Here is a 71,072-nt window from a genome sequence, read left to right as displayed (position 1 = left end):
AAATGTCCACTTCAGGGAGGTTGTACCTTCCTGTGAAACATTTTGTGCTGGCCACTGTCAGAGACAGGACATTGGACTGGATGGACCATGGGTAGGATCCAGTCTGGCAATTCCTATATTTCTGTAACGCTACCGCATCTATGATTCATGTGGTGTTGCCAAGAAAGACCACAAAGTATCTCAACATACATCTGATGAATTAACCACAGTTACCTGAATTCACTTAGCACCTAACCTTATTTCTGATCAATACAGCATAAGGATTTTGTGTCTGACTTCAATTTTGTTCCAGAAAGGGAGCAAATTATGCAAATATTCCAAACTGATGACACTAATTTAGTACTTATGACATTTTATACTCAAACTCCTTGAAATCAAACGGGTTTTAAGGTTAACGAGTAGCAGTTTGTCAGTTACCACAATAACTTCATTTCCTGAAGTTCATGGAGTGGAAGTTTTATGTAAAGTTTTATGTAAAGTTAAGTCATAGTCCAGAGCAAGAACCACAAATAAGGTTGGGAAAAACCAATTGCAATGGAATTGCAATGGAAACTAGGGCAGTGAGAGAAGAAGTCCTTATATAAAGCCCTGAAGTTCGTGCACACAGACAGGTTCAGTTGAAAATATCCTATACACACATCAGACAAAGTAAGAGAGACTGCTATATGATGACTTTTACAAGAAGTGCTCCATTGGTAAGTACTAGCTTTGTTAAATTTGATTGTAACCGATGTAATTTCTAATAGATATTTTTAAAAATCAATGTAATCTAAATTGGGACCAGCAAATATTAAAACATATGGCTATTGCATAGCATCACTACAGGGCAGAGTAATGGTTATTAGCACCTTTACTATGCATTTTTGTACCTTAAAATGTTTACAATTCACTGTAATTCTGAATTACTGGGTTTATAATGCTTGATTTTTCTTTTACCATTTAGTTACCGGTTTGTACGGTCAACCTTAACTTAGTTTTTTGTTTGGGTATTTCCTTTTTTTTTTTCTTAATTGTTAAAAATGTCATACATGAAAAGTAAACAAGGAAACCACAGAGAATGCTACTATGTGATATCACTAACCAATTGAAGATATAAAATATCAATCCTAAATCTTTTCTTTTTAAAAAATTCTAATGTTTAGGATCAGAATCACTAGTATGCTGTGGCTGCTTGGCGCTGTTCTGGATTAGTAGGAGATATTATTTTTGATACCCAAAGCTAGCACTAATTCAATATTAACTTTGAGAACTCAGGCACTCGAAAGTCAGGAAATGAAACAATAAGGTTGAAAACTCAACCTTACTGTGTCTCCTTGTGCTTATTTCTTAGAGTAGAGATCCTTTATGTGAAATTATTTGTTAAATTAGATTATTTATTATTTAATACAACCTGGAATTTCTTAGACTACTAACTTACAATAAAAAAACTTATGGTCTTCAGACTTTGTTTTATATTTAGTCTCAATGAGATCAACAGAACAAACTAAGTTTGATGTTTCTACCTTCAGCCATTGACGAGTTATCTCTGCACAAAATTTGGAGTCAGGGGGACAAATTCTCTGCTTGTGTAAATGGTCAAAAGTCCACACATGTTAATGGAGTTATTCTATTTACACCAGCAGAGATTGGGCCTGGAAAGAGGATTCCTAGCTCCCAATCCTAAACACTAACCCACACTCTGCTTTATTTTTGCAAAGGTGTGTATCTTCCTATGAACTTACTTATATATATTAGATGTTTACAAGTGCATCCATCTCATAAAAATCATCAGAATTGTCATGGGTTCTCTTTAGACACAAAAGGTTTCTGTGAATGAAGGAGAACTTCGTTCATCTCTGAACCTACCAACCACAAGCAGAGTTGGGCCTGCATGAGACCTCCAAGCCAAGAATTGAATTTCAGGATATAACTTGTTGCTGAAGCTATACAGCACATTCCTGCGTTCTGTGCTCTGCATTAACTAATCATGATGTTTATTTATTATATATGTATTTATTAGGTCATTAACTAATCATGGTGTTTCTCTATTTCAGTTCTGTTCACTGCTGTTAATGCTGATCCTGGTGCTCCAGGCTAAGAATTCAGCCTATGGAAAGGCAGTACAGACTGGATTCAACATAGAGAGAGGCACTGATGAGAAAAAGAGTGATGACTGCCCTCTCCAAAAAGATTCCGGATTCCCTCTTAGTGTGAAAGTTGACATAAACATCAGTAGCACAAAGCATGCTACCAAAGTGGGTCATGATGTCAATAACCGGTCTATGTCTCCCTGGGATTACAGGTACAGTTCATGTCCCCATTGTCTGGAAATGCACTGGGCTCTTCCAAAGCACTGCTTAGGCATACAGAGGGGATGTCCCCAGGACAAAACACAGTGCACTGCTGTATCCAGAAATATTAACTTTGACCTGCCAGTCCATGTGGTGATGGTCAGATTCCTCATGCAAAAATGATAACTGGAAATTTATTAATTATTATTTATTTGTATTGTGGTAGCAACTAGGAGCCCCAGTCATGGACTAAGACCCCATTGTGCTAGGCGCTGTACAAACAGTGAACAAAAGGATGGTCCAACTCAGCCCTAAGGATAGAAAACTAATTAGCTTTAGGATTTATCACTGCTCTTTTATTCAGAGCCATTTCTGGTCTGACATATCTGAGTGCAAATCCTGCCTCAGAAAGTCCAGCAAAATACCCCCAAGGGCTCAATCCTACACCATTTAAGTCAATTGGAGTTTTGCCATTGATGTTAGTGGGACACTAGGCTTTGAGAACATTGGGCCTAATACTGAAGTCTTCATCCAGTTGTAATCAATCCTTATTCAGGCAAAAACTCCCATTGAAACTAGTCAGACTCATGAGGTGACTGAGCATTGCAGGAGCTCAGACATTGACCCAGCACAAGATGACTCTATGAATCATGGGAAAAGGTGAATCTCAAGGAGGCATTTGCAAACTGTGTCTGGGTGATGAGCAAGATTTAGCTGAGGAGAAAGCCCTGCTGATTCAGGGCAGTGGCCAGGCTTCCACTTTGACCAATTCATTCTCTTTGTATCTTGCTTCACAGCATTAATGAAGATCCCAACCGGTTCCCCCAAGTGATCGCTCAGGCCAAGTGCCGCCATTACAGCTGTGTGGACTCCACCGGACAGGAGGACTACAGCATGAACTCCATCCCCATCCAACATGAGATCCTTGTTCTCCAAAGGGAGCAGAGAGGCTGCCAGCACACCTACCGGCTGGAGAAACAGCTGGTCACTGTGGGCTGTACCTGTGCCAGGCCCATCATCCACTACCTGTAGTAAGAGAAGCCAGCAGATCAGAAGAAGGAACCACATGGAGAACCAGCCATGGGCATCAGATTTAACAAACGGCCTGAGCCAACTCCCACTGATTTCACTGGAATTGGGCCAAGCCATAATCAATAGCCAGATTCAAAGACAGCTGGCAAGAAAAGGGGGAGAAATACAATTTTTTTTAAAAAAAATTCCTCCAGATTTTGAAATTCTGAAATTCAAAATTCAACCAGATCCATAAGTGGGAGATAAAAGTGTAAAAACTTTCATAATTTCATATCAACCTTTTCCCCATTTGTTTGTTGTTTTTTATTTCAAAATTCAAACCATTTTGACCAGCTCTAGAGTCAACCAAAGGCTTGGGGAAATCAACCTGAATCTGATTCTAAAATCCAGAGGCTTTTTTAAGTGCTCATAAAAGTAAATTATTATATTTGAACAGATCAAGACTTTAAAAAAAGCAAAATGTCATTTTCTTTCTTTTTCTGCAAATGGATATTGAACATAAAACCAAATTTGCAGTCATTTAACTATCTATGTAAACCCCCAGGAAAACAGTGGTGAAATGGTATATTTTTGCATCTCTATTTAAATGATCTATTTATAAAATTATTTATAGCATTAAGGGGTGAGATTTCAAATAATCTGATTATTATCTGTATTTATTCAATAAAAATCTGGTGAATAAATCTACTGTTTCTTTGTGTGCAATGTTGCCATCTAATGAGTGATCCACTGAGAGGATAAGGTCCCTACTACTGCTGTCTCTTAAAGGAAATCTCCTAGAGCTCAAGTGACAGAGGTTCCTTTTTGGTAGAGCTGAAGAAGCAGGGTTCTTCAGCTCTCTTGTTTGTGTATGTCTGATTTACCTACTAATTGTGTTTGCCATCTGCAGCACAGTTTTCACATTATCTGTGACACAACATCGCCAAGTCACTCAATTCCAGTGGCAGGTATGTTGGTAGAGAGGGGTATAGCTTATTCAGGAAGGACAAGCAGCGAAAAAAGGGAGGAGGTGTTGCATTATAAATCAAGGATACATATACTTTTTCAGAGGTCCAGAAGAAGGTGAAAGGCAGAGCAGTTGAGAGTTTCTGAGTAAAGATAAAAGGGGGAAAAATAGGACTTAGGTCATGGTAGGGGTCTATCACATGCCACCAAATCAGGAACAAGGCAATAAACAGAGGTTCTTTAAATACATTAGGAGCAAGAGAAAGAGTAAGGAAAGTGTAGGTCCTCTACTTAGCAGGGAAGGAGAGCTAATAACTGATGATATCAAGAAGGCTGACAAGTTTAATGTTTATTTTGCTTTCAGGTCTCTCAAAAAGGTTAATAGTGACTGGATATTCAACACAATTAATATTAACAGCAAGGGCAAAGGAACACAAGCCAAAATAGGGAAAGAACACATTAAAGAGTATTTAGATCATTTAGATATATTCAAGTCAGCAGGGCCTGATGAAATTCAGTGTAGGAAACCTACGGAACTAGCTGAAGCAAACTTGGAACCTTTAGCAATTATATTCAAGAACTCATGGAGGACAGGTAAGGTTCCAGAAGGCTGTAGAAGGGCAAACATCATACCCTATCACATTCCAGGGTGCAATCCAGACCAGAGAATCACCACCTGCCCTGCAACCTTGGGTGCCTTACAGTGCTTTGCTGTTGTCTCTCCCAAGCTGGGCCACTCACAAACAGCTAAACAGCATGCAGGTCACACCCTGAGCGTCAGTGTATAGCTGCAGTCCTGGTCCAGCAACTCTGGCCCCAGCAACCAGTCAGCAACACATCAGCCACACTCAGGCTTCCAGCAGCCTTGGTTAGTACTTGCAGGGTGACCCCAGCACACTCCCAGTCCAAATTTTCCGAAAAAGTGTGTCCTGCACGGTCCAGCCCTCTCCTGGACAGTTCAGATATTTAGGTCCATTGCCCCTCTGAGGGGTCAATATCCAACAGCCTGCAACTTCAAATGGAGTTACCAAACAGCTCAGTTTAAACACAGCACGGGATTTGCTTTGATTAAAAATATTAAAAGTTTATTTAATAATAAAGAGAGAGATTTTAAGTGAGTACAGGTACAAGGCATTAAAGAGAAATAAAGATAAAACACTTTCTAGTAGCTAAAACTTAACAAATTAGACTGGGGTCAAGGTCAAATCCTTACCACATGTTCCCAGCAACATTGCTAAGCAAATTTTCATGCCTGGGTCCTTCACAAAGTCAAAAGGCTGCTTCCTTTATCTTCTTAGGTGAAAGTGAAAGAGCAACAGAGAGACGGAGAGAAAGAAAGAGAGATCTTGGGGTGTTTTTGCCCCTCCCTTTTATAGTCCAATCCCCCTTTGGATTGCATTTTCCTGAGGGTTACCACTAGATAAATTCCTTCCCACTCTGAGGATGGAGATATGGAGTCTCGAGGTGAAAGAGGTTTCATGTTGTTTGCTAAAATGCAAATCGACCTGTTCCTGCCCTGCTTCATTGCCAAAGAATGGCCACTTGACCAGTGAGTGCCAATCAACTTTGATGGCACCTGGCTAGAGGTGTCAGCTTGTCCTTTGTCTTTGAGAAACAGGTTTACCCCCTCCCCAGACTTGTGTGGTAAACACAGTTCAGACAGAATTTTAGCTTATGTTCATAACTTTATATATAATGTTGCTACACACATTTCAGCATATGATTGACCAGTACATTATTAGGTTTCAAATGATACTTCCCAACACACATTTGTTTACAAAGATTATTACAGTGGTGTGTAGGATGTGAATACAGGAATGCATTCAGTCATAGTACCTATCTTTAAAAGGGAGAACAAAGAGGAACTAGGGAATTATAGACAAATCAGCCTAACTTTGATACCTGGAAAGATACCAAAATAAATTATTAAACAATCAGTTTGTAAGTATCTAGAGGATAATAGGGATATAAGAAATAGCCAATATGGATTTGTCAAGAACAAATCATGCCAAACCAACCTAATTTCCTTCCTGGCCTAGTGGATGGGAGGCGGGGGAGCAGTAGACATGATATAACTTTATTTTAGTAAAGCTTTTGACACAGTGCCACATGACATTCTCATATGCAAACTAGGGAAATGTGGTCTAGATGAAATTACTATAGGGTGGGTGGACAGTAGGTTGGAAGACCATACTCAAAGAGTAGTTATCAATGGTTCTATGTCAAACTGGGAGGGTAGATTTAGTGGGGTCCTGCAGGGGTCAGTTCTGGGTCTGGCACTATTCAATATTTTCATTAATGACTTGGACAATAATGTGGATAGTATGCTTATAAAATTTGTGAATGACACCAGGCTGGGAGGGGTGGTGAACCCTTTGGAGGACAGGATCAGAATACAAAACTATCTAAACAAATTAGAGAATTGCTCTGAGATCAACAAGATGAAATTCAATAAAGACCAGGGCAACGTACCTTATGTAGGAAGGAAGAAAGAATGAACAATTACACAATGGGGAATAAGCAGCTAGGCGGTCATACTGCTGAAAAGGAGCTGGGGGTTATAGTGGATCACAAATGGAAAATGGGTCACCAGTGTGATTCAGTTGCAAAAAAAGGCTGCTATCGTCCTGTAAGACATGGGATGTGATTGTTCCTCTCTGCTCAGCACTGGTGAGACCTCAGACGGAATTCTGTATTCAATTCTGGTGCCATACTTCAGGAAAGATGTAGCTCAACTGGAGAGACTCCATTGGAGAGCAACCAAAATGATAAAAGTTTTGGAAACCCTGGCCTATAAGGAAAGGTTAAAAAAAAACCCTGGGCATATTTACCCTTGAGAAAAGAAGGCCGAAGAGGGGACCCGATAAGAGTCTTCAAATACGTTAAGGGCTGTTATAAAGAGGACTGTGCGTAGCTGTTCTCCACGTCCAGTGCGGTAGGACAAGAAGTGATGGGCTTAATCTGCAGCAGAGGTAGGCTACGTCCACACTGTGAGCTCTGGGTCTGATTCCCCTGCTCAGACACACATACCTGCAGTAGTGCTCATCAAGCTAGCGATGCAGCTGTGGTAGCAGCAACGGAGGCATGGCTGAGCTGTGCCAAGTACGTACCCACCAATTTCAGGCAAGTTGGTACTCAGCCCAGCTCAGCCATGCCTCTGCGGCCGCTACCTGTCTTAGCACAGCTACTCGGAGCTAGCGTGAGCGTGTGCACGCCAGCCGGGGAATCACACCCTGAGCTCGTAATGTAAACATAGCCTTAGGTTAGATATTAGGAAAAGCTTGCTAACTATGAGGGGTAGTTAAGCTCTGGAATAGGCTTCCAAAGAAGGTTGTGAAATTCCCATCGTTGGAGGTTTTTCAGAACAGGGTGGACAAACACCTGGCAGAAGTGGCCTACGTACACTTGGTCCTGCCTCAGCAGAGGCGGGAGGTCTAGATGACCTCTCAGGGACCCTCCTACATGTTTATTATTGTATGAACAGTAGAGCTGTGCAGAGAAAGGTGATTTCTTTTTACAGAGGATTTTGATATTTCATAATCTGGGTTGGTTCCAATTGAGAAGGAAAACCAAAAAATGTGTAAGTTATCCATGAAAGGGACTGGAACTCCAAGACAGTCCACATGGCTGGCTGGCACAAGGTCATAGACCCTACAAGACCTGGGACACAGGTTGCCACAAAGCCATGGACTCGGCAGACAACCAGGCAGGCTGCTGAGAGCCCAGACAGGCAACCTGGCAGGAAACCAGCACTTTTCCAACAGACACTTACCTAGACTCTGTCGGTACTTTGGCAAAATCGGACTGCCCCCCACAAAAAAGTTCCAATTTCACTGAATCAGCAAATTCTGACCACCTCTGTCTCAGTTATCTCATCTATAAAACCCAGGTGATTATACTAATTTCCCTACCCCACAGATCTAGTTCATTTTCATTTTCGGTACATTGTTCTTTGAAGATAAGAGCTGTGGAAATGCTACATGTGATTTTTGATGTGGAATGTGATATGAAATGCACAACAAAAGGCAGCTAAACCCTTAAAATTAGTTATTTAGCTCACTGATAGCTTAAAAACATCTGACTGATTTTTTCTCTAGAGCTGGTCATAAATGTTTCAGTGATTTTTTATATTGATATGTGATTTTTTTTTCAAATTTGAACATTTTTGTGTGAAAAATCTATTTTCAACATTTTAATTAAAATTGTTAATCAAAATGTATATAGAACATTTTGCTTTATTGTGTTATAGCTTTTTCCTCTTTTCCTTACTCTCTTTTTTACAGTATAGTGGTTGGGCCTAGTTAAGGACTTCAGAAATCCATGTTTGAGTCCCTGCTCTACCACTGACTACCTGGGTGACCTTGAGCAAGTGGTGCCTCATTTTCCCCATCTGTAAAATGGGGCTAATAATTCGCAAGGGTGTTGTGAGGATTAGTGCATTAAAGATTATGAAGTGTTTTGAAATCTACTGATGCAAGGCACTCTGTGAGACGTAGGTATTATATTCTTGTTTCTTTTTTCTGACAGTCATTTTGGAAAAACATTTTCATTTTTGAAAGCATTTTTTTTTTATTTTTATAAATACCAATATTTAGCTCCAAATTTTTATTTAGTTTTTTTTAGGGTCTATTTTACTAAAAGCAAACAACTTCAACATTTGTTCATCAAATTGCTTTTTTCAATTTCCAGCCAACTCAATTTATCTCAAAACTATTTGATGCAAGCAGACAGATTATCTGTTGTCAGGGTTCATTCCATGTGGGTAAGAGGAACTATACATGAATTCATTAGACTGCTGAGGGTAGAAGATAACCACCAGTGAGGTGAAACGCAGACTTGCCCATCTCTGGAGTGGTTTCTTCCATACTCATGCCCCTGCAATGCAAGCCTCACCACCAATCAGTGCTGTGCAGAGGTGTTGAATGTAGGGCAAGCTGACAAAGCATTTCTGCAGTGGCTGTGATGAGGCGTAGGTGGGGTGGAAAGCTAGCGCTCTGTCTGTCTGCGTTTATTTAAAGCATTATTTTGTTGAGAAAAGAAAAACAAAAATGTCCCACATTTCAAACGTCTGGCTGGTTTGAGCAGTCCCGGATGTTAGATGTTGCTGTCATTCCTGGAAGGAGTAAGTCTGTGGTCTGTCATTGTCACCACTGAAATCTCATTTGTGAAAACTACAGAAAATACAGACCTGCGAAGGATGCAGAGGTCAGGATGGGTTGCATGTACCTAACAACTGGTTAGTTTGAGGTTGGGTAAGTTAGTACCTGAAAAGAATTGAGGAGGAGATTTTCCAAAACACCTCAGGAATTTAGGAGCACAAATCACACTGAAAGTCAATGAGACTTGTACTCCTGGATCCCTCAAGTGCTTTAGAAAAATCTCCTTTTGGACAACAAATAGGGACACATTTTTCATGATTTTTTCCCCAGCTCTAGCTATAGATCGGAAGGATTGTCTGGTGGTTAGAATGCTAGCTAGAAGATGCAGGTTCAATACCCTGCAGTACCACAGACTTCCTGTGTGACCTCGGGCAAGTCAGTCTTTCTGTGCCTCAGCTTTCAATCTGTAAAATGGGGACAACAGCACCTCGAAAGATGTTGCAAGAAGACTGTAAGATTCTCCAAGACTATGTGAATGGGGGCGATACGTACTTCAGATCCATACTGTTACCAGCTGTTGTGGTTATCACCTTTGGGAGCCCTACCGACCACAAACAACACTCCAGCTGAGGCCCAACTATGCTGGTTAGATTTTCTGTGAGCAGCACTGTGCTGAAAACAGCTTCTGAAGCCAGGGAGCCAACTATGTTCAAGCCCCCAGAGTTGCTAACATCAGTGGCAATAGTGCAGACAAGGTTAGAGATAGAGCTAGTTGAGAAATTTCAAATTATTCTGATGAAAAACAGACACATTTTGCACGAAAAGTATTCCCATTTTTCAACCAACTCGAGTTACAGAGTGGACAGAGAGGAGCGAGTTCCTTGTCAGAGGTTCAGTGGGTCAGGAGACCCCCGACTGAGACTTCACCTATGCAGACAAGACTTGAGAGTGCTGGGTTATCTAAGGCAAATGACAGCAGGGGAAACTTCTGGCTGTGGACAATAACCCTGCAGCAAAGGCTGACTGCAGGGTTTGAGCCCAGGACCTTCCACACCAAAACACAGACTTCTGTCACTTCAACTGGCAGACTCAGTACACAAGGCGGATAGCTCCAGTTCTAGCTTCCTGAATTCCAGGCTAAGCCCCCCACAAGTTAAAGCTAGTCAGCAGCAGCAGCTTTAATACTTGCCACTGACGTTGGCTCTTACCCAGGCAGAGGATGTCCCAGGCGTTCCGCTCCTCCACCGTGCCTCTTCCCCAGGCCTGAGATAACAGGCTGATGGTCAGATGCACAGGGCCCAGTGATGCTGTAACTACACCAGCAGGTAGCTCTCCTCCAAAAATAGAACTCTCCACTGCACATTTGCAGGTGGATTATGCCTCTTCAGTATTGCAAAAGGGCTATAAAGAAGTTTGAGAATTTGCTCCTCGCGCCGATAGGTGCCAACACTGTCAACAGCAGGCCATTATCAAAGGGCGTGTCTTCACTGCACAGTTAACCCAGTGATCGGTACCCGGGTCTGAGCACCGGGGTTAGCCTAACCCAGCTGTGAGTGTCCTTACCTCAAAGCCCTGCCTGCACTGCTGTAGCCCTGTTGTTTCTGCATTCTGTGTGTGCCTGTGGCCATATCCCATGGTTCTTTGTGCTGAGACACTTTAGGATGCTTTCCCAGTCAATTTCTGTCAACTGGAGAACTCGTCTGTCCTTCGGGGGAATTGTGGGAAGGATGTTGGAGAACGATCATCACTTGAGTGATTTAGCCTGCAAAGTGGGCAGATTCCCAGCCCAAGTTAAATCCAGAGCCTGAGTAACTAACACTCCAGGCTTGAAAGCTAGCCCAGGTTTAAAATACCTCCAAAACCAACTCAGAGGTTCTTCAGTGTGGATGGTAGGAGGTGTTGGAATTATTATTATTTATTCAGGGCATTAGCACCACACTAATCTAACCATAAATTCCTCTATTAAATCCAAAGATCAAATGGTATTTATACAATTGCTCTAAGCATGCCTAACAAGCCTAAATAATATGCAATTTACTACATCCAAACAGTAACAAAACTTTTATAAGCATTTGATCAAGAGACATACAAACAGGCTAGCCACAGGGGTGCTTAGACCCATATTGGTCAGTGCCAATGTGGTCAGGCAGGTGTTAGCAATGACACCTTTAAGCATTTACTTTTTATACCCTTTAACAAAGTCGTGATGTCATTGCCTATTATCAACTTTAGCTAAAAACCCATCTCAGACAGTTCACCCCTTATTTTCAGTCTTACATTTGATAAGATTTACAACCTCCTTTCTCCCACGGCCTTTTCTCTCTGTCTCTGCCTTCTTGCTGACCCACAGTTTTTGCTTTGCAGCTTGTGGGGTGGGAAGGACCATGTTGGCTCCCTCCCACCCGGCACTGGACACTGTCAGAAGACAGGATACTGGGCTAGATGGACCTTTGGTCTGACCCAGTATAGCCGTTCTTATGTTCTAATACAAGATGGTGACAATGTCTCAAGGGGCTGGTGATGGGCTTTAGCCCCTTTCCCCTTCAGGACATCCCAACTCTGGTCTACACTGGTCAACACTCCATTTACAAGCTGCAAAGATACCCATGTCACGCTCCCCAATGTATGACTCACACCAGGAACACTTAACAGCTCACTCGGCCAGCATAATGAAATCTTAATCCAAGCCTCGTTAGTGGAGCTGGGTGGGAAAAGGTTTTCACATCCCCACAAAAGTTTTCAAACACTCCATCCTTGTCCTGACACACTTTCCCCAACAAAAGTTCAGTCTAAACTGAAACATTTCCACAAACAGTTTTAGTTTAAAGAAAAGGAGGACTTGTGGCACCTTAGAGACAAACAAATTTATTTGAGCATAAGCTTTCGTGAGCTACAGCTCACTTCATCGGATACATTCAGTGGAAAATACAGTGGGGAAATTTATATACATAGAGAACATGAAACAATGGGTGTTACCATACACACTGTAAGGAGAGTGATCACTTAAAGTGAGCTATTACCAGCAGGAGAGCGGGGGAGTGGGGGAACCTTTTGTAGTGATAATCAAGGTGGGCCATTTCCAGCAGTTGACAAGAACGTCTGAGGAACAATAGGGGGTAAGGGGTGGGGGAAATAAACATGGGGAAATAGTTTTACTTTGTGTAATGACCCATGCACTCCCAGTCTCTATTCAAGCCTAAGTTAATTGTATCCAGTTTGCAAATTAATTCCAATTCAGCAGTCTCTCGTTGGAGTCTGTTTTTGAAGTTTTTTTGTTGAAGAATTGCCACTTTTAGATCTGTAATCGAGTGACCAGAGAGATTGAAGTGTTCTCCAACTGATTTTTGAATGTTATAATTCTTGACGTCTGATTTGTGTCCATTTATTCTTTTACGTAGAGACTGTCCAGTTTGGCCAATGTACATGGCAGAGGGGCATTGCTGGCACATGATGGCATATATCACATTGGTGGATGTGCAGGTGAACGAGCCTCTGATAGTGTGGCTGATGTGATTAGGCCCTGTGATGGTGTCCCCTGAATAGATATGTGGACACAGTTGGCAATGGGCTTTCTTGCAAGGATAGGTTCCTGGGTTAGTGGTTCTGTTGTGTGGTTGCTGGTGAGTATTTGGTTCAGGTTGGGGGGCTGTCTGTAGGCAAGGACTGGCCAGTCTCCCAAGATCTGTGAGAGTGATGGGTCGTCCTTCAGGATAGGTTGTAGATCCTTGATGATGTGTTGGAGAGGTTTTAGTTGGGGGCTGAAAGTGACGGCTAGTGGAACACTTCAATCTCTCTGGTCACTCGATTACAGACCTAAAAGTGGCAATTCTTCAACAAAAAAACTTCAAAAACAGACTCCAACGAGAGGCTGCTGAATTGGAATTAATTTGCAAACTGGACACAATTAACTTAGGCTTGAATAGAGACTGGGAGTGGATGGGTCATTACACAAAGTAAAACTATTTCCCCATGTTTATTCCCCGCCCCCGTTCCTCAGACGTTCTTGTCAACTGCTGGAAATGGCTCACCTTGATTATTACTACAAAAGGTTCCCCCCCTCTACCCCTCCCCCCACCCCGGTTCTCCTGCTGGTAATAGCTCATCTTAAGTGATCACTCTCGTCACAGTGTGTATGGTAACACCCATTGTTTCATGTTCTCTGTGTATATAAATCTCCCCACTGTATTTTCCACTGAATGCATCCGATGAAGTGAGCTGTAGCTCACGAAAGCTCATGCTCAGATAAATTGGTTAGTCTCTAAGGTGCCACAAGTCCTCCTGTTCTTTTTGCGAATACAGACTAACACGGCTGCTACTCTGAAACCAGTTTTAGTTTAGTTGATCAACATTTTCTGACAAAAAAAGTTCCATGGAAAAATTCCCAGCTGACTATTCCTGCCTGCTGCTCCTGTTGTACTCACTTGCTGAGTTCAGAAAGCTTCTTGGGTATTGCACATGTTTCTTCGGTAATACTGAACTCGACTTTTGATTGCCTGGATTATTTTGCTACTAGGAAGGATTTCTTTTCAATTCTATCCAAAAATCTCATACGACCTCCATCACCATGAGAAACAGGTCTGTCTTTTCATTTCAGTACGCACCCAAAATGTTATCGAATAAATGTAAATAAACGGATACTTTACCATCTAATGGCCATTTAGTGGTTTCATTCCAGTCTCCTGTGGCCAAACTTCCATGACCATAGTCGACGCTGTCTGAAGTAAAGAACTGAGGAGAGTTGGAGGCTGCATTATTCTCTTTAGCCTAGAAATGGTGCTTCCAGGATTGGGATGGGTAGAGAGGAAAGCTTGCTCTGTCAGGGCTCATTCTGTGAATAAGGGACATCCATCTCCAGAACTGTCCATCCACCACCTTCTTTTGAAAATATAAATGACCACCACCATTTTTTTCAAAGACTTCAGTCTCTCCCTGATTTAAGCTCATGGGATGGAATTATGACTGTGTGATTTTTGCCTCAGTTCACAGCATTGGCTTCCCTTCCAGTTCGGGTCCATGAGTTTCCTGTCAGCTTTGTAAAACGTCAGCAGCAGCAGCAGCCCTGCTAAACTTAAAAAGTGATAAAAAATCAATGATTAAAGACAAACAGAAAGGAAGGTTTGAGATTTTGTTAGTGTAGCAAAAGAGCAGATAACTATGACTTTGAGTCCCAGTTAAAAAAGGAAGATGATCAGATACTATAGATAGATAGATAGATAGATAGATAGATAGATAGATAGATAGATAGATAGATAGATAGATAGATAGAGCTATGTCATGTAATGCCAGTTGATGAGAGCTAGGCTGAGGAAATGTGATACATACTTTAGAAGCTGGATATGAGCAGAAAATCAAGGCCAAAATCTCAAGGGGGAATTTGGTGAGATCTCTGATATATATTTGAGTTTGCCTGAATAAAGAAGCTGGTTTCAGGTTGCCAACCCTCCAGGATTGTCTTGGAGTCTCCAGGAATTAATGATTAATCTTTAATTAAAGATTATGTCATGTGATGAAACCTTCAGGAATGCTATCAACTGACATGCCCATACCCTCTCACCACTGGCTGATTGCAAACTTTAGATGATACGCAACAGCCTGGTGACCATGACAAAGGAAGGCCACTCCAGGCAGTTCCATCTTTTGGGGCTCCTCAGAATTTACTTGTGGCCTGGGTTAGAGGGGGAGGGCCTTTAGCTTTGGACCCAGCATCTCCTGGCAACTCCAATAGGTCCATCTTCTGGGGGTAGTGCTGGGGTGGAATAGTCCCACACGCTGAAGGGATGTCCATGAGACTGGGTAGAGGAAGGCTGTTCCAGGTGGCAGGAGCTGTAAAAGAAGGAGATTTTCACGCCAAAGGAGGAAGGACTGTGTGAAGGGACAGGGAGAGTCAGTGTCAGGCAAGCAGAAGGAATAAGAAGTGGACAGTAGAGAGGCAAAGGCCCCAACACTGAACTCTGGCCAAAGACTGTTCAGTCCAGCTTGGGTTGCGGGGAAGCACCAACATGGTTTTATGGTATCTGTGTGGCTCCCCAGTGTTGACGCTAACTGTGGACTGGTCAGGTCCTTGAAGGCTGCTCACTAGCTGCCTGTGACCCCACGGGCAATTTCAGTAGCTGCAGCTTGAAGGGTAGCTTACGAACTCCTATTATTATTATTTCTATTTCTGTAGCACTTAGGAGTCCAAGTCATAGATCAGGATCCCCTTGTGCTACGTGCTGTACAAACACAGAACAAAAAGATGGCCCCTGTCCCAAAGAGCTTCCAGTCTAAGTGTAAGATAAGAGACAACAGATGGATGCAGACAGACAGAGGAGTACAAGGAAGAAAAGTGACAGTATTGATCAGCGTGACAGGCTGTGGTCTCTGCACATCCGCAGCTCTGTGCCACAGGACATGGGATCATCTGAGGCCTGGATCCACTGGCTTAAGGGCTGCTTTGCCCCACTGGAGCACTGGCTTAGCTTTGTAAGATCCGCTGAGGTGGATGCAATTTGAAAAAAAAGCAGAGCTATTTTGAATTGGACTCATTTGATGCTGGTGGTGATGAAATTATGCTCTTGACAGGGAGTCAAGGACAGGTTTGTCTGCCATTTGGTTAGTTAGATTCCTGGCAACGAAAGCCAGTCAGATAGGTCATTGAAAATTTTGGCATTTGCTTTAAAATCAAATAATCTTTCACAGATAAATGGTCCTATTGCTCAGCCAACTCTCTCCAGGGAAATGGTCTCTTTAGAATGAAATAAACCTTGATACTGGTTCTGTTCAGGCCCAGTCTACACACAGGTTTGCTCTAGTTTAACTAAAGGTGTGCTTTTGAATCAGTATAGTTAGACAAGTCCAAAACCCTGTGTGGATGCTCTTAGTTACCTGGTTTATATCAATTTAGCTAAAGTTAATAAGTTGCTGGCTCGAGCTAAATTGAGAGGTTAAATTGAATTAAGAGTGTCCACACAGCCCCTTGCACCAATTTATCTAAAATTATTTAAAAGCCAGTTTAACTCTATGTTAAGACAAAGCCTTGGGCTGTTTATTCCAGCGCAGCAAATTAGCAGGGGTGGCAACCAAGAAAGGGCTTATCAGGAGGCAGAGAATTTAGGTCACCTTAAGTAACAATAACTGGTACACAGCATGCTGCTCGCTTCCCTTTCAGAGGGTTACTGTAACAAGGGAACTCATATCACGTGGGGAGCTGCCAGAGCGCCTTGGTGGGTTTACGTGCTCGCCACATGAAGGGCTTGGCAGTCATAAAGAAACTGCTCTGTTGTCACAGCCAACCAGAGTTCGCTTTGCTTTGTAACTGAATGAGAAATGCTTCCCCTCTAGTCACATCAAAGTAGTGTGTTTTACTGGTGTGGCTAGACCCCACTCACACACCCCCACCCCCAGGGAGGAGAAACACACTGCAAACTAGACAAGGGCTAGGTTAGTCGTCCAGACCTACCTCACCTCCAGTTCGGAAGAATACAAGGGCTCCAAACCAGAAGTTTGGGTCACAGATTTGTAATAAGCTGGGAAAAAGACAGGGCTTATCTGCATGAAAAAGTTTCACCAGTCTGAATTGAAACTGATTTTCTTACAGTCTTGTATGGGCACTCTTTTGGTTTAAGAGTGGCTTCTCTCTCTCTCTTTCTTTTTGGCTTAACTTAAATCAATTGGGAAGAATTTTAATTTAACTATTCCTAAACCAAAGATAGAGTATTAGCACAGGGATTTACACCAGTTTAAAAACTGATTTCATTTAAAACCGGTGCAACTTTCCCCATGTAAACAAGGAAACAGCTGACTTAAACTGAAGTTACAGCTACGCAAATTTACACCAGGGAAGACTCTAGCTCCCACTATGTCTAGAAAAAAGAATAACACTTTAAAATAGAAACCCTCAACAATCTAATCAAATAATAATAATTAATAATAATTAACAATAAATAGCAAGTCTTAATTACCAGATTATTTCCAGACTACAAATCGGAGTAAAAATGTAAAGGAGTAAAGGAAAATGAGTCAGTGAAGAGTAGGATATGCTCCTGCCCCACAGAAGATTCAGGGGGATCCCCTGCAAATTTCTGTAGGACATATAGTGATACATATGATAGCCCCAAGCTTGCAATCGGTTCAACGTGACCCTTAAAACAATTTGGGTCTGACTGCAGGATCAGGACCCACGATTGTAACTGGCAGCTTCACACCCAGGGCCATGTGCTGAAATAAGCATAACACAAAGGAAATACTCCGAAAACGCAAAGGTTTAGGGAGAACATAAGAGCAGATATACTGGGTCAGACCAAAGGTCCATCTAGCCCAGTATCCTGTCTTCTGACAGTGGCCAATGCCAAGTGCCTCAGCGGGAATGAACAGAACAGGGCAATCATACAGTGATCATCTGTTTCTAGCAATTAGCGATTTAGGACACCCACACCATGGGGTTGTATCCCTGATCATCTTAGCTAATAGCCATTAATGGACCTACCCGACAAGAACTTATCTAATACTTTTTTTAGCCCAGTTCTACTATCGGCCTTCACAACATCCTCTGGCAATGAGTTCCACAGGTTGATTGTGAATTGCGTGAAGACATTCTTCATTTTGTTTGTTTTAAACCTGCTGCCTATTAATTTCATTAGGTGACTCCTGGCTCTTGCGTTATGTGAAGGAGTAAATAAGATTTCCTTATTCACTTTCCTCACCCCACTCATGATTTTATAGCCCTCTGTCATCTCTCCCCCTAGTCGTCGCTTTTCCAAGTTGAAGAGGCCCAGTCTTTTTAATCTCTCCTCATACAGAAGCTGTTCCATACCCCGAATCAATGTTTAATTTTTGCCAGGGCATGGCAGGCCTGAACCCCAGCACCTCTAGGCTTGGCAGTACATAGCCCTGGCACCTCTGGGCTTGCTGCATCAGTTATGAAAGTAAAAAAAAAATTGCTTGAGGCCCAGTACCTCTCTGTTTACAAATTAAGCACTGACCCTAATCATTTTTGTTGACCTTCGCGGTACCTTTTCCAATTCTCGTATACATATTTTTTGAGATGGGATAACCAGAACTGCACGCAGTATTCAAGCTGTGGGCCTATTGTGGATTTATATCGGGGCATTATGATATTTGCCATCTTATTATCTATCCCTTTCCTAATGGTTCCTAACATTTGGGTAGCTTGTTTGACTGCTGTTGAATATTGAGTGGACATTTTCAGAGAACTATCCACAATGACTCCAAGATCCCTTTCTTGAGTGGCAGTAGCTAATTTAGACCCCATCATTTTGTATGTACTGCTGGGATTATGTTTTCTAATTTGCATTTATACACATTGAATTTCATCTGCCCTTTTGTTCCTGTAGCGAAGCGCCAACTCACCGGCGGGGCGCCTCCTACTGATCGGCCTGGGAATTAGCTCTCTAGTGTAGGGAGCGCCCTCTGCAGGATCCTCACCTGCCGCTGGCCCCTGTGTCCCTCCTGGACCCCAGTGCCCCTTACCTTGGGGTTCTGCCCCAGCAGTACCCCCTTGCTCTGTGTCTCCCCTCCCAGGGGACCCCCAACCCTCTAAACCCCCCTTGCCTCAGTGGCTACTGCCAGTCATCATCTAGCCCCCACTCACTGGGGCAGACTGCAGTGTAATAGCCACTCATCACTGGCAAAGGGTAGGACCTGCTGCCTTTGCCTACCTCTGGGCTAGCCCTCTGCAGCCCCAGTACCTTTGTAGGCCTTCACCAAGGCCTGCAGCCTGGGATTTTAACCAGGCTAGAGCTCGCTCGCTCACCATGGCTCCACCTGAGGTACCTTACCCCCAGGCAGCTAGCCCTTCCCACGCCAGGGCTAGCATGAGACTCCTCCACCTTCTGGCCCACAACCCTCTTATAAGGGCCAGGTGTGGCCTGATTGCGGTATGGCCGCAGCTGTGGCTGCTTCCCCCAATCAGCCTAGCTGTTCCCAGCCTCAGCCCTCTCCAGGGCTGCTTTTACTACTGGCTCCCCCAGGCAGCCATCTCCCAGGGTGGTTTTAACCCCTTCAGGGCTGGAGCAGGGTGACCACCCCACTACAATTCCCCAGTCACCCAGTTTTGTGAGATCCCTTTGTAACTCTTCACAGTCTGCTTTGGACTTATCTGTCTTAAATAATTTTATATCATCTGCTAACTTTGAAACCTCACCATTTACCCATTTTTCCAGATCATTTATGAATATGTTGAACGGCGCTGTTCCCAGAACAGATCCCTGGGGGTCACCGCTATTTACCTCTCTCCATTCTGAGAAATGACCATTTATTCCTACCCTTTGTTTCCTGTCTTTTAACCAATTGCTGATCCATGACAGAACCTTCCCCATTATCCCATGACTGCTTACTTTGCTTAACAGCCTTTGGTGAGGGACCTTGTGAAAGGCTTTCTAAAAGTGCAAGTACACTATATCCATCAGATCACCTTTGTCCACATGTTTGTTGACCCCCTCCATGTTTGTTGACCCCCTCCAAGAATTATAATAGATTGGTGAGGTCTGATTTCCCGTGTTGACTCTTCCCCAACAAATCATGTTCATCTATAAGTCTGATAATTCTCTTCATTACTGTAGTTTCAACCAATTTGCCCAGTGCTGAAGTCAGGCTTACCAGCCTGTAGTTGCCGGGATCACCTCTGGAGCCTTTTTTAAAATTTGGCATCATATTAGCTATCCTCCATCATCTGGTACAGAGGCTGATTTAAGCAATATGTTACATACCACAGTCAGTAGTTCTGCAGTTTCATATTTGAATTCCCTCAGACATGCTGGGTGAGTACCGCCGGGACCTGTGACTTATTACTGTTTAATATATCAATTTATTCCAAAACCTTAAGGAGGAAGGTTTAGCATATTTTTTGGACAAGGTGCATAAAATGTGCATCTTTATTCATAACATTACTGCAATTCATGTAATAAGTAACAATTGCAGGCGTGAATGGCTGTGAGTCTCGCAGCACAAAGGTGTGACGGAAGCATCTGAAGGCACAGTAGCTTGCTAAACATAGCAGACTGAAAAAGTGAGTGAGGTCGTTTTTATTGGACTAACCGCTGTTGGTGGAAGGGACAAGCTTCCAAGCTACACAGAGCTCTTCCTCAGGTCTGGGGAAGGTAACCAGTGTCTGAACTAACTACAAGGTGGGACAGACTGTTAAGCATAAAGAGGTTCACAAAGGCTGTCGGAGACTACTTAAACTGAAGTGGGCAATAAAGGGTTAGATGGTTAAGCATAAGGGGTTCAGATGCTGCAGGGACCACCCCTACCTTCTCTTTCTCATATCCTGGGACCAACACAGCTACAACACTAAAAACTGCAGGGTAACCATGGTAGCTCCAGGACAAGCTGCGGCTCAGGCTAGCCTCACAAGTACATGCCCAGGGCTCCAGGAAGGATCATAGCGGGGCGGCTAGTGCATGCCACTGTGACTTCACTGCTATCTTTAGCGAGCTAGTGAGATCAAAGCTAGCGGGGGTATGTCCTCACCTGCTGCAGTCACACCTCCCAATTGCAGCGTGGACGTACCCTTACACCTCAAACCATCCAGTTTATCTCATGTCAGTCCTGAGCCAAAGCCACCATTGTAGTCAGCAGGAGTCATTTCACTGACCTCAAGGGGCTTTGGATCAAGGCCTTCGACCTTTCGGATTGTGGCTTTTAAAAATCAAAGGGCGTCGTGCAGAGGGTCAATTTATCCTATTTCTACTCAGCCATGGCCCTGGCAAGAGGAGATGAAAAAATAAAGACGCTTAAACTGTAAATTTGCCCAGAGAATAGGAATATTGGAGTGACCACACAAGATCAGACCAATGGTCCATCTACCTATGATCCTGTCTCCGACAGAGGCTAGAATATCCTGTAGCAGTGAGTTTGGTGGGTCTTGTGTTGAAGAGGGCACAATGGGAGTTTCTCTCTCTCTCTCTTTCTCTCATAGTACACCCCAAGCCGGCATACCTGCCTGTACTCTTATAAGGCAAGCATGCTGCACACTTTGACATGGCTGGTAAGCAGCTGCCAGGACACCTAAGTCGCAAGCTGGTAGCCTTGAAAATAAGGGGCTAATACGGTGATATCGGAGGAGGGAGGGGCACTACAAGTATAATTAAATTTGACAAGAAGAGGGGGGCGAAAGAGGGAACTCCATCGGCATGTGGAGATAGGGGTTAGGAGAAGAAGGGGTTTCGATCAGAACAGTAGTTGGGGAAGAGGGGAGGAATCATTTTGGCGTATAGGGATAGCCTGACTGGTGTGAAGGGCTTCGGAAAATGCTTGCTTGTTTAGCCTGTTGAAACTAAAAGCAAGGCCAAAAGCCAAATTATTATTGTTTAGTCTCTACCCTATTTACTTCACATTCTCCTCACATCAGTGTAATACTGAACACAGCTTCTGACAAGGTGAGAGGCAGTGTCGTTCGGAGTGCGAGGGCACTGAACTGGATTCACAAGACCTACTCCCAGCTCTGCCACTGACCTCCTGTGTGACCTTGGGCAAGTCTCTGGGCCTCTCTTTTCCATCCCATCATTTTCATGCATTACCTATTTAGACCGTAATTTCAGGGCAGGGATTGTCTCTTACTATGTGTATGTACAACATCTATCACCACGGGGCCCTGGTTTTAGTTGGGATCTGTAGGTCCCTACTGGAATACTAACAACTTTTAATTGCCTGATTTCTTTCCCTGCCAGGAAAATAACATTTTTTAAAAGAAAGAAAACAGTAGCAAACAGGAGCCTGTCCTTGTCTTTATTGAATAAATACAAATAAACAGATACAATGTCCTTATACTCTGAGCACTTACAGGGCCATAAATACAGTCATATAAATAGATCATATAAATAGAAATATAAACATGTAACAGTTCTTTGCCATTTCTCCCGGAGTTTTTCATTTATGTCATATTTATTGCTAAACTCCAGCAGAAGCCAGTGGGTCCACTTCTCTCACTTAATCACAGGAGTTACAACAGGATAAAACCAGTGTAAATGAGATCAGAATCAGGCCCAAAGTCTCTTAGTCAGAGCTACACTAGAAACAGTTGCTGGAATAGCAAAGTCAATTAGAGGTGGGATTTTTTTTGGGGGGGGTGTCAATATTTCTATAAGAAAAAGCCCTAGTATAGATGCAGTTATATCAGCATAAAGATGCATTTGCCAGTATAGTTTATTTCCCTTGCTGAACCAGTATAAGCCATACTGGCAAAAGCACTCAGAGGGTGTCCTGGCAAACTCTTCCTAGTGTAGAGCTAGTCTTACATTGATTTTCAGTCTTCTATGTCAGATACAGACATGTACACACACAAAATGATTTGGGAACATAGCTGTGCTCTCTCACAAATCAGAATTTACATCTCCTGCTTCCCTTCCTTTTGTTTGTTGCTTGTCTTCTTAGACTTCAAGCTCTTCAGGGCATGGTCCATTTCTACTTTTATGTCAGTACAGCACCTAGCACAAAGGGGTCCATGATCAGAGCCTGGAGGCCCTACCATAATGTAAATATTAATTCATAACACTGATAATCAGCACTGGAAAAAATCCCCACCCCCACCTCCAATTCTGTATTGAAATTCAGGTTAAATTTCATGAGGATCTGGCAGATCAGAGTAATCACGAATTTGTTACACATGTCATTTGTTACATTGGCTAGCTGTCCATGTGTCTTCCTTGTCCTGACCCTCTTAGGACTGATGATGGAGAAGAGGCACAGCACAGGTACAGCCTACGGTGATGAGCTGCTTCTCCAGCCGGTAGGTGTGCTGGCAGCCTCTCTGCTCCCGTCGGAGAACAAGGATCTCCTGCTGGATGGGGACGGAGTTCATGCTGTAGTCCTCCTGCCCCAAGGCGTTCACGCAGCTGTAATGGCGGCACTTGGCCTCGGCGATCACTTCGGGGAACCGGTTGGGATCCTTGGTCATGCTGTGAATCAAGACACAAAGAGAATGAATTCTGTGAAATTGCTATTCCTCGGAGGACAATGCAGAGTGGCAGGGTCTGAGTCTCCTCCATGAATCACTCAACAGATCAGTGTTTATTCTCACCCAATAACCTATTTCCAAATGGGGTGACCAGACAGCAAGTGTGAAAAATCAGGGTGAGGGTGGGGGGCATTAGGCCCCTATGTAAGGCAAAGCCTCAACTATCGGGACTGTCCCTATACAATTGGGACAACTGGTCACCCTATTTCCAAATGAGGTCCGTGAAGGATGTTTCTGGAGAAGCATAGAGATGATGCACTTAGGAACCACGCAGTATACAATCTTGGGGCTAATTCATGAGCCTAAGCTTGTGATCAATTTTTAGCCTGAAGCAAACAGATTGATAGGCCTTGTAATTTTATTCTACTTAATAAATAGATGCTATTCTTAGTCTGGACATGGCTATGTTTACTGTAAATTTGCCCAGAGAATAGGAATATTGGAGTGACCACACAAGATCAGACCAATGGTCCATCTAGCCCATGATCCTATCCCCGACAGAGGCTAGAATATCCTGTAGCAGTGAGTTTCCTAGGTTCATTATGCACTGTGCAAAGGTACTTCCTTCTATTCATTTTATATTTTTATCCTTTTTCCCCCTTACATGCCTACTGATCTGCATTAGGAGACACAGTAAAAGGAATCCCCCTGTGTTATTTAGTTTAGAGTGATTTCCTAGAAATGGCTGAAAATTTAGGAGAGTGTTTTTAATTCCTCTGTATCAGATAAATGTAGCAGTGCTCTGGCTGAGGACACCTAGTGGAGTTCCATGGCAAATTCACCCAATACCCTTTGCAAATGCTGGAAGCACACAACGACCTTCTTGTTCACAATGGGAACATGCGGATAATTGTGCAGTGCAGCGTGGCCAGTGCATTTCCAGGCAATGGGATGTGCCTGTTACCTGTAATCCCAAGGAGATATAGACCGGTTCCTGACATCATGAGCCATTCTGATAGCATGACTGGGGCTGCTGATGTGTATGTTGACTTTCACACTTAGAGGGAATCTGGAATTCTTTTGGGTCTGGCAGTCGTCGCTCATTTTCTCATTAGTGCCTCCTTCCTTGTTGGGTACAGTCCGTACAACCCTCCCATGGGCTGGTTTAGCCGAGAGCACCAGGATCAGCAGCAGTGTCCTGAACTGAAAGAGAGAAACATCTTTCTTGATTCTATTCAGATCAGAGTTTGGAATTGACAAGGGCATCAAACAACTCCAGTGACACCTCACTCGGGAATCTCTTGTGAAGGAAGAGCAAAGCACAAGCGAAGCACGGTGAACAGTGATTTAGAGTGAAGGCCAATTCATCCATCCCGGGGAATCAGCGCTGGATTATGGTTACCATTCACCCGCAGCTCTAGCTCAGCTGGGTATAACATACTGGCCAGCACAGCAGCAGAGGCTTATGCTGCTTCCAATGGAAGACAATTCAAAGGTGGACAGAGCCCAGAGTTTTCAAGAAAATCTTTGTTTATGGTTATCTTTGTCTTTAAAATAAATAGTTGCACTCAGTAGAGATGCCTCTTCTAAGAACTATGACAGGTCCTGCTCTTGGGGGTTGATTATTATCAAGCTAGGATGCACAAGGCTGGATATGGAAGAGAAGCAGCTAGATGGTCCGCACCTCTGCAAAATCGAGCCACTTAGGAGCCTAAATATGGATTTAGGTGCCTAACTTTAGACACCCACATTTGAACATTTTGGCTACAGTGACTTGCCCAAAGCCAGCGCTGGCAGAAACAGAACCCAGGATGCTTGACTCCCTAGCTTGATCCAGAAGGCCACAGCTGCCCACTTGCATTGTCCCAGTCTCTTTTACACTTCTCCCTTTCCCCTACTCCCTTTTACTGCATCTGGTAGAGTACTTTTCAATGCAAAGTCCAGTCCATTTTCCCTGGTCTCTCTGTGCATGCAGGGGGCTCCAGGGACATAACCAAACATTGGAAATGCTGGGGAGGAGGGCACAGTGAAATCCAGCAAGGGGGGAGGCAGACACCATCACAAGGAGCAAAGCTAAGGACAAACAACAGAATCAGATAGTGGTGCTCTAAGCAGGATAAAGGCAAAGGAGCAAATCCAAGCCAATGAGAGACAGACCAGCCAAAGAAAATCTCTGTCCCTGTTAAGCAGAAAAGTAGGATCAGAGAAAGCCAGCTCCACAGCGGTTGGATTTGGATCCAGGACTGGATCGTTCCTATCCGATCGTTTCCCAAAGTCCAGGGGTGTTCAGATCAGGGGGATTTTCTGCAGATCCATGTCTACACATGGCCCAGGACATGAAGTGAGTGCTGGGTGAACAGGTTTGGATGAGATTCAAGGCTGAAGATTCAGGCGATCGAATCGCTCCTGGAAAGGTTATATCACACGCGGGCACCTGAGGAATGCTGCGCGTTCTCTCTTGGCTGAAGCTTTCAAAAAGGGGAGTACAATGCTAAGCTTTTAAATCCACACTGTGGGACCTGGTTCTCCAAAGTGTCCCAGCAATCAGGGAGGGCCTAATTTAGATGCTCAAAGTTAAGCTAAGCTTCAGAGAGGCCAAAGTATCCTCTACACCTCTCTGCCCCAGCACATCAGCTCTAACTGGCAAGTAGCATCCCCAGCTCTGTCAAGCCCAGGCCTCCCTACAGCCCTGCCCCAGCCTGCAGGATTCCTGACCTGCAATCATCCCTGCTAGGCTACATCCTTGGCCACGGTGCTACTCTGCCAAAGTCCCTCCGCCCTCAAACAGCCCCTGCAAGCCCTGAGGCCTCCTGCACCGCTCTGCCAAAGAAACTCAGCCCGGAGCTGGAGGAATTACCCCCTTCTTTTCCAGCCCCCAGCCTGCCTTTGGCAGAGTTGGCAATCGTGCCAGCTGGGTCCTGCGGTTTTGTGGCACACACAAAGACAGCCCTGCCATCCCAAAGCACTCGGCAATCACGGGTCAGGCCCCGACAATCATGAGATTTTTTTAAAAATAATAATGATTATTATTGGCTGCTTTTGATTTGGCTTCTGGTTTGGGGGGCGGTTGGGGTGCACTCGTGTCATGTGCTCAAGCTTTGCGGTGCTAGACACTCCCTTTGTCTTTGGAGTAAAAGCTGAGACGCTGACGCACCAAAACAGGGAACATTGCAAGAGTGTTGCTGCCATCCCGGGCTGTGGAAGGGGAAAACCCAGACACATTCCTGTTGAAGACAGGATTCAAACCCACATTCGTCAAAGGTTACAGCCGGGTGGCGGGGCAACCCAGCATCCGGGCAGGTGCCAAGGACTAAACGTGCCCGGCAACCCAACGGGGGACAGTCACAGCTGAGCGGCTTTGGCGGCACTGTGGGAAGAGGTGCCTGCCTCGCTGAAGCTTTGCGTAGCTCCATCAGGCTCGCATTGACTCCCCTGGGTATGCAGCCCTTTTGAAAAATCAGTGGATAAGGGCAATGAGCTGAAAGTCAGGGTTCAGTTCTCAGCTCTGACACTGACCTGCTCTGTGTCCTTAGGCAAATCGCCTTCCTGTCAGCTTCTCTTTCCCCACCCAAGCTTTGTCTGCTTAGATTGTAAGCTGGTCGAGGCAGGGGCTCATAGACTTTAAGGCCAGTAGAGACCACCATGATCATCTAAGTCTGACCTGCTGCACATTGCAGGCCACGGAACCTCATCCACCCACTCCTGGAATAGACCCCTAACCTCTGGCTGAGTTACTGAAATCCTCAAATCATGGTTTAAAGATTTCAAGTTACAGAGAATCCACCATTTACACTAGCTTAAACTTGCAAGTGACCCAGGCCCCATGTTGCAGAGAAAGGTGAAAATAACTGGGGGTCTCCTCCAATCTGACCCAGGAGAAAATTCCTTCCTGACCCCAAATACGGGGGTTAATTTGATCCCGAGCATGCGGGCAAGATCCATCAGCCAGACACCTGGGAAAGAATTCTCTGTAGTCACTCAGAGCCCTTCCCATCTAGTGTCCCAAAACTGTCTCTGTCGATGAACTTATACAGTGCCACTCCCAATCCGGACCAGTAAGTGGCACTGTCATTACAACTAAATAACAATAACGCACAGTCCTGTCCCCCTCGGAAGGGCTCCTTTCAAAACAGGCTTGGGGTAGGTTATTGAAACAGCGAAGGGCAGCTTGCACCGCCAGTGGAGAAATGGCAGAGGTAAGTCCCCAGGGCTATCAACCCAGCACTTCTCACCAGCCCTAAATCCACTTGAGAAAGCTTTAAAGAAAATCCCAAACTCGTCCCACTGCCCGAGGGCTTAATCATGCTGCCTGTGAGTAGCTCCCACTGCAGGCAAGAGGAGTCACTCATACGCACCTCTGGCATAAGTGGTCCCTTGGTAGGGTTACCAGATAGCAACTGTGAAAAACGGGACAGGGGGCTGGGGGCAATAGGCGCCTATATAAGAAAAAGTCCCCAAAAACGGGACTGTCCCTTTAAATATGGGACGGATGCTCACCCTCGCCCTTGGTGTCCAAAGGAGTGAGATTTGTGGCCACCTGGGTTAAATAAAAGTACTCACCAGTGAGGGGTGTCTTGCAAAAGCCATGGCGATCTCTCTTCCGCTGCAGAGCTGGACTGTCTGAAGCAGTAGGTGAGTATCCTTCTGCAGGAGGTCTTTCACTGCGAATATATCGATCAGCCAGCTACAGCTCCTTTTTATAAGGGTTTTCAATCACTCCCATCATTTCCATTGCAGCGAAGATGTGGCTTCTCCACCCTTCCTTGCGGTTCTGGGTCAGGAGGAGCTGACATTTGACGTTTTCTATGCCACATCCTCAAGCTGTTACGGGGGGGAGGCAGAAAGGAAAATACACGTGATGAACCGACTACCCAGATATCAGAATCCCAGACCAAATGATCAGATGCAGATAAAGTGATAAATAAGAGATAAAATAGCCCGAAAGAGATGTAGACTGGTGCCATCCGTTTTTGCACTTGTGTTGTCAGCATTTTTTTCTTTCTTCATATTAGTCAGTTCTCTCTCCATGCGTCTGCCACAGACACACACACCTATGTAGACAGACCTAAATACTGCCTACAAAAATCTACGTACAAGAACATTAAGATCACAAAGTCAAGCACTCAAAAGTTAGATTGCTGGTGCCACTTTAATTAAGTGCCCATGTACCTGAGCATGACAGTACAGTCTTTAACTACATGATCACCTGCTAGTTCCTCTACCGGTCCCCTGCCTCATTCTGTGCCCAGGCTGGACAGTGCATGGGGCAGCAGGCTACAAGACAAGAAAGGATGTTCCCTTGTGGTTAAAGGCACTGGGGACTAGGCTATATTCCTGACTCATTTCTGAGACGAGAAGAAAGTATTTTGTTTTGCCCATGATAAAAAAATTCCTTTGGAAAGCTCTTGGACCCCTATATTTTGGGGCATGGACTTGAAACTTGTCAAGGGTTTCGGTGTTCTTTGAAAATTCTCCCAAATTTGGCCAAATTATAAGCCTTTGAAAAACCCCAATTCCCACATGCTCAGTAGAGACTTCTCAGCGCTGAGCCGTTAAAATCCCTGAAGATTCTGACCTCACTGTGCATGTTGGAGCCTCTCTCAGGTCCTAGTACCGTTGACCAGACTGCGCATCCCCACAAAGTGATTAAGTATGGTCCTTCCAGTTCAGGGCTACATGGGACAAGCTGGACTTTCCCTGTAATGGCTGCTCAGGACCAAGGTGGGGCCGGGCACCAGAACCGAGAGCAGGGACCCTGCCTCTCCTATGTTCTCCGTGACTTCTCTGTTGGCAACCAGGCAGTGTGGAAGAGGAAGTCACTGGGTTCAAATGCAGAGGGGACAAGAGCTGGACCTAGGAGGGGAAGGTGTGAGAAGGAGATTGGGACAAGAAGCTGGGGTGGAGGAAGACTGGGATTGGTGGCTAGTGTGAGGGAGAGAAGGAAAGTGGGATTGGGTGTTGGGAGGAGAGTGGGATTGACTGGGCAAGGAGACTGGGACTGGAAGCTGGGGATGGAAATGTGGGATACTGGGAGCTAGTCGGGGGGGACACTGAAATTGGAGGAGGTGCCTTTGTAGAGTCTGGAACTGGGAACCAGTGGGGTGCAGAGAAAGAGGTGGGAGAGGAGAGACAGATCTGACAAGGAGCCAGAGTGCAAAGGGAGAACTGGGACTGGCTGGGCAAAGAGACTGGGACAAGACACCAGGGGAGGTGGAAACACCACGATTGGACAAGAAGCCTGGGTAGGGAGACTGGGAGCTGATGGGGAACATGGGTGGGTGGTGACTGGAGGCCAAGGGGGAGAAAGATGGATTGGGAGGGCAGAGAACTGGGACTGGCAGGGCAAGGAGCCAGGAGTGTGTCGTGGGAACGGGGAATGGTTTGGCAAGGAGACTGGATGGGGGAAAGACTGGAACTTGCTGGGCAAGGAACGTGTACAACCTTAATTCACCCCCTTGTGCATACATATTATGATATAGTTTTTAGTTACATGGTCACATAGTATTCTTTTTCCCAGGACCTCTGCCTCATTCAGTGCTCAGGATGGACCTGCTCTGGGGATGAATCAGGACTGTGCAGTGAAGGAGACATCTCTGCAGGGCCCCATCCTCCTTTGTTGCAGAAGCTGGAAGGTGTGCAGTGAATAAGGCAGGGGACTGCAGGAAGAGAAAGGATGGTCTCACGATTAAGGCAGTTAAATGCTGTCCTGGAGAACTGGAGTCTATCCCTTCCTCTGCCAGAGTTCCTGTGTGGTGCTGGGCAAGTCACTTAAACCAAACTTTTCACAGGTGGTTACTAACTGCGTGTGTCTGGGTACCTGCCTTGAGACCCTGCAGTCTGATTTGCAGAAGTACTGAGCACGCATAGCTGCAATGGGACCTGTGTTTTGACCATGTAGAGGGCTATACAATGATAAGTACCCTGAAAAATGAGGTTCCCTAAGCACCTTTCAAACTGGGCACTCAAAATGTATGGCTGCTTTTGACCTTAAGCTCCCTGTGCTTCAGTTCCCCCTCTATCAAATGGGGATAATACCAGCCCTTCATCTCAGAGCGGGGATTGTAAAAACATATGAATTGATGTTTGTGTGAGCACTCCGATACTATTGTGATGATCAGAGAAGCGCGGGAGGCACTCAGTGATTCAGTCTTCTGGGCAGGGTTCACACTGAACAATGAGGAGAAATCGAAATATTGAATGACTCATCTATCCTCACACTGAATGAGGCAGGAGTCTGTGGGGCAAAATAGTATGTGATCACATAATTAAAATCTTTTTCATAATGTACATGCACAAGGGGACCATACTGAGTTTGTACAAGCAACCATAACTTTTGTATTTCCTTCTTTCTGAGTGCTTGATTTGGCAACCTTAAATAATGTTGTTGTTGTTGATCTCAGGAGGGTTTTGCTTCTAATTCATATTTAGGAGATGCATGAATATTGCAAAAAATCCAAAACACATACTTGAAAATTTGTTAGAATAAAGCATGTGCACCCTCTTTGACTCTATGATGGGGTATACGATCCCTCAGAGGCTGGGGATGGTCAGGGGGATGACCAAGAAAGCCTTGTAAATTTCCCTTTATGCATACATTGTGCTTGAGAGGGCATTTGCCCTGGGTTAGTGTGTCTGGGCAAGGGTTCTGAATGGGCCTGGGGCCCCTGCATTGGAAGGTCATGCCATGCATAGAGGGCAGCATGGAGGATCCTAGTAAAGAAGCCCTCAAGACTGCCATCCTTGGCAAAGTGTCACCTGGAGCTAAGACGTCAGATATAAGCTGTGGGCTCGGGCCAACTTTTGCCAGGACTTGAAGGTAGGCTAAGGGAGTTGAGCTTACTCTGGTGGGCAAGATGGAGCCACTGAAGGTATCTGAATAGAGGTGTGAAGTGAATGGCTGGGGGAAATAATTTTAGCAGCTGCACTTTGGATGGACTAGAGGGGAGCAATGAAGAGCAAAGAGGGCAGAGAGGAACAGCCAGGCAATGGAGCATAATGGTTAAAGCCCTGGCCTGGGACTTATGAGACTTGGGTTCTGTTCCTGGCTCTACTCCCTGCTTGCTGGGTTATGTTGGGCAAATAATTTCACTCTCTGCCTCAGTTTCTCTATCTGGAAAATGGGGATAATAAGATTGCCCTTTCTTAGTAAAGAGCTTTGAGATCAACAAACACACTAAATAAGATTATCCTTGGATCATTATAGTAAACAGAACCATTCAACTCCATTCAGCATACACTTATTGTGTTGTGAGCTCTCCCAGATGGATCCTCATTCACTCCTGGACAGAGCTCATTACAGGATGAGACCCTTGGGCCCATTTTTTGCAAGAGCTCATCTTAGCATTGCTGTACATGCTTTTATTAAACACAGTGTAAAGGATCACAGTATGTGAAGTACTAAAAAGCAATGCTTATGTACCTGCCATTAACTCCACATGCGATGGGCTGGCAGCACTGAAAATACTCAGAGAAATGTGGTCAAGGAACCCTGGATTTGGATCACTGGTTTTGAATTTATGGTGGTTTCCCAGATTAGAAATGAAAGCTCAAAAAACCCCAACCCCTCAAAAGAAGTGGGAAAGTGACAGACTGTCATGCCGTGAAACAGCAACAGACACCAGGCTGCCTATCTCGGGGTTTCATCCCGGAGCCATCACAGTTACATTAGACAGCTCATTTTCTTAGCATTGTATTTTTCTTTGGTTAGTGAATTTGGTACTGGTGGACAAATAATTGCACTGGAGATCGGGGCCTCTCTTTAACCACTGAACTGACGTATCATGAGCCCTGAAAACTCTCCTCACAAGCACCTCATCCCTGTTGCCCAGGAACCCCCTCTAAAGCTTTCTGTCTGTCTAGATACTTACATGGCCCCCATCACCCATGCATCTTATTGTGGATTTTGGCCTCACAACAGCCCCGTGAAGTATTTGGGGAACTGAGGCACAGCATAGGTTAAGTCACTCACCCAAGGCCACCCAGGCAATCTGCGGCTGAGCGGGGAATTGACAACAAGTTGCCTACGATAGTGGTTTTCAAACCATGGGTCGCGACCCAGTTCTGGGAATGGAAGGCACTGGGTCATGGCCGCTCTGGTCAGCATCGCTGACTGAGCCATTAAAAGTCCCATTGGCAATGCTGCCCAGCTAAGGCAGGATAGTCCCTACCTGTTCCGACATCGCGCTGCATCCCGGAAGCAGCCAGCAGGTCCGGCTCCTAGGCAGGGGGGAGGCATGGGGCTCCACGTGCTGCCCCTGCCGCGAGCAATGGCCAATGGGAGCTGGAGGAGGGGGAGATGCCTGTTAGCGAGAGCCGCGAAAAGCCACTTGCACACTTCCACCTGGAGCGCAGCATGGGCCGCGATGCCAGGACAGGCAGCACGCCTGCCTCTGCACCCCAGCTGCGCCACTAACCAGGAGTCACCGGAGGTAAGCCCGTGCCCCAAACCTGTACCCCAATCCCCTACCCCAGCCCTGAGCCCCCCCAAACCTGAAGCCCCTTCCTGGAACCCAAACCCCTCATCCCTGGCCCCACCCCAGAGCCTGCACCCCCAGCCCAGAGTCCTGACCTCCTCTGGCACCCCAACTCCCTGCCCCAGCCCTGAGCCCCTCCCACACCCCAAAACCCTCATCCACAGCTCCGCTGGGTCGCGGGCATCAACAGTTTTCTTTAATTGGGTCGCCAGAAAAAAAGTTTGAAAACCACTGGCCTAGGGGGCACACCCCAACCCTATGCACTCAACCATCCTTCCTCATGCCGCTCATCAGGAAGCAGATTGGTGATAAGCGTGATGGTGGTCTCTGTGCTGTGACCTGGGGGGAGCCCACCACGCTCATGGCCGTGCATAAAATTTCCTAGCAGAGCTGCCCAAAACAAGCGCTCCTTTCGCTATTGCTTTGCATGGCTTTTTTTGAGACAATAAGACCAGGCTCCATTTCACCAACCTCAATGTTGAATCAAGAATTGCACAGACACTTTCCATATAACTAGAACTTAGATGCCAGTCGTTTCTCTCCACCCCCACCATTAGGGGAAAATACACCACTGATAGAACGTGATGCTGAGTTCTTGTTGACCTTTATTCACCCTTGCCAGGACATGGAGGGACCATTTCTAGGTGTTCAGATACTATGGTGATGGGCCCTGTACAATAACTAGTGTAGAATAATCGAATTGTTCTAGCATGAATGTAGTACTTCACATGTTCAAAGCACTTCATTATTGTTGCTTTGGTCTGGGGTAGCAACCAAGGGTTCCCAGCCCACTTTGCTAGACACTATACAAACATACGACAAAAGGTGATCCCTGCCTTGAAGAGCTTACAATTTAAGTATAAGATGAGAAACAAGAGGTAGATGCAACAAATAACTGGGGGAGCACAGAGCAACACTGAGACAATTACGATTATCATGATAAGCAGGGGTCACTCAGAGATAAACACTGTACAGATTATTTTAGAATCCTGACAACATTACTGTGAGGTGGATGGGTGAGCGTACTGCAGTACTAGGCATAGGGAGACACAGGAAACTGACCATAACAGCTGTTGCAGATAGCTCCCTGTGTGGACACTCGATTCCAGAATAAAAGTCACTCGATTCCAGAATAGTTACCCCACCGTGGAAGCGGAGTAATTATTCTGAAACAATAGTGACTTTTACTCCAGCCTAGAGTGTCCACACACAGAGAAGTTCCAGAATAGCTATTCCAGTCAATTCCCTCCTTGTAGACAAGCCCGGAGACAGAAGGTGAAGTAACTTTCCCACAGCCACATGGTAAATTCCAAGGCAGTACATTAAAACACAGGACTTCCTAACTCAACTTTGTGTTCGTTCCTCCAGTCCACACTACCTTTGTAGAAAGATAGGGACTAGAAAGCCATTATAGAGTCAGATTTTTAAGACCAAGAAGCCCCATTATGATCAACTAGTCTGACCTCCTGCAGAGTATTTCATTGTTTGCCTTATAATTCCTCCTTAAAACTCTTCTTCACTGGCATGCAGAGTCCACTGCCCATCATGCTGATCAATGTTTCCTTGTGCTCCCCTGTCTGTCTGTATCCATCTGTTGTTTCTTGTCATACACTTAGTTTGTATGCTCTAAGTATCTGGAGGGGCTGACTTTTTGCTCTGTGTTTGTACAGTGCCTAACACAATGGCCTCTTGCCCGAGAACCATACCCATCAACCCTTAGTGTCATTGCCACTTGTAATCTTGATTTTTGGACCCGGACACTTATCTGGTAGGAATCATGTTGACACCAGCCACTCGTGTCACATTAACTTTTGATATTTCAGGTCACTACAGTCACCATCCCGCTGGCTCCTCTCTTTGGATGACAGCAACTTTCATGACACATTTTCTCTTCTGACTGCTTCCTGTTTGCCAGTAATGGCCCAGACTGTCATCAGTCTCTACATCCACAGATGAACACGACGACAAATGGAACGTGGAAGGAGACCGAGTGACAGTAGAATTACCAACGTTGCACATTTACAGGTCAACAATTGACCTATTTTCTGGTCTTTTCTTTTTCCTAATTGACTGTTTGAGGTAAAGGAACAGAGCAAAGCGTTGCGTTGTATATTGGGTTAGATTTTGCAGGTATCTCATCAAATGGAAATAAGTACAGGCAGCGCAATGGTGACATTTTTTAAGGTTTCCAAACACTTTCCATTATCGCCCCCTATTTTTGATTACGTAACTTCAGCAAACTTTGTAACTTCAGCAAATATTAACTTCTCGAGCTGAAATTTTCCATGCTCGGCACTTGCCTTGGGTTGAAGTTTAATGACACATTCATCAAGAAGGTTGCACTCATTTTCCAGGCGGTCCATCCAAAAGAGGTGATTTTTTGATACATAAAACAAATCTCCAGGCACTGTTTGAACAATTTTCACATCACAGGCTAAAGGAGCAGGGAATCCAGATTTGGCAGGGATGTAGTGCAGAGGTCAGAGGGGTGCCTTTTACTGGTGTCATGAGAATCTGCCCATATTTGACTGAGTTACAATTAAGAATATCACCATTTTCACAGTGGAATTCATTGCACTCTTTGGCTGAAGTTTCTAAGGCACCTTACGGAGTTATGTGATCAACAGCCATTGAATTTCGTAAGAACATAAGAACGGCCCTACTGGGTCAGACCAAAGGTCCATCCAGCCCAGTAACCTGTCTTCTGACAGTGGCCAGTACCAGGTGCCCCAGAGGGAATGAACAGAACAGGTAATCATCAAGTGAGCCACCCCCTGTCGCTCATTCCCAGCTTCTGGCAAACAGAGGCTAGGGACACCATCCCTGCCCATCCTAGCTAAAAGCCATTGACAGACCTATCCTCCATTAATTTATCTAGTTGTTTTTTGAACCGTGTTACGGTCTTGGCCTTCACAACATCCTCTGGCAAGGAGTTCCACAGGTTGACTATGTGTTGTGTGAAGAAATACTTCACACAATATCAGTTGAATTTGCATGCTGAACTCCCTTAGATGCCTTTGAAAACTTCTTCCTACCAGCCCACTGAGCCTCCTGCATCGCTTTGAGACAAATGTATGCAGTGACAGCTCTGAACAGGACATAGACACTGGTGCTATTGAAATACCTTTTGGCACAGAGGAAGGCCTATGAGCCAGGGGACTGTGAGTCAAAGACTCATCTGTTCCACTTACTGATATTAATAATTTTCTGTAATTCATCACCTTTCCTACTGAGCAAGGCAGGTATCATTCCCCGATGGGTAGCTAAGAACACCCAGTGCACAAGTGCGCTGCTGACAGTGCTGAGAATAGAAAGTAGGTGTACAATGTGGCAGACCCAAATTTCATCCACTTACTTGCCCTGCCTTTCAGAAGGACTATGCAGTCTGTATGTGCTGGGCTATGGCATGTCAGCTAGTTCTACAGAGCCACAAAGTATGTTGAGACCCCCATGGTTAGATGAACGAGCACTATGCAACACAAATCACAATTAAAAAACCAAGGAGGACCCAGGAGTCCCCGTTCTCAGCCCTTTTCCAAATGTCACCTCTAAGATCACATCCCCCTTCCGGAGTCGGGAGGTCTACTGCTGTTGAGCACAGGTGCATGTGATGGAATTGCTTTGTTTCTCCAGTCTGCTTTAAATAAAAACACCTTGGAAATTTAACTCAAAAAATGAATTTCAAGCCCATCAAGGGGTGAGCAAACTTTTTGGTCTGAGGGCCACATCAGGGTTCTGAAACTGTATGGAGGGCCAGGTACTCCCACACCTATCCAACCACTCCCTATCCCCTGACCTCCTCCCAGAACCTCCGCCCCATCCAACCGCCCCCTGCTCCCTGTCCCCTGACTGCCCCCCAGGACTCCCACACCTATCCAACCACTCCCTATCCCCTGACCTCCTCCCAGAACCTCCGCCCCATCCAACCGCCCCCTGCTCCCTGTCCCCTGACTGCCCCCCAGGACTCCCACACCTATCCAACCACTCCCTATCCCCTGACCTCCTCCCAGAACCTCCGCCCCATCCAACTGCCCCCTGCTCCCTGTCCCCTGACTGCTCCCCGGCACTTCCACACCTATCCAACCACTCCCTATCCCCGACCTCCCCCCAGAACCTCCGCCCCATCCAACTGCCCCCTGCTCCCTGTCCCCTGACTGCCCCCCAGGACTCCCACACCTATCCAACCACTCCCTATCCCCTGACCTCCTCCCAGAACCTCTGCCCCATCCAACTGCCCCCTGCTCCCTGTCCCCTGACTGCCCCCCAGGACTCCCACACCTATCCAACCACTCCCTATCCCCTGACCTCCCCCCAGAACCTCCGCCCCATCCAACCGCCCCCTGCTCCCTGTCCCCTGACTGCCCCCAGGACTCCCACACCTATCCAACCACTCCCTATCCCCTGACCTCCTCCCAGAACCTCCGCCCCATCCAACTGCCCCCTGCTCCCTGTCCCCTGACTGCCCCCCAGGACTCCCACACCTATCCAACCACTCCCTATCCCCTGACCTCCCCCCAGAACCTCCGCCCCATCCAACTGCCCCCTGCTCCCTGTCCCCTGACTGCCCCCCAGGACTCCCACACCTATCCAACCACTCCCTATCCCCTGACCTCCTCCCAGAACCTCCGCCCCATCCAACTGCCCCCTGCTCCCTGTCCCCTGACTGCCCCCCAGGACTCCCACACCTATCCAACCACTCCCTATCCCTTGACCTCCCCCCAGAACCTCTGCCTCATCCAACTACCCCCTGCTCCCTGTCCCCTGACTGCCCTCTGGGACCCTTTGCCCCTTATCCAACCCCCCCACTCCCCGCCCCCTTACCATGCCACTCAGAGCACCAGGACTGGCAACCGTATGCCCGGCCGGAGCCAGCCAGGCCGCCACGCAGTCTAGAGCAGCGGGGCAGGCCAGCAGCTCTCGCAGCCGTGCTGCCCGGCAGGAGCTCGCAGTCACGCTGCCTGGCAGGAGCTTGCAGCCCCACCGCCCACAGCTCTGGCAGCCCGGCGAGCTGAGGCTGCAGGGGAAGGGGGACAGCAGGGGAGGGGCCGGGGGCTAGTTTCCCCAGCCGGGAGCTCAAGGGCCGGGCACGACAGTCCCATGGGCCGGACGGAGCTTGTAGTTTGCCCACCTCTGCCATAAAGCAAATCACTCATGGTCTTTAATCACCTGACTGCACTCTATTTGTCACCGAATAGTGGCACTATAAAGTATGGGATCGGTAAAGGCAGCCTGCCTGTGTGCTGTAGCAACATTGTCATGTCAACTGCTATATGCCAGTAAAACTGGCCCTGGGAAACCTTTCCAGTGCAGACCCGGCCTTAGCAATCCTTGCCCCATAAGGATGGTTTTGTAGGGAAGGTATTTTGGCCTAGGTTCAATGCCCAGTTCTTCCACCGATGCCTTACTGACATTTAATCTCTCCATGCATTAGTCCCTCATCTGTAAAATGGAGACAGGAATACTTTCTTTGTCCATCTTACCGATTTCGATTGTAAGCTCTTTGGGATAGGCACTGGTTTTCACTGTGTGCATGTATGTACGGTGTGTAGCAAAACCTTAATACAAATAAGTAATACTTATTCTGAGTGATTTCGTTTTCCTTGACTCTGCTACCTCCTGCCCGTAATATACCTCACCCACAGACCATGACTGCATCCGCACAACTCTACGCGCCGCTTCTTTCCCTTCGCTACCCGAGACTCTCTAAAATAACATCCTATTGGTTTTCCTACAAGCTCTCCTAGTGCATAGACATTTGCACTTGTTTGACTTGCTTGCAGTTCTGAACAACATGGAAAATCAATGTAATCAAACGGCGAACCAATCAACAAAGAACAAATTCTGGCGGACAAAGAGGTTGCCTAAGTATTTTGTCTTTCCTAGCTCCCATTGAAGTCCACAGCACAACTAGATAAATTCATGGAGGATAGGTCCATCATTGGGAACTAGATAAATTCATGGAGGATAGGTCCATCATTGGGAACTAGATAAATTCATGGAGGATAGGTCCATCATTGGGAACTAGATAAATTCATGGAGGATAGGTCCATCATTGGGAACTAGATAAATTCATGGAGGATAGGTCCATCAATGGCTATTAGCCAGGATGGGAAGGAATGGTGTCCCTAGCTTCTGTTTGCTAGAAGCTGGGAATGAGCGATAGGGGATGGATCACTTGATGATGACCTGTTCTGTTCATTCCCTCTGGGGCACCTGGCATTGCCCACAGACAAGATACTGGGCTAGATGGACCCTAGATCTGACCCAGTATGGCCATTCTTATGTTCTTATGTTCTCCCTGGGTTCTTAAACATTCACCTGTCTGGTACAGCAGCCACGGCCAGCTCTGCCTCTGTATTGTCAGAACCAGCTTTCTTAAAAGATGAGGAGGGATTGTTGTGATGTGTGGCTAGAGCACTCTCCAGGGTTACAATGCAAACCTCACCATTTATTACTTCTTGAGTGTGCCTTCACACCCTGAACAAAATTATGCTCTCAGATTCACACTGTGGGTAGAACGAAGCATTGAGCGGTTAAGCTGTGGTCTCATAATCAGTGGCAGTGCCTGGACTAGATCTGGGAATCCTGACTCCCAGCCCCATGCTCTAACCACCAGTTAAGACACCGTGCTCATTGGCAAATTCTCTTCTGAGGCAGAGGACAGTCGCTCCTGGTTCCTGGTAATCAACACCAAGACATTTTCATTTTAAATTAACTTGGTCATTTGTCAAAAACAGAAGCACATTTCACTCACCATAGCCTCAGTAACAGCTCCTTGATAGAGACAGTGTCACCTAGTGGACAGACCGCTGGCCTGGGACTCAGATATTTGGGGTCTATTCCCAGCTCTGCTGCTGGGCAATCATGGGCAAGTCACATCACCTTTTTATGCCTCAGTTTTCCCATCAGTAAAATGGGCGTGATGATACTGCCCTCGTGAGTAAAATGCTTTGAGATCTCCTAATGAAATGTGCTATGTAAGCGGTAGGTGTTATTATTAATTGTCATCCTTATGCTCACTAAGTGCCCAGGTCCATGCTCCAGATCAGGGCTGACCGTTCCTCCACTCCCAGCGATCTCAATGGAAGTGTAGGTTGCGTAAGCACCTTGCAGCACTTAGCAGAGTCTAACCCACACAGCAGGGAGTTTTTCTCAGTCTGATTGCCACCGTCATCATTGCCACCTGACTCCTTTCCACTCAGATAGCTGTTAGTTAGCATATTATCAAAAAGTTAGTTAGCATATTATCATATTATCACTTTCCACAGTATGCATCCGATGACGTGAGCTGTAGCTCACGAAAGCTTATGCTCAAATAAATTGGTTCGTCTCTAAGGTGCCACAAGTACTCCTTTTCTTTTTGCGAATACAGACTAACACGGCTGCTACTCTGAAACATATTATCAAAGACACTCTGGGGAAAGTCCATGTCTGTATTGAGCTGCTCTTCCTCGAAGGATGCAGCTTGGTTTTGCTGTCTAGGTACTAGCACTTGCTGATTTACTTACAGGCAAGGGCCTTTGTGCCATGTGGCACTGTGGAACTCAATCACCTAGCCGATCCTCTTTTCCCCTCTTGCAGCAGCAGGGGAGCCTGGAATTATGCAGCGATATCAATGAATATCGAAGCGAGTCTTGGCTCTTCAAAGACATCAGTGTGTTTCTTCAAACATCCCACAACATCTGGCGCTCTCAGCGCCCGTCCCCACACAATACAGAGATTATTAGTGAGGCAGTAGCACGGGGAGAACACTTTTGGATTTTCTGATATTTCTGGGATGAGCAAAACCATTGCAAAAAAGTGAAAGATGCCTCCACAGGCCTTAGATCATGGGGGTCTGCTCTTGGGTCTGCTCGTGTCTGCCAGCAGCAGCGAATCAGTGGTGTAGCTGAATCAACGCAATCCCCGAGTTTAGACAGGCAAACCCGCTATATGCCCCAGTGCAACTTACACTGGTTCAAAGCAGAAATAAACTGCAACAGTGGAAATCACCGCTTACAGCTGCTTTGCCTGTCCACACTGCGGGTTTGCAGCAGCACAGCTAACCTGGTGGTTAAACCCCAGTGTAGATAAGGCCTTACCAACTGTAGAGGCTCTAACCAGAGGTCTGGAAGACAGGGAGAGGGTCTGAGAGACACAGGGTGTCATCTAACCTTGTTAGACAGTATGGTGATAAAAAGCCAAAGCCTTAGCTATACTAGAGTGCCCCCTGGTGCACTACATTTGGAACTGCACGATTACTGGGGTATGTGTAGGCCTGAGAGAATGTCCCAGCTCCTCAGCAATAAGAACCAGGAAAACAAAGCAGGGAACAAACCAGCTGGAAGAGTGGAAGATACAACAAACAGCAGCTAATTACAAAATGGCCGCTGTAAGATTACAGCTGTCTGGCTCTGCTCAGTTTAAAAGTCCCAGAAAGCCATGCTGGGGGGCAAGCGAGAAACGTCCTTACAAGAAGGGAACCCTGTGCTGGTGAAAGTTAGGTGGGACCAGGGAGTCACTTAGAAAGAAGCTCCTGGAGATATTGCTATCACCGTTGTATTCCAGGGGCCACGTGTAGACAAGAGTGAGGACACAAAAGATGCTGTGGCAAAAGTCTTGGTGATGGTCCTTTCAAAACAACCAGGCTAGCCCTGTAGCTTTGTAATGAATATCCAAAGCCACCATGCAAAAAAACCAAATCTTATTCTCGGGCCCAGTGTCTCACTTTCCAGATGATCAGGGGCTGGGAGCGTTGTGAAAACAGTTCTCACCTGTCCCAGTAGTTCCAGGGCTACTAACTGTACCCAGCACTGAAATCACTTGTAGGCATTACTTGCCACAACTTCAGGTGCGGGTGGAATGGTGTTTTGTAACAGCGTTTTGGCATTACATCCCAACACAATCACACTGCTTCAGGAACCTGCCTCTTTAGCTCCAAGGGTCCCCAGTTCAAATCCTGCTGCGGTGGCCATCCCAGCTAGAACATTGCAGAACTTTCCCCACCCACTCCCGTAATTGACCCATGCTCTAATCCTTGCTCTGGTGAGCTGGCGCTAGTGCTGTGTGTTTGGTGCCTGGCTCAGAGAGGATAAGGGCCCTATTACTAGTGCCAAGTGAAGGCAAATTTCTTTACCTCAGGTGGTTGAGGCCTATAGCACGGGAGCTAGATGATCAAGGTTCCAGTCTCAGCTCCCTAACTGGGTGAGTGTTGCTTGCGTCTCCTCTCTGAGGCCTACTTTCCCCGTCTGTTCTTGGCAGTACCGACCCTCACAGCTGTGGGAGGTTGATGCTCGGAGTGTGGGAAATGTGCACGAGTTTGAACTGGGTAAGGGGCTGTGGGAGACCATTGGTATAAAGGACTCCATAGAAAGTGAATCTGTATTCAGTGTGTCACATCCTTATCCTCTGGTTCTGTCTGAGGAGATGAAGCTCACTTTGGGCCTAGAAATTAGGTGATTAAATTAAGTTGAGCACCTACCACTGCATTTAGGCACCTAAGAGCTAAATTAGTGCTGATTAAAGTGCGTGGGAATTGAGGGCACTCAGAAGTTCCCAAGATCTCATCATAAGAGAGATGGGAACTGCCCCAGTCATCTCAGTGGGCACAATTAACTGTGAAGCCTTATGAAAAATTAAATATCAACATTGTTAGCCATTTTATTACTGTTGTCTTCAGCAGAAACAACCAGCTACCGTGGGATTGTGGGCCGTCTGAGCAGAGAATCAGCAACCTAACCCTTGCTTTTGGTGCTATCTAATTTGCTAACTGTTATTATTTTCCTTTGGTCCATCATTTGTGAGCTCGGTTCCTGATTGTGATTTGCATTTTTATCCAAGTAAGGAGAGGGATGGGGTCTGCGCTAACAACACAGAGAAAGCCACCACAGAGATGCAGCTCAAAGTCTAAGCCTAAATGTAGGGCAGGAACGCTTCGATCCCAGCTGTGGGGGAAGAATGCCTTCAATTGCGAGAGTCTTGGGCTCAGATCTTTGACCCAAACAATCAAAATGTTGCTGACTCGACCAAGTGCATTCGCTTCATGAGATGGGAATCGAAAGTTTGGTCAGCATAATTAGGTTAAACTGTTTTCTTGATAGTACTGTATTTGCATATTACATAGCCGAGCTTCAGATTTTATCTGTAAATAAGCCCAATTCGGGGCCTCTAGCCATGAAAGTCAATGGGGGGAGGAGGGACTATCTAGGCAGACTTGGGTGTCAGATGGATAATCGCCCCATGACAGGCCCTAGAAGTCAAGGCCTCCAACTAGATCTCATAGCAGCTATGCCAAGAAAAGAGCAAATGTGGTCTTTCATTGAATAGCAAGAATGCTATCCCAGCGCTCAGGAAACATGGTGATGTTAAGATATGGCTGTACGTTCCACTCATCTATTTTTTGCTACCATGATTATTTGCATCTGGGGAAATACAGAGTGATTACAGCTGGGTAGAATCTTGCAAACAAATCGTCTTTTATCGGGGAGGCAAAAAAATGACCTTTTCAGAAATGAAACATTTTGTGAAGCCAGTAAGTTCGTTTTCTTTTGGCAATGCTTAACTTTTCAAAAGTTTTTAATAGAAACTACAAATATTTTTTTTAAAGCTAGCCTGTTGGGCTTTTGTCCTTCATTTTTTCAATTATTAATTATTTTATTAATGAATATTATTATTTGCACTACAGTAGCACCTAGGGGCACCAGCTAAGGACCATGAACCCACTGTGCTAGGCACTATACAAACACAAAACAAAAAGAGAGTCACAATCTTCATTTTAGTTTTTGATCTTCTTCTCCTTGTACATTTAGTCTTCCCACACAGTTGTCTTCTTTGGGCTGTGTGTTCTAACATCCTTATGTTCAGCCATCATTGAACCTTTGTGTTTAGCAGTTCTCACTATACCTCCCTTCTTTTTTGTGTGATTGCGTGCGTTCAGTCAGTAAGCCTTCTTCGTCTTCAGGCATCGACACTGCTGGTTTGTTTTTGCTGTATTGCTGATTTTGATTGGACAGCTCAGCCACCGGGGGTTCCCAAAATCAAACAAAGTGTCTTTTTGAAAACCTGTGATTTCAAACTAAAAAAAAATAAATCATTTTTGAAAATGAAAAATGTGTGTGACAGGGTGTATCTACCTTCCACTGGACCTGCAGGGGTTAATGCAGACTGAGGAAGCCATGCCCCTCCCTCCCTGCTGGACATACTCAGCCTGAAGACAGAGTATAAAGGGAAGCCATGCTGCTCATTTGGGCTGGACTGCCAAGGAGGAAGGATGTGTATTGCAAGCTCCCTCTGGAGAGCTGCGGGAGCCCCAGTCTACACTGACCAGGCACACCAAACCCCAGGCGGACCCTGGACTGCCTACAGAGACCTGCGAGGGAACTGAACCTGTCAGAAACCTCTCCAGGTGGAGATCCCTGGGACCAAAGGACCTGCGGACTGCTGCACCGAAAGACAGGATAGGAAGTGGCCCAGGGAAAATAGACACTGGCCCAGCCATAGTGTTGTGGTGGGATCCCTGCTGACCCAGTAGCGGAACCGTCCGCCACTGTTCGGGGCCTGGGCTGAGATCCGGTGGAGTAGGGTGGGTCCCCTACCACCAGCTACCAACCTCACCCCTGGGGTGGCAGCCTCCTCACATCAGGCCTGTGTTTGTGTGCTGCCTGCCAGAGCTAGGACTACAGGCTGTTTGCTGTTCCACCCTGCCTGAGGACCCCAGACTGCATGTTTGTTGCTCTACACTATCTGAAATCCTAAGACCGAACTGGTTGGGTGCTCTACCTGGCTTGAAGGTCTGAGACCCTGCATAATGGCCCCAAAGAACTCTGACCTCTAGGTCACACTGCCTGAGAGAAAGGGTAGCCCAAAGAACTGACTGCTAGGCCACACACTCCTGTTTTTGTGGCTTAGGCCATCAGAGAGACTCTAGCAGCTGGGGAGTAAAGCCCCCTGCCAACTGTACATGACTGGATACCCCTGAATCGGGTGTATGTACCCAGTGACAATATGCAATAAAAATTATGCAGACAATATCAAACAACAAATCATTCTATTTTGAAAACTAACAGAATGAAAATGAGCTTGGGGATTTTCAACCAAGGTAACAGTCTAATTATGTGGGTACAGATAAAAGGGGCATGCGGAGGGGGAGAACCTAATATGGATGCAATTATACTGCTATAAAAAGTGCTTATGGTAACATAGCTTATTCTGGTTTGGTGTAATTGTCTATACTAGGGTTTTTACAAGTACAACTGTTGTAAAAAATTACATCCCTACCCCATACAGTGACACCAGTAGAATGTCTACATCCAGTCCAGCCCTAAATAACAAGAGTGAAATCCAGGGAAGGTGAAAATGCAAGTTAGTGCTACTGCTGAGACTACAGTAAAGATTTAGGTCTAGATTGTGCTTGAGTAGTTAGTTACATCCACAACCCCACAATGTCTCACTGAAGCCAATAGGTCTATTTGTGTGAGTAAATTCATCGAGGTGTGTAAGGAGTCCATAATTACACAGGCTTACCTCTGGGATCGAGGCAAGAGGTGTTACATTTGCTCCTTGTCTGCACCAAAAATAGCAGGCTGAGGTCAAAATGTTTTCTGTCAGGGACAGCCAATCTTTTTACAAAGCCTGGGACTCAGAAGTTGCTGTAGTACAGGTTTCTTTCACCCTACTCCAACTGCCTGGAAAAGTGAAGAGTTAGGCTAGTTCTACCATACCCCCTTTCTCCTTCCCCATTTTCCTATATCTAGAAAAAAGAAAAGGAGTACTTGTGGCATTTCCATGGTATGCATCCGATAAAGTGAGCTGTAGCTCACGAAAGCTTATGCTCTAATAAATTGGTTAGTCTCTAAGGTGCCACAAGTACCCCTTTTCTTTTTGCTATATCTAGAAAAGAATTTCACGTCGAATGGGCTGAAAAACAAAGTACTAAATTTTTAGAAATTTCAGATGGTTGGAAAAACGGAGGAAGAAAGAATTTTCATTGCAAAAGTTGAGCACTTCCTCAAAAAAATCAGCACAAAAAAAAGTAAGATGGACTGGTGACATGAAGCCTATCAGAGAAGGGATGTAACTGAGTGAGCTCTCTGCTGGCATCTGCTGCAGAGCAAGGGGAATCAACTGAGTGAGGTTGTACCGGATTTAAATACCAACTGTGTTCTTTGCTGTCACCTGCTGGAGAGCAAGGGGAGTCAACTGAGAGAGGCAATACCTTATTTACATATTAACTGGCTATTTTGGGGACATTGGGGTATCATTTGGCTACATTTTGTACTTGGGGACAATATTTTGGAGATTATCCTGTTGGGAATCACCCGGGCAAAGCCTGGATACTGACTGGGTTGGGATCACCCTGAGGGAGACTAATGTTTGCTGAGGCTGGGGACAGAGGCCTGGGACTTACTCTCTCTTTCTTTGAAGTCTGATTATGTTCTGAGTTGCTGTTAGAAATGTCTTTTTGGTGGCATGGGCGCTGCTGGATTCTTTAGATCAGTGTTTCTCAATGTATCAGCAGCGTTCCATGGCAACCTCCAGGCCGGTCCCTGAGATTTCCCTGAGACATTTTAGGAAAGCAGCAAGCTGGTCCCTGGTATCAAAGAGGTTGAGATGCACTTCTTTCAATTACTGGTCCTTTTGTAACTGAAAGAGCTGAGCTGAGAACTGCAGTTGCCTTTGTGAGCAGAGCTCAGCTGTGACTCCTGCTGTTTGACAAGAAGGAGGCAGCGCTCAGCAGCCATTTTTGTCAGCTGGCCAGCAGTAGGTAGAGCAAAGTGGCAGGTGGGTCCAACCACAGTATCCTGCAGACAGAGCAATTGGGTGGACTACGGTGGGAGCAGAGGAGTTTGCAGGCCGTTTCACTGGTCCCCTCTAGTGAGGCCTCCCTGTCCTAGCTGCTAAAATCATTATAGCAGGACAGGTGGCAGAGCCTGAGAACTGCTTAAGAAACAGGGACCCTGATTTTCTTGGGACCACAAACAGAGTGGGGAAAGTGGGAACCCATGAACTGCAAATAGGGGATTGGGAGGTGGAAAAATTGCATCAGCCACTCAGGATCCAATTGTTTGTGGCTGTGACACATGCCCCCCTGAGGTAGTAGGTGACAAAGTGAAACTGCAAAATTTGTCCGAGTTCACCCTTTCCTTTCCCCAATAAAACTCATTTAAACCTCTGTTGAATGTGCTTGCGAGTGGGTCCAGTTTTGCCTATCAAAAGGTGGCCAGAGTGGATATGGGTTCCCAGATTACTGCGGGGGGCTCCAGCTAATAGTAAACAAATGGTAGAGAATCCCCTAGAAAGAAGGACCCAGCCCTTGTTACTCCCAACACCCCTGGCAGAAGTGTTATAGTACATTCGCCTTCCCCCAACTGCTTCACAGCTAAATTACACCTTCATGGTACCTCTGCTTGGGTCAGGGCTGGTCCAATCCCACAGAACATCCGCAACATAAGGCACCGCACTGGAGACAGATGATCTTGACATTTTATTATTTGAATAAGTATTGTAGCATCCCCATCACTGAACACAAGACTGAGATGCCAATTACACAAAGGAAAAAGCAGTATTAGCTGTACAGAGAGTGAAACAGTAAGGACCACTTTCAACATCCACTCCTGCTGAGAGCCCTTTACAGAGAGTTACTAGTACAATTCTGATAGACCTTGCACCAACGCTGCTAGGCAGGCATTGGCACCATGAGAAAGTTACTCAGGACAGGTTCCATTATACACAAGTCATCGGACACAACTCTGGGCATATGGTTTTAGAGCTTTCTATCAATATCATCTCTCTGTGTATAAACCTATTACACCATATAATGCAGAAGTCCAAACCTTCAGTCTTACAAATCACTGGGCAAAAGGGAGTTAGTAACACTTTGCATCCTTCTCTGCTTGCCCCTGGAGAACACTGATAGAAATGAGCACTAATTCAGCTGACAGTACTTATGGAGTTGCTGGGTAAAGTTTTCATATGTGCTTGAGTCCTGTTAACTTTAAGTGGGACTTGGTGCTTAAATCCCTTTGAAAATTAATGGGACCTAGGCTCAAAAGCATCTAAAACAATTAGACATTGTTCTTTCAATGTATCATGTATCTTGTTCTACTCATTCTACAGGAAGACTTATTAACATGGATGAGAACTCTGGACAGAGATCTGGAACCACATGTATCCCTTAGAAACTCTGCAGCCTTAAATTCCTTGATATGTAGAACCCTGGTATTGAAACAGGTTACCAGCTCAACAGTTCCTAACCTTTCCAAACCCTGTCACCAATCTGGTTTTGAAATTCCAGATAGGGCTGTGAGATTCACTTATCCTTGGCTTCTCTTACCTACCATCAAGTCTAACATTGCACAGCAGGAAGAGCCTTTGAATCACATCTGCCAAGTCAAACCTGCCTACTCCTGGGAGCATCAATTAAAATCCAGTTGTAGAATCATTGTTCAAAATGGTCCGAATATCACAGCTCAGGTTGAGTTTCCCTGAATACTTATGCTGCAAAAGGACAAATTATCTTGACTTGTAAATGAATCAGATTCAGGTCTTGAATCACTAGAGATTATGGAACCCAATGTCATTTTGACAGTCATTTTCCTGACTAAGTGCATATTAATATCCCATTTAAAAACCTGAAAGTATGAGAATTTATAAAACTGTCGCCACCAAATGGTGAATTTGTGCATTGCCATTGTAAAAAAAGTAAAAATTACACTTTAGGCAGACATTTAAAAAATGGAGGAAGGGTTTAAAAGGACCACCTCGGAATGAGAAATCTATGCTACGTGAAAGTGTACAGCAAAAACTTGTATCCTGAGCTCTCCACATGGAGATAAAAATCTCAAATCAGCCTCAACTATTGTGTCCTGAATGAAGCTCGTTAGAGATTGCATACAGCTGAGACTCACCTAAAGCACATTTAGAAGACAAGTAATTTGTACTTAAGGGCTTTTTGCTACTCATAAAAACAAAAACACTCCAATGGTTTTGGAATCAAACTAATCAAAACAGACTTTGGATCCCCAGGCCTTCAAGAACCAGCTTCTTTATTTCTTCTCAAACTCCATGAGACAGTACAGAGCTACAGCTGCAGAGTTTGCCAATTCCAGCTTGGGCTATAAGTGGCAGAAAGTTCAGTTCTGCCAAGTAAGGCATTCAGGATGGGCCTAAGGACTCATAGGAGAAGCGTTTCCAACTCCAATTCATGAGAACCTGGCATCTCCCACCCCGAAGCTCAGATTAAGAAGATAATGTCATCAGACATCATGATCTGGTTATCGTCTTGCATGCGCTCCAATGCCACCTTGACTTCAGCCGCCGAGAAGGGGTCAGGGTTATCCAGGTTGATGGACTCCATCAGGCTCTTCAGACCCACCGACTGCGCATGGGCAGCTCTGAACACCTCCAGAAGACCAGCCTTGAAAGCTTTCAGCCTAGCCAAGCAGGAGGAAAGGTAATTAGAACCAGAAGCTAGACTCAAATCATTCTTCATTCACAGCCATTAATTCTTCCCCAGAGAGAGTGTCACAGTTCCCAGCATGAGATCAAAGATTGAGGACCCTAGCACCTGCAACCTACCTTGGGAATTTTTAAGGGGTCACCTTATCAATATTCTGTGATTCTGTGAAAATGGTTAGTCTCTAAGGTGCCACTAGTACCTTAGTGCCTTATCTGCCAACCACGTGAGTCAGGGTCAATGGTATCAGCTATCTGACAGAGTGCCTTCCAAGCAGTAGGATTCCAAAGTGCTTTACAAACTAGATAGAATTGCTGCACCCGACCTGGAAATGCTGTTCAAGACAGGAAGCAAATAATACCCCAACTGAACTGCAGATGGTATTTTACCCACTTCAGAATCTGGTCAGCTCATAGGGGTTAAAGTCCCCTAACTCTTGTGACTGCTATTAAATGTATGAATGGTTTGTGCAGGATTGTGTTCTACTCCACGGGGGAAAGGTCACCACAGCTCCACCAAGAACTAAAAACAGTGGGGGGACTAAGGCAAGTCACTAAGACTGTAAAACTTCCCCAGAGAAGGACCATTTTCTGGGGTGGTTTGGCTCAGACTGGGTTTGCCAAAGCCCAAGCAAGAAAAAATGAACATGGGATACATAAGTAGACCCAAGGCTTCAGCAAACAGATAGCGACAACTCTCATGGAAGGGTTGGAAAGCACGTTGGCCAATCAGACTCCCTATGTGGGAGACGGGTGATTTCTGACAGGTTTAGTAAGCATGTATGACCTGTCATTCGATACGTTTCCTATGTAACGCTTTTACTCAAAGAATAAAAGTACTTTGCTTTAGCAAAGCTGTGTGGTGACCTGTAACAGTCTTTGGTGACAACGCACAGCCCAGATGCTGGCCTTAAGGCAGACTGGCTGGCTGGAGCTGTCACAGTGCAAGGCAAGGAGCTGGGCTGTCTTACAACCACCAGTTAGAAGGGAGTGGGACATGGGACCCTGCTCAGAGACACAGGATGGCTGGAGACCTGAGAACACAGGGGTACAGGCACCTAACTGTCATAAAGAGTGCCATGTGATCTCCCGTGACCAGAAGCCCTGACCATATCTTACATCTATCCTAAGTGGCAGCATGCACCTCAAACAACACAGTCCCCCCCCCTTAGCACCATGTGGGGCAAGGGCTCAGTACCTAATCAGAGATGCTAAATGGGTCACTCATACCCCTTCCTGGGTATTTACCAGAGGTTTTCCATTCAAATACTGCTCTAGCTCGACGCTGCTGAGTTTATAAGGCCTAAGGGGATTTAAGCCAAGATGGGGCTACGGATGCATAATATAGTAATTAAACTTCCACCTCAGGCAGACTTAGTGCCCAGAAAAAGCATGGTGCTCTGGGTATATCTGAGCACAAGATACCAGTGGAGTGCACACATTTCCCTGGCACTTGGAACCGCAGGCTCAGGTGAGACTTGCAAGGCCACAGCTGGTCTCCTTATTCTCTTTACTCTAAGGAATGGACGTCTTCCAACGCCCAGTCTGCTCCCCCAGCTGGAGTTAAATCCCATGAAGACACGTACATTATCCTAAATTCTGTCTGCAATATAAGCCCCTAGCCCATCCACCCACCCCCCCAATTAACATTCAATATTGCGAGCAGGGCAAAGAGTCTGTTACCTACATGGGGTCTGGCTCAAATCCACCCAAGCCAGTAATGACCAGGAGTTGCTACCATCCAGATGCCTATTTGAAGTGAGTCAGGGCTAGTTAAGTATCTGCATCAAAAGCAGCCTTTCTATACACACTCAGCAGGAAGAGGAAGGTCTGGACTGCCCCTCCTTCTCCCCCAAGCAAGGAGAAAGGCCATACAGAGTGGGTCAGCTCATACTGCCCGATTAGGCTGAACCTGTTTTGTGAACGTCAGTCTCCAGGATTGTCAAGCTGGCTCAGTATTTTATTTAAAAGGAAGAGTGGTGAATCCCCCAGAATTTCCATCTTTGTTTCTGGATAAGAGTTTATTTGATGCTAAGCCACAGAGCTGACCCGTTTGAGATCCAATGACATAACTCCCCACGGCTTCTTTAGCCCACCACTCACCTTGAGTCAGCCAACTCGGTCTTTTTGCTCCCTCCAGTCTCCGCAGGTTCAGGGGTCTTTGGGGTATGTGCCTGGACTGGAAGCAGAAAGCGAAGATGAGACATCTGGCAACTAAGAGCTACACGTCATCCCTCCAATGCCTGCGCGCACACAAGATACAGTAGCATCTGCTGCAGCAACCAGGGGTTTAGTACCATGTTTTACCCTGTATCTGTACAGTATCTTGCAGCATGGCGCTGTCACTAACTTCTTTCCAGAGCAAGGATAGTATTCCTTCCATGTAGTTTTACAGTGGCTAATTAGTCTTACTGTTAATTCAGCGTCTAGCACAATGGGACTCTGGGATGCTACCATAATAATTAATTAATAATTAATATCCACCCTCTCACCAAAGCCATGGAAGGAATAATGCCACTGGTACACCCTGGTGATTTCCATAGCTGTATCTGATTTCTGTAGTGGTTACTTTCAGATGTCTGGGGAAATGGGAGCATGACGATGACACAGCATTGCTACCTATAGCATACCATCCTGGTACTCAGTTTGGATTTTAGGAGGTCTTTAGCACTCATGTGCCCATCATGGCAAATAAACTGTTCCTCAGCCCAAGACATCTCCCTCCCAGGAAGACTTGCCCTATGCACACTCTTTGAGATGGGAGCAGGGTCTTCATCTCTGGTTGCCTAAAAACAACAGCCCCTTGAAAGTGGGCCCTTGTAAAGCACCGCAAGAGTGCAACATCAATGTGTAATGACCACGGTAAACTTTTGCTAACAGCAAGGTTGCTATATCCTGGACCAGTCTCCCAAGCAAAGCGGTGGAAGCCCACTTTCTACAACTGGACAGAGGCTATAGGGAACAATCCTGCACTGGCCCCAGGGGTTGGAGCTGATCATCCAAGGTGTCTCGCTCCCACTTTCCAGTGTCTGAGAGAAGCTCAGTTCATCTGTTGCCCCAAAAGCTGTGTCAGCAGGCAGCTTGAAACACAGCATGCCATCCAGTGGACTCTTCCACAGCATGCTCAAGTCCAGCATCAGGCAGGAGACAGCAACTTACAGCCCCTTGTGCACACAGGATCCAGGAAGAGAGGGAAAGAAAGCCACTCACCTTCTGGCATTTCCTCTTCTGTGTCACTGAAGTCATAGGGGTCATAGGACTCCCCCTCTTTCGCTTCCTGATCCCCAGGGTGCGCCTTCTTCCTCCTGCAGGGCAACAGAAGGTTACTGCCACTCCTCACCACTCTAGGCAATACACCTCCAATTCCACAGGGGAGGCACTTCACACCTCTAACCACTGGGCGGGGATACAGCCGGGCCACCTGCAGATTGCTGGGGAACTCAGTGCTTCTCTTCAAACACTGAAGGAAGACACCCGGGTTGGTTCTGGTAACAAATGAGGAGCAGCCCTGAGGCTGGCCAAAGCATTTGGAAGTTTATAAAAAGATTCAGATTTCCACCCCTCAAAAATCATGACATTTTCTAAAGCTTTCTCCTCTGCCTCCAAGTCCCAGACAGAGGTTCCAAACCTACAGACAGTTGGTGAAATACCCTCTAGCCAACAGCCTCGGGGGATTTAGCTTTGTTAAATGCAGTCTGACCTCTCCAAGAAAATCGATTCCTGGAGTTGTTTCTGCACACAGATGCGGCTGGTCAAGTTCACAGTCTCTCCCATCCAGTTGGGTTCGCCAGTCCCAGCTAGTGCTCCCTCCCAACATGCATCTCCAGCCCCCAACACACCTCTTTTTCTTTCTCTCTCCACCCTCTGGTTCCTCTTCCTCTTCAGTCTCTGTATCATCCTCCGCCTGCTTCTTGCGTTTCTTTTCCTTTTCCAGCACCTGCAAAAGGGAGCCAAACAACCCAACCCAAGCAGATTAACAGGAGAGTCAACCCCTCAGGCACTGAAGTTTTGGAATAGCCTTCAAAGGGAAGCAGTGGGGGCAAAAGACCTATCTGGCTTTAAGATTAAACTTGATAAGTTTATGGAGCAGATGGTATGATGGGATAATATGATTCTGGCAATTAATTGATTTTTAAATATTCATGGTAAATAGGCCCAACGGCCCATGATGGGATGTTAGATGGGGTGGGATCTGAGTTACTACAGAGAATTCTTTCCTGGGTATCTGTCTGGTGAATCTTGCCCATATGCTCAGGGTTCAGCTGATCGCCATATTTGGTGTCGGGAAGGAATTTTCTTCCAGGGCAGATTGGAAGAGGCCCTGGAGATTTTTCGCCTTCCTCTGTAGCATGGGCCACAGGTCACTTGCTGGAGGATTCTCCGTTCCTTAAAGTCTTTAAACCATGATTTGAGGACTTCAATAGCTCAGACATAGGTGAGAGGTTTATCGCAGGAGCGGGTGGGTGAGATTGTGGCCTGCATTGTGCAGGAGGTCAGACTAGATGATCATAATGGTCCCTTCTGACCTTGATATCTATGAATCTATTTGATACATGCTGAGTCTCCAACAGAGAAGTCACAGCCGTGGTCTGGGAACGAAAAGTATTTTACTCAGCAGTGGAGATCTCAGAGTGTTGGGTATCGTAATTAAGCCTCAACACCCCAAGATGTAGCCTATCATGCCCATTTCATACAGGGAAACATGCACAGAGGTGGAGTCACCTGCCCACAGTTAGCAGCATAACCAGAAATAGAACCCAGGAGTCCTGACACCCAGGATTCCAAAATTACTACAATGCTTACTCCTATGGTACCTCTTGCTGCAGTCTCCAAGCACCATGACCCAGGATTAAGTCAACTCGCCACGAAAAAGAGCAAAACTCCAAATCCTTCCCAGATTAAAGACCGCCAAGAGCAACTGCCATTGCTTGCTTCCTAGACCACGCAGCAAGGAGCCCATTGCAGCTGGGGTCTTGGAAGGTGGCTCGCAGCAGCGAGTCTTCTACCCCGCGCTACAGCTGCCAAGCCCCAGCACTCAGCCTGGACTCCAGCAACAGCCAGCACCACAGCTGAGAGCCACACGAAGAAAAGCCAGATCCTGGAAATTCCAACAGGAGGTTTGCCCCTTTAATTTAATCCTTTGGCAGCCGGAGTCCTGGGTGGTTGCCACGCCCTGCGGGCACCCTGGCTACACTCTCACCTTTTTGAAGTAGGCGAACTGCACCAGCTCTACGGCAGCTTCCGCGTCCTGCAGGTCGATCGTTTTGTTCATCCTGGCCTTTGCGTGGGCCGTGGAAAGCCTGATCAGCGTCTCCAGCGTACGGGCCGTGACAGGGGAGGTCTGGGAGGGGAGAGGAGAAGACAGTCCAGCAACTGAGGGATCAGACAATGGCTCCATGTTGCGGCAATGCCCACATGTTCATTATGGTCCATGCTGGACAGCTGCAGGCAGAGTCCCAGCACAGATAGAGCAAGGCCACACCCCCGAAAGCCTTAGTCACGTGCTGCTGTAGTCTACATATGTCTTAGGATGCAAAGGAAGCCTGTGGAAGACACGCCCCTCAAAGAGTTGAGGGACAGTGCCAGTCATGGAACAGGAATAGTATGCACATGATATGCTGTGGGCTATAGCCTCACGTGATCCATAGCATCCCAGCGTACTAGGCCAGAGTGAGCCTTCGCTTGAGGCTCAGCATGTGTCTTTGGAGAAAGGACCATGTGAAACTTAAGTGCATGCGATTTCCTCCTCTGTACCCCCCGCCTCCCCATCTCGGGGAATCGGCATCGGAAATGTGCTGCTCCGAGAAGCACTGGCAGGCTCCAAACTGCAATTCAACTGCTTGAAAGCCAACTTTAGGGCAAGGGAAATAGACCAACATTCCCCCCCCCCCCCCCCCAGAGAATTATTAGCAAAAGCCTGGGAGAATGAGAGGAGTTCACCTCTCTGGAGCATCATGCCCCTAAGTGGGCGTCTCACAAGAGAACATCTCAGGGCCGGATGTGTGACTGTTTCCTTGGCCCATGGGAAAAGGATGGAGCTGACCCATTCTGGTCTCTTTCCTTGTCTGCGCCTGCCTCCCACACCCCGGAAAGATTTGCTCACCCTGGCAATGTCGGAGCTTATCTGGTCCTGGCTGCGGAGGCGGGAGTACTCCTCCGCTATGTAATTCGCTGACTCTTGGGTCAACACCGGCTTGATGATCTTGGCCACATGGATGTATTTTCTCATGAACTCCATGCTAACTATCTTCTCTCTGGCAGAGACACACAAACATATACACAAGTTACGGAATGGAACCAGGAGACTCCATTTTTACTGTGCCGCTCCCTTCCAAAAGGAAGTCGTCCCCCTGGCAACATGAGCAACACACAAAGAACAGGAACACTCCGGGCTGTACGTGGAACATACACATGCATGGAATGCTCAGCCACATACAATGTTCTTCATGATCCTCTTACAGACTTGTGGTATGGGCCAGGTGCAGAACGGCTGCTGTGTTCCATCCCAGGGCTGGACACCTGTCCATAGAGGGCTAGTGATCCTTCTATGGATCCTTCCACACAAATGGCACTATATAAAGGCAAGGTACTGCTGCTGCAGGCGACATTTCTCCCACTCCCTTGACAAGCCCATAAAGGAGCTTAGGTGCCAAAGCCCCAGCAGTTTACAACCAGTCATACCGTGAACCTCCTCAAAGATAAAAACCATGACTGAATCACTACAGGGATGGGGCAGACAGGGACACACTCACTTGTGCCTCTTGGGGCCATGCAGAAGGTTGTCGTGTTTTTCATACACTTGTAGCTCCTGGTCCTCCTCCTGCACCACATTAGGATCATCCGTAGCCAGGATCTCTATTGCGCTGCCCAGGGGCATGGCTGGGGGAGACATTAGGAGAGCAGGATTTACGCATCATCCAGGCCCGAACCCTTGAGAGGCTAATACGTAGCTTGGCTAAGCCACAGATATCAACCCAGAAACCTCTACAGCTGACTAGCACTGAGGTGAGAGAGCCAAGGTTTAGGGTGGTAACAGGGCGTGTATAACTAGGTAAAATGGGATGCGACTGAACAAAGCAAACTGTAGACTAGACATCAGGGAAAGCTCATTTCCTGCGAGATCCGAGTATCCTTCCAGGGGGAGTGGAGGAAACGCCCAACTGGACAGGACAAGCCACTGGAGAACATGCTGCAGACAACAATTTGCACTGGCCCTACCCCGGAGATGGACTAGATCCAATAGGATTTTCCTCTTATTTAAGACTCTAAGAAAGGAGAAGCTCGAGACCAATTATGCTGCAGGTTTTGAGCCCTCAGGAGTTTTGCATATCACTCAGCTGAGCTCACCCGGTCACTAAATCAACCAAGACACAGAACAATGCAGGAGAGCACTGGAGATTAGTATGGCTCTGCCCGAGTCAGATACCTCAGCCACTCCCAGTAGCTCAACCTGCTGTTTATTCTGCTGCTGGTTTTCACCTACCACTTTTGCCACGACTGTTCGGATAACCAGGCATGCAGCAAGCTACTGGCGGGCGAGAGCTAGTCTGCTTAACGGTCAATGCACTACAATGGGGGAGATCAGAGTCCAGCCCCTCAGGGCACAGGAATAAAGAGAAGCTTCCGACCAACGACTACGGGTCCCCAGATGGCGAGTGCAACATAAAGCCTAGAGAAATTTGGGGGTGGGGTGGGTAGGAGGGATCCCACGGTCTTGGGCAAGGGAGAAGAAACACGGTCAGTTGGATTGGGTCAGACCAATGGTCCATCAAGCCCAGTAGCCTGTCTTCCGACAGCGGCCAGCGTCAGGTGCTTCAGAGGGAACGAACAGAACAGGGCAGTTATCAAGTGATTCATCCCCTGTTGTCAAGTCCCAGCTTCTGGCAGTCAGAGGACTAGGGACACTCAGCATAAGGTTACGTCCCTGACCTTCTTGGCTAATAACCAGAGATGCACCTATCCTCCATGAACATATCCAACTCTTTTTTGAGCCCAGTTATACTTTTGACCTTCACAACATCCTCTGGCAATGAGTTCCGCAGGCTAACTGTGCGTTGTGTGAAAAAAATACTTCCTTATCTTTGTTTTAAACCTGCTGCCTAATACTTTCATTGGGTGACCATTGGTTCCTGTGGTATGTGAAAGGATAAACAACACTTCCTTATTCATTTTCCCCACATCAGTCATGATTTTATACACCTCTATCATATCACCCCTTAGTCGTCTCTTTTCCAAGCTGAAAAATCCCAGTCTTTTTAACCTCTCTGCATATGGAAGCTGTTCCATGCCCCTCATCATTTTTGCTGCCCGTCTCTGTACCTTCTCCAATTCTAATATATCTTTTTTGAGCTGGGGCGACTAGAACTGCACACCGTATTCAAGGTGTGGGCGTACCATCGATTTACATAGTGGCGTTATGATTTTCTGTCTTATTATCTATCCCTTTCCTAATGATTTATAATATTGTTAGCTTGGACTGCCACTGCACACTGAGCAGATGTTTTCACAAAGGAGTCAAGATGAAAGCAGGTAGGGGGGAAAAAGAGAAAAGACTCAACTCACCATCCCCATCCTGCTCGCCAGGTCCTCGATACCGGTGCATTCGCAGGACGTGGTCCGAGATCTCCCTGTCATGCTCCGGGTCCATCTGATCCAAGACTATGAAGAGCAGATCGAATCGGGACAGCAAGGAGTCTTGAAGGCCAATGTTCTCCATGGGAGTTTTGTACTGATCGTACTGCAAAGAGCAGGGAGATGAGTTACAAGAGACCCTGAAACTATCAGAAGCACTTGGACATCGTGGCTTTTCGAGGGACTGGGTGTCACAGGATTTAAGAACGAAGGTGCTAACACACCATCCTGGTCTGAACGCTGCCCCTGGAAAATAAACCCAGCAGTATTGCTCCGCTTCACCATGCCTTGTTGCCCCATTTACAAAGGGAACTGGTACATTTTACATTCTGCCTCCCCCAGAGTCGACACCAAGCCAGGCACTTTCCAGATCAGAGCTGAAAACCTCGTGTTGCTTTAATTGCTCAGTTTAACAGCTCTTGAGCTGAGCTCCAGAAAATGGCCTAGAGGCCATGTTCAGTCTCCAGCTCATTCATTTCAAGATGGGGTGCACTGGACGTGAGGGCAGAGTCTGGGCCCAGTGTGGACATTAGGATATGTTTTTGGCATCCACAGCTGCATGGAGACCTACCCAGGACCCTTTTATTTTGATCAAGGGTTTTTACCATCTAGAATTTTTATCCGAGCCTCTTGCTCACCCCTCAGGAGATCAGATGATCCTCTCCTGGAAGGTGGGTCCGGTCTCAGTAACTACTAGGAGAAGAGCTGATCCGAGAGAGCCCCACCGACAGCACTCGCCCTGACTCACCCTGCCGTAGACAGGATTGGCTGCAGCCAGCACACTGCAGCGGGCGTTGAGCCTGGCATGGATGCCTGCCTTGGCAATGGTCACGCGGCCCTGCTCCATCACCTCATGGATGGCCGTGCGGTCGATGTCTGACATCTTGTCGAACTCATCAATGCAGACCACGCCCCGGTCAGCCAGGACCATGGCTCCAGCTTCCAAGCGGCGTTCACCTGGGGGGTGGAGCAGGGAGTAATCCAGGGTTATGTACGGGCCATCATCCCCAAGCCCTCCCCTTCGCTCTGAAATTCACAGAGATCTGACAGATCCCCGGCATCTGGGGTTCAAATCCCCAAAACTCTGGTGCCCAAGGAGTACGTGAAATTCTGGCTTCAGAGACCGCTCTGCCTAGCTCTCCGCAGCGGAGAGTGGTGGGGGCAACGCAGGGGAAGTCAGGGAGATGAATCTTCAAGACAGAGAGGCATGGGAGGACCTGGGGGTGGGATGGGACCACCTTGGGTGAAAAGTAACCAGACCCTATTCAAAGAAGCAAAGTTCTCGCACAGGTACTCCCAGCAGCAGGAAGGCCAAGCAGCTCTGTGCGGTGATTTAGGGACATGGCACTACCAGCTCCTGCTGCCGATTGGGATCCCACACAGGATATGGGAGAGCTGAGAGCCATCTACCTAGCTGCCCGGGCAGGCGCCACTCAGTGACGTGCAGCCTGAGAAGATGTAAGAAGCTGCACCCCAGCGGACATCCGCCAACAATGCTTTGGCACCAGAGAAGAGGTTCCCATCATGTAAAAGCTTCCAGCAAGAGCAACAAGTGGTTCTGTGATGGCGGACAGATGTTACAGCAGCCTCGCATCTTACAAGCCATTCCCTTTACTTCCTGCCTCACAGCATCCTCTGCCAGCAGAGCGCTTCAACGATAACCTTACCGGTTTCTTGGTCCGTGGTGACGGCAGCAGTCAAACCAACCCCGGAGGAGCCCCTACCGGTGGTGGGGATGGCCCGGGGGGCTGTGGAGAGCACGTAACGCAGCAGCTGAGACTTGGCGACTGAAGGGTCTCCTGGAAAGGACAAGTCCGAGCAATAATGAAGTGTCCCATCACACAGGCTTTGCCCTCCCGTCACCATAGCATCCCAATGCCACTCCCCTCCACCCTACCTATCAGCAAGATGTTGATGTCTCCTCGGATGCGGCTCCCGTTCTCCAGGACCTTCTCCACCCCTCCAAGCAGCATGCAGAGAATCGCTTTCTTGATATACTCATGCCCGTGGATACTGGGGGCCAGAGACCTCGAGAGTTGGTCAAAGACATCCTAAGACAGAGGAAACGAAGTGTACCACATAAAAAAATCCAGCCAACAAGAATGGCTTCCCTTTCAAGGGACATGATCAGGTAGTTCAGGCTTTGCTAGTCTAATGAGTGGGCTTAAAATCAACAGGAAAGGAAGGGGCTTTCACTGGCAACTGTTACACATCAGGCACGTTCCCCTGCAGGACAGGAGCCCCCGACAACACGGGGCTAGGTCAGGAGAACTAGAAAGAGAGACACTGATTCAACTAGTCCACTGTATCTCAGCCAGCTGAGAAAAAATGGGTGTTTTAAATCCCTTCAGCAGTGACCTAAGGGGAAGAATTTTTACAATGCGATTTTAACCTGGGTGCACCTCTGAGAGGCAAAAAAGGGAGGTCTTTTCTTTGTTTTGTTTTTTTTATATTGGGCCAGACCTTACATCAATGTTATTTACAGAAGAAAGATTCTGAGCTTCCTTTAACATTCCTGCCCATTGCTCAAGTTCCCTCCCTCATGGTAAAGCAGCAACCCCTTTAAGAGCAAGGTCGCCTGGGAAATCTCTCCAGGACATGGTTCTGAAGGGAAGGTCAATCTGAGGGCACTCTCTGGTTAAGAAAAGACCTGCAGGCACTGCAGTAAGAGAGGAGGGGTATGGATTAGGGTTGATTTGTTTCTCTAATAGGTAAGTGTAGGATATGACCTTGTATCCTTTGAGTCAATGCTCAAACTTTGATCAGCTAAGGAGAAGGGGAGGGTCTGAGAGTGAGAAAACCTAAGACTTCTGCGAAGAGCAGACACGACTGGATTCCAGTGTGATCAGTGCATGCACAAGAGAGACGTTTGATCAGATAGACGCTGAGCTAGTATCTGAAGAGCATCAACATGAAGCAAAGAAATTGTTTATGCTGGGCCGAAGCGATGAGAAGAAACTAAGCAAATGATACAGGGACGACTGAGTAAGAGCCCCCATACACCTGCACAGGATAAGTGGGGGAAGCTATATCTTTAGAGCCATTTAAAGCTGGACAAAGTACTAGAAAACATTCCAAGCTACCCTGCCTTGCGCCATGGGGATGGGTTAGCTGACCAGTGTTTATGTTCCCATTTCTAATATACAATTTTCTACAAGGTGTGTTTGAAAATAAAGCTTAATACCTTTGAGCGACTTTTGCTAAATCTCTTGATCTTGGCCACATCAGAGGCAGAGTAGAGAGGCCGAACCTCTTTGCTCATCTGCTTCACATGGCAGGCGATCAAAATGGTTCTGGAAAGGAGAGGGAGCTTGGTCAAGTCTAGAACACAAAAACCCTGCAGACAGACCCAACCATCCAAGGTTACATCCATTACAGCAATCACCCACAGCGTCCTTCCATAAGGGTCCACTCCTCAAGCCGAGTCTTGGAGACTCTGGAAAGCTCAGAAAACGATGTATCCTGATGCCCTCATGTCTGCTTAATTAACTGAGCAATAAGACCATTTTTCATCTGTGTCCGCAATACTACGTCTCTATCCTTTGTTTGGTCCTGGCCATCCACAGTCACTAGAGAGCTAATGGAACCTTCCAAGAGATTCAGGGTGTTTGACTCGGTGTTCTGGCCTAATTACAACGCCATGCTGCTGTTCAACAGCTATTACATCCCACCCCAGAGCTGGCTGCATCTCAGTGGCAAGTGAAGCGCTCCTCCTATAAAAGGTAGAGCATTCTGGGATCTTTCACGATGAAAGCAGCAATATGAAGGGAAGGTGATTACACTGTGTGCCTCACCTGAATGTCCCTGATGTGTAGCCCCCCTTCTTCCCCGGCAGACAGCGGTAAGTTCCAACAACCTGGATTCGGTCCCCAGGCTTCACCCTGTCCACCAGGTCATCATCCAGAACAACGTCCACAGAGCGAGGAAGCTGACCAGCTGGGGCCTTCTCAGGCATCTCCTGGATGGTGATGGTTTGATGGTCCTTGTAGACAGAGAGGCCAAATTCCGTCTCCAGGGGATTGTTCTCTTCATCCTGGATGAGCGACACAGTAATGAGATGCCTCATTCACAGGAGCATGGCAAAGGAGTCTCTGGGATCAGATGGGGTCACCCACACAGGGAAGGGAGGCTGGAGTGTCCCTTGTGGTAGCAGTGAGACAGGACTGTGCTGCAAGGGGCTTCTTTATTGAGGCTGCTGGACACAGAGACCTTGTGGTTCATCCAGGCTCTCCAGCTCCCAGACTAACAGCCTGTACTACCTAGCGTGAGCCCCTTGGGCCTACCCAAGCACTAGGACAGACTAAGCAGTCATGGAGAGCTCTGCTGGCTACACCAGACAGGCAGTCACAGATCACCCGTGCAAGAGCAGTTACACAAGCAAGACCTTCAGGTGAGAAGAGTGTTATTTGGTCACTGGCAGCCCAATTACCCACTATGTTCTCCAGAGACCGAGTGATCACTCTGCCTAACAGACCATTTGATCCAGTCTGACTAACAGATGCTTCTGTCTCACCAGGAGCCTAGGTTTGAACTCCATCAAATCCAGCACAGACTGCGAAACAATTCATAAGCTGCCTCCTCTGCGCTGCTGCCTTCAGGACTGAAACGGTGTTAACCGATGCAGATGTCTGTTTCTTGGGAGGGCATTCAACTGGCCGAGAGGAGGGGCTCCACATACATCGGCACCTCTGCTACAGCAGAGCCGATACATTACTGTTGTTTAATCAACATGCATGCCCCACAGATGAAGCCAGAGGGAGGTAACTCGCTCCCAATAGCTATATGGGACAACTGCAGTGAGGTCCACTGGAGTCAGGAGACCTGGGATCTATACCCAGCTCTACCACTGGCCTACTGTATGGCCTTGGGCAAGTCACTTCCTTCCCCAGGTCTCTGGCAAATATTTGACGCTGACTCCGTTTGCTCACCTTAGTGGGGTAGACAGAGCTGGATGGAAAAGCTTCGAGAGTCGTCATGTCCGTGTATCGGCGTTCAATGGTCTTCTTGGTAGCAGGGCAGTAATGGACGCTGCGGACGATCTTCGGACGTACCAGAGAGCCTGCATTCAGATTTGTTTGGTGGGAGGAAAAAGTTAGGAGGGAAGAAACCCTGTAGACCTTCCCCACTCATAGAATCTCAGTTGGAAGGGACCTCAGGAGGTCATCTAGTCCAACCCCCTGCTCAAAGCAGGACCAATCCCCAACTAAATCATCCCAGCCAGGGCTTTGTCAAGCCTGACCTTAAAAACCTCTAAGGAAGGAGATTCTACCACCTCCCTAGGTAACGCATTCCAGTGTTTCACCACCCTCTTAGTGAAAAAGTTGTTCCTAATATCCAACCTAAACCTCCCCCACTGCAACTTGAGACCACTACTCCTTGTTCTGTCATAGAATCATAGAATATCAGGGTTGGAAGGGACCTCAGGAGGTCATCTAGTCCAACCCCCTGCTCAAAGCAGGACCAATCCCCAACTAAATCATCCAGTGCAAACCAATGCAAGCTGGTTAGCCCAATAGTACGTTTAATTCTAGATGGGAAGATCTGCTACCACTGAGAACAGTCTAGATCCATCCTCTCTGGAACCCCCTTTCAGGTAGTTGAAAGCACCTATCAGATCCCACGCCTCCCCCCCCCCCCCCCGCCCCATTCTTCTCTTCTGCAGACTAAACAATCCCAGTTCCCTCAGCCTCTCCTCATAACTCATGTGTTCCAGTCCCCTAATCATTTTTGTTGCCCTCCGCTGGATGCTTTCCAATTTTTCCACATCCTTCTTGTAGTGTGGGGCCCAAAACTGGACACGGTGCTCCAGATGAGGCCTCACCAATGTCGAATAGAGGGGGACGATCACGTCCCTCGATCTGCTCGCTATGCCCCTACTTATACATCCCAAAATGCCATTAGCCTTCTTGGCAACAAGGGTACACTGTTGACTCATATCCAGCTTCTCGTCCACTGTCACCCCTAGGTCCTTCTCTGCAGAACTGCTGCCTAACCATTCGGTCCCTAGTCTGTAGCGGTGCATGGGATTCTTCCGCCCTAAGTGCAGGACTCTGCACTTGTCCTTGTTGAACCTCATCAGATTTCTTTTGGCCCAATCCTCTAATTTGTCTAGGTCCCTCTGTATCCTATCCCAAGCCTCCTTATCTACCACTCCTCCCAGTTTAGTGTTATCTGCAAACTTGCTGAGGGTGCAGTCCATGCCATCCTCCAGATTATTAATGAAGATTTTGAACAAAACCAGCCCCAGGACCAACTCCGCTTGATACCTGCTGCCAACTAGACATGGAGCCATTGATCACTACCCGTTGATCCCGACAATCTAGCCAGCTTTCTATCCACCTTATAGTCCACTCCTGTTCACCATGGCTTCAGCAGTGGGGTTTCTACCTGTTCCACTGGGAGATCATCCCACAATAACAGATCTCGGGGCATGTTCCCTGACAACAAGCCTAAATTTCTCAGCTACCTTTCACTCCATGACTCCTAGTTACACCCTAGAGCATCCCTGACGTTCCCACTGCTCTAGTGTCTACAGATAGCTATCAATCCCACGTGTGCATTCAGAGGGAACATCTCAGCCCCCGCACACCATACTCACATTTTGTCACAATGCCCTCCACGCAGACCACGCAGCCCAGAAAACAGGATGTCAGCGTCCGGGGCGTCACGTGTTTGGAACCAAAGCTGCCCTCGAGCCCGATGTAGAACTCCTCATACTGCTTAGCGTACGTGGCATCGATGGATGCAACAAAGTCCTTCAAGGCACGCTGAAAGGCGACCAGCTCCTCGAAGGCATTGCTCAGGAGCCTGTAGCAAAAGGCAGCAGGACTCTGGTCAGTTCAGCTGCTAGGAGAGGATCTTGCCAGCACATCCGCAGCAGGAAGACCCTTCCTTCACACAGTGGCAATTCCGAATGCCTTCACAAGTTAATAGCAGAGCTGGGCAAACACCAACAGATATTTCCCCACCACTCACATGAGAATTCACTTCAGTCAAGAAGTGAGTGTGCTATGGACATTAAGTCCCTAACCAGGTTACGCACCTAACCCCCACCGCAAGTCTATGGGATTTAGGAACCAAAGTGACTGAGGCAGTTTTGAAAGTCTCACTAGGTGCCTATCTGTAGGTGCTGAAATATTTGTGTAAGTCTGGCCCTAAACCCCATTAGATTCCTAAATTACCTGGGTGCTTTTGAAAGTGTTCCCATCCCTTATATTCGCTTTCTGCTTGCCAAGGTCAAACCCAGGAGGGGAGCATAGCGTTGACATCATCTAACTACATCATGATAAAAGCTACCTGTGACTCATCTCCTGTGATTTTACATCAAGATGGCTAATGCACAGTAAAAAAACCAAAACCAAAAACACACTACACACGCACCCCTTTTTGGCAGTGAAGGCATAACCTTAGGTCAGGTCCACACAAGAAACTTTTGCCAGTATTGCAAGTCTGTTCGTGGTAATTTTTTTTTTGGGGGGGGGGGGGGGCACCATTTTAATATGGCCTATGGTAGATGGTTAAGTGCTTTGGCTGATATATCTTCTGTTGCTCAGGGACCCGTTATAAGGTATAGTGGCAAAAACACTTTAGATGTCAGTGTAAGCTGCATCTACATTAGGATGGTTTGCTGGTATAAGTACACAGGCAAACCTTTTCTAGCGCAGACTGGGCTTTAGAGAGAAAGTAATAGCTTAACCCATTGGCCTGCCTACAAAGTTTGCCAACAGGGCAACAACTGTAATGGCTCTCCTCTCATGCCAGTCACAAAACCTAAGGACATTCAGAAGCTTGCGTGCTATGCAGTAGCCGAATGGAAAGTATCTTGCTAACCGCTCTTATCCAGTCCCTTCAGAGGCCACTCTTACCGGTTGGCTCTCTTCTCATTCTTCCTCCGCAGGTCATTGATGCTGACAATCAGACGATACTGATTGTCACTGATCACATCCCGGACTTTGCTCTGGTAAATCCCCTGATCCTCCTGCAACATGCCATGGGAGAAGGGTTCCATTTTACAAAGTTAAGCCAGTGAGATGCAGCCCTTTTGATCTGATTCCAGAGTCTTTAGTGGCTCAGAAAGTCCCCAACTGTTATTGATGCCAGAATCTCTTTGTTGCAAGGTGTCATAAATAGGAAGGGTAGGGTAAACACCTTTAAAATCCCTCCTGGCCAGAGGAAAAACCCTGTCACTTGTAAAGGGTTAAGAAGCTAGGATAACCTCGCCGGCACCTGACCAAAATGCCCAATGAGGAGACAAGATACTTTCAAAGCTGCAGGGGGGAGAAACAAAGGCTCTGTCTGTCTGTGTGATGCTTTTGCCGGGAACAGAACAGGAATGGAGTCTTAGAACTTAGTAACTAATCTAGCTAGATATGCATTAGATTTGGTTTTGTTTAAATGGCTGATAAAATAGCTGTGCTGAATGGAATGGATATTCCTGTCTTTGTTTCTTTTTGTAACTTAAGGTTTTGCCTAGAGGGATTCTCTATGTTTTGAATCTAATTACCCTGTAAGGTATTTACCATCCTGATTTTACAGATGTCATAAATATAAAGGGAAGGGTAAACCCCTTTGAAATCCCTCCTGGCCAGAGGAAAAATCCTCTCACCTGTAAAGGGTTAAGAAGCTAAAGGTAACCTCGCTGGCACCTGACCAAAATGACCAATGAGGAGACAAGATACTTTCAAAAGCTGGGAGGAGGGAGAGAAACAAAGGGTCTGTGTGTCTGTCTATAGTCTGTCTTTGTCGGGGATAGACCAGGAATGTAGTCTTAGAACTTTTAGTAAGTAATCTAGCTAGGTACGTGTTAGATTATGATTTCTTTAAATGGCTGAGAAAAGAACTGTGCTGAATAGAATAACTATTTCTGTCTGTGTATCTTTTTTGTAACTTAAGGTTTTGCCTAGAGGGGTTCTCTATGTTTTTGAATCTAATTACCCTGTAAGGTATCTACCATCCTGATTTTACAGGGGGCATTTCTTTATTTCTATTTACTTCTATTTTTATTAAAAGTCTTCTTGTAAGAAAACTGAATGCTTTTTCATTGTTCTCAGATCCAAGGGTTTGGGTCTGTGGTCACCTATGCAAATTGATGAGGCTTTTTATCCAACATTTCCCAGGAAAGGGGGGGTGCAAGTGTTGGGAGGATTGTTCATTGTTCTTAATATCCAAGGGTCTGGGTCTGTAGTCACCTAGGCAAATTGGTGAGGCTTTTTACCAAACCTTGTCCAGGAAGTGGGGTGCAAGGTTTTGGGAAGTATTTTGGGGGGGAAAGACTCGTCCAAACAGCTCTTCCCCAGTAACCAGTATTAGTTTGGTGGTGGTAGTGGCCAATCCAAGGACAAAGGGTGGAATATTTTGTACCTTGGGGAAGTTTTGACCTAAGCTGGTAAAGATAAGCTTAGGAGGTTTTTCATGCAGGTCCCCACATCTGTACTCTAGAGTTCAGAGTGGGGGAGGAACCTTGACAACAGAGGTGATTCTTCACTTTTTCTTCTATTAAAATTCTTCTTTTAAGAACCTCGTTGCTTTTTCATTGTTCTTAAGATCCAAGGGTTTGGGTCTGTGGTCACCTCTGCAAATTGGTGAGGATTTTTATCAAACCTTCCCCAGGAAAGGGGGTGTAGGGTTTGGGAGGATTTTGTGGGGAAAGACGTTTCCAAGCGGGCTCTCTCCCGGTTATATATCGGTTCAACGCTTGGTGGTGGTAGCAATAAAGTCCAGGGGGAAAAGGAAAATAGTCTCTACCTTGGGGAAGTTTTAACCTAAGCTGGTAAAAATAAGCTTAGGAGGTTTTCATGCAGGTCCCCACATCTGTACCCTAGAGTTCAGAGTGGGGAAGGAACCTTGACACAGGGAAAGGCCAGATAGAGGGAGGCACTCTCAATCCCCCTCCCCACCCTGGGGTACGTCTGCACTTTGAGTTGGAGGTGCAGTTCCCAACTTGTGGAGACATACCCACACCAGCTCTGATGGAGCTGGCTCACTAAATTCAGAGCATAGCCATACCAGTGTGAGCCGCAGGAGGGGCTAACCACCCAAAGAATGTACCTGTCTGAGAGCACAGGCACATACGTGAGGTGGCTAGTACCCTCCTGCCGCCAGAGTTACAATCTATTTAGAGCACATTAGCTCAATCAGAGCAAGCACAAGAATGTCTCCTCCAGCTGGGAATGGCAGCACAGGAGCAGTTTGTAATGGGGGTGGGGGGGGATCTCCACCCAGTAGAGGCCAGGGTGGGGGAGAGCTGAGAACCCACAGCTCACCCTGTGGGGCTGGAGGAGGAAACAGGAAACCCAGGAACAGCCCTCCCCCTCCCCCCCCCGCACCCCTCCGCGGCCTCCCCCCAGCACCCCTCCCCCCCAGCACCCCTCCGCGGCCTCCCCCCCGCACCCCTCCCCCCCCGCACCCCTCCGCACCCCTCCCCCCCCCGCACCCCTCCCCCCCCCGCACCCCTCCCCGGCCTCCCCCCCGCACCCCTCCCCCCCAGCACCCCTCCCCCCCAGCACCCCTCCCCCCCAGCACCCCTCCGCGGCCTCCCCCCAGCACCCCTCCCCCCCAGCACCCCTCTGCGGCCTCCCCCCAGCACCCCTCTGCGGCCTCCCCCCAGCACCCCTCTGCGGCCTCCCCCCAGCACCCCTCCCCCCCAGCACCCCTCTGCGGCCTCCCCCCAGCACCCCTCCCCCCCAGCACCCCTCTGCGGCCTCCCCCCAGCACCCCTCCCCCCCAGCACCCCTCTGCGGCCTCCCCCCAGCACCCCTCCCCCCCAGCACCCCTCTGCGGCCTCCCCCCAGCACCCCTCTGCGGCCTCCCCCCAGCACCCCTCTGCGGCCTCCCCCCAGCACCCCTCTGCGGCCTCCCCCCAGCACCCCTCTGCGGCCTCCCCCCATCCCCTCTGCAGCAGGGCCGGGAGCTCGGGGATTTCGGCCCCCCGCCGCCGCCGCCGCCGCCGCCGCCTCACCTCGTCGTCCAGGAAGTCGAGGTAGTCGCGCTGCGCCTCCCGCAGCTCCGCGTCCTCCAGCCCCGCCGGGGGGGCCGCCATGCTGCCTGCGCTGGGGAGCGCGGAGCGCGCCCTGCCCGGGGCTCCCTGCGCTCGGGGCCGGCTGCGCGGGGGCGAGGGGCGGCGGGACGCGACCAGAGGCTGCTCGGGGCCGGGGGGAGGGGCGCGAACCCGCGGAGCAGAGGGGGGAGGGGCGCAGGCCGGGCCCGCCGCGCTCGCGCTCCCGCCGGCTCCGCCCCTGGCGCCAAAACGCGATGCCTTTTCCCGCCACGGAAAAGGTCACAAAAAGGTTCCCAGCCTGGCCTTCTCCCATTGGCCAGCCTCTGACGGCGCCGGCTCGCCGCCAGCCAATAGTCGAGCGTGAGGGGAGGAGCCCCACCGGAAGGATGGGACTGGATCCCAGCTCCAGCCAATCACCGGGGAGGGCGTGTGGAACTGGGGGGCGTGGTATACCGGAGGGGGAGTTCTTTCGAGCGAGTGAGAGGCCTCTGCTGTGCGAGCGCTAGTCCGCCCTAGGGCATGCTGGGATATGTAGTTTCTTCGAACTGCTCTGAGTCGGAGAGAACATTGCATGCTGGGAGGTGTATTACGGCCAGGGGCATGCTGGGATATGTAGTCCATCAGGGTTGGCTGTTTTTGGATCAGTTCCGATTCTCTGAACCAGCAAATCAGGCACTGAAACGTTGCTAACCCAGCCCCTGTCACTCAAAAGCCAGGAGTGAGGCCCCCAAACTCATGAGATTAGTAATAATAATAAATGGAAAGGTTTCAGAGGAACAGCCCTGTTAGTCTGTATTCGCAAAAAGAAAAGGAGGACTTGTGGCACCTTAGAGACTAACCAATTTATTTGAGCATGAGCTTTCGTGAGCTACAGCTCACTTCATCGGATGCATACTGTGGAAACTGCAGTAGACATTATATACACACAGAGACCATGAAACAATACTCTCTCCCACCCCACTGTCCTGCTGGTAATAGCTTATCTAAAGTGATCACTCTCCTTACAATGTGTATGATAATCAAGTTGGGCCATTTCCAGCCCAAAACCAGGTTTTCTCAAACCCCCCCCCTTTTTCAAAAACTACACACACAAACTCACTCTCCTGCTGGTAATAGCTTATCCAAAGTGACCACTCTCCCCACAATGTGCACGATAATCAAGGTGGGTCATTTCCAGCACAAATCAAAGTTTGTGGTATTTTCCTTCAGGTTGCTCACCTTTAGTGTGAACTGGGGGGGTCACATTTTCATGCTTTTCTCCACCCCACCCAACCCCCAAGGGATGGAAACATACGAATTATTAAAATGGAAACAGAAATTCTTACATATTCACATGACTCCGGGAGCTAGGGCTTTCAGAAAATCACGAGTTATCACGAGCAAGGCTCACAATAAAGTAGCAAGTGTTGGCGACGCTGCTGACTTTGGCCCTGATTTTCAGAGATTCTACGCACTGATGTCAGTGGGAATTGCAGAGGCCCAGCACCTGTCAGCAGCAGGCCACTAGTTTTTCCCCAATGAATTTCCCGGACTTATGTTTATAAGCTGCCCATTGGAATCTCTTTTTTAAAAACAGGCTTGTTTCACTGCAATTAAAAATAGATGCAAAAGAAAAAAAAAGAAAGAAAGACTATCTTTCCACTGTGTGTGTATTGCACCGAGCACAGAGGGTCCCCAATACTTCATTGGGGCTTCTAGGCACCACTATAATACAAAATGGTAGTGGCAGCTATGATGATAATAAATGCCCATCTACGACAGTGGAGAGACAAGGTGGGTAAAGTTATGCCTTTTATTATTTTTAATATCTTGTTAACTCACTCAGCTTGTCTCTCTGATATCATGAGACCAGTAAGGCTACAACAACACTGCAAATATTGCAACATGTTATTTGCAATATTTAGCACAGATACTCTGCTTCCCCAGACCTGAAGAAGAGGTCTACTTAGCTTGAAAGCTTGTAACTTCCACCACAGGAGTTGGTCCAATAAAAGATATTAGCTCATCCTCCTTGTCTCGCTAACAGTCAGGATATTATCAGCTCTGTAAAATGCTACATCAAAATCTTCATTCATTCCTATCTAGTCCCATTAGGGGAAGCAGCTTCAGATCGAACACAGCTAACCGTTGTCTGTGTGTCCAAATGAGAGTATATAACAAGTAGGTGTCTTGTTTCCTCTTTACTGGGTTAGGTATCAGGATCAGTTTCACCTAGACATCTGAAATCTGCTAAATAGCTATTGTTACTAAATTAGAATGATACCCAATCCTCAAGTATAATCACCCCACTCCTGTAGTCCT

The 71,072-nt window shown here is 47.0% G+C and overlaps 3 protein-coding genes across 3 annotated transcripts in view; 1 reads left to right on the top strand and 2 right to left on the bottom strand.

Annotated features, from left to right (window-relative positions):
- LOC140908370 (interleukin-17F) overlaps positions 1-3,302 on the top strand; it is a 5,137-nt gene extending 1,835 nt beyond the window's left edge. The window contains exons 3-4 of the mRNA XM_073335347.1: positions 2,023-2,281; positions 3,068-3,302. Of these exons, the coding sequence (XP_073191448.1) occupies positions 2,023-2,281; positions 3,068-3,302 (494 nt within the window). The remainder of the gene's footprint in view (positions 1-2,022; positions 2,282-3,067) is intronic.
- Positions 3,303-23,003: 19,701 nt separating this feature from the next.
- On the bottom strand, positions 23,004-27,827 carry LOC140908116 (interleukin-17F). The gene is made up of 3 exons (XM_073335083.2): positions 27,801-27,827; positions 24,205-24,443; positions 23,004-23,241 (listed from the first exon to the last, which is right to left on the bottom strand). The coding sequence occupies exons 1-3, from the start codon at positions 27,825-27,827 to the stop codon at positions 23,004-23,006; spliced, it is 504 nt and encodes a 167-aa protein (XP_073191184.1).
- Positions 27,828-47,161: 19,334 nt separating this feature from the next.
- MCM3 (minichromosome maintenance complex component 3) lies at positions 47,162-69,017 on the bottom strand. The gene is made up of 17 exons (XM_073335702.1): positions 68,733-69,017; positions 65,641-65,753; positions 64,374-64,582; positions 62,704-62,834; positions 61,570-61,808; positions 60,960-61,068; positions 59,673-59,826; positions 59,443-59,574; positions 58,524-58,732; positions 57,707-57,881; positions 55,897-56,023; positions 55,248-55,398; positions 54,345-54,485; positions 52,984-53,081; positions 52,355-52,449; positions 51,248-51,323; positions 47,162-49,122 (listed from the first exon to the last, which is right to left on the bottom strand). Exons 1-17 carry the CDS (start codon positions 68,811-68,813, stop codon positions 48,924-48,926), a joined length of 2,439 nt encoding a protein of 812 aa, XP_073191803.1. The 5' UTR covers positions 68,814-69,017; the 3' UTR covers positions 47,162-48,923.
- Between the last annotated feature and the right edge of the window lie 2,055 nt (positions 69,018-71,072).

Source organism: Lepidochelys kempii, chromosome 3, assembly GCF_965140285.1.
Source record: "Lepidochelys kempii isolate rLepKem1 chromosome 3, rLepKem1.hap1, whole genome shotgun sequence".
Taxonomy (NCBI): Eukaryota; Metazoa; Chordata; order Testudines; family Cheloniidae; genus Lepidochelys; species Lepidochelys kempii.
The sequence above is the reverse complement of the archived record's forward strand: the minus strand, read 5'-3'. Positions and strand labels throughout refer to the sequence as shown.

What these genes read in the sequence shown, in the direction of transcription:
- LOC140908116 (XM_073335083.2), bottom strand. Translation starts at nt 27,827, where the DNA reads ATGGCTTTTGCAAGACACCCCTCACTG. An exon ending in TTGCAAGACACCCCTCACTG is followed by an intron (nt 24,444 to 27,800) that starts GTGAGTACTTTT and finishes TCTCTCTTTCAG; the next exon opens with TTCAGGACACTGCTGCTGAT. An exon ending in ATATCTCCTTGGGATTACAG is followed by an intron (nt 23,242 to 24,204) that starts GTAACAGGCACA and finishes CTTGATTCACAG; the next exon opens with CATGACCAAGGATCCCAACC.
- MCM3 (XM_073335702.1), bottom strand. Translation starts at nt 68,813, where the DNA reads ATGGCGGCCCCCCCGGCGGGGCTGGAGGACGCGGAGCTGCGGGAGGCG. An exon ending in GGAGGGCATTGTGACAAAAT is followed by an intron (nt 62,835 to 64,373) that starts GTGAGTATGGTG and finishes ATCTGAATGCAG; the next exon opens with GCTCTCTGGTACGTCCGAAG. An exon ending in CATGGCCCCAAGAGGCACAA is followed by an intron (nt 55,399 to 55,896) that starts GTGAGTGTGTCC and finishes TGTCTCTGCCAG; the next exon opens with AGAGAAGATAGTTAGCATGG.